The sequence below is a fragment of the Rhinoderma darwinii genome, chromosome 7 (genome assembly GCF_050947455.1).
Source record: "Rhinoderma darwinii isolate aRhiDar2 chromosome 7, aRhiDar2.hap1, whole genome shotgun sequence".
Taxonomy (NCBI): Eukaryota; Metazoa; Chordata; class Amphibia; order Anura; family Rhinodermatidae; genus Rhinoderma; species Rhinoderma darwinii.
This window is the reverse complement of record NC_134693.1, coordinates 140,344,227-140,416,315: the sequence shown is the minus strand read 5'-3', so window position 1 is coordinate 140,416,315 and position 72,089 is coordinate 140,344,227. Positions and strand designations below refer to the sequence as shown.

At 42.5% G+C, this 72,089-nt stretch overlaps 1 protein-coding gene across 1 annotated transcript; it reads left to right on the top strand.

Moving 5' to 3' along the window:
- Window positions 1-36,782: 36,782 nt before the first annotated feature.
- On the top strand, window positions 36,783-62,559 carry LMCD1 (LIM and cysteine rich domains 1). Its single transcript, XM_075832441.1, has 6 exons — window positions 36,783-36,893; window positions 47,426-47,514; window positions 54,356-54,611; window positions 55,633-55,938; window positions 56,281-56,496; window positions 60,095-62,559. Exons 1-6 carry the CDS (start codon window positions 36,867-36,869, stop codon window positions 60,254-60,256), a joined length of 1,056 nt encoding a protein of 351 aa, XP_075688556.1. The 5' UTR covers window positions 36,783-36,866; the 3' UTR covers window positions 60,257-62,559.
- Window positions 62,560-72,089: the final 9,530 nt, after the last annotated feature.

The following is a 72,089-nucleotide window of genomic DNA, read 5'->3' as shown; positions in this document are numbered from 1 at the left end:
ACAAGAATATAACTACTATAATACTGCTCCCTATATACAAGAATATAACTACTATAATACTGCTCCTACATACAAGAATATAACTACTATAATACTGCTCCTATATACAGGAATATAACTACTATAATACTGCCCACTATATACAAGAATATAACTACTATAATAGTGCCCCTATATACAAGAATATAACTACTATAATAGTGCCCCTATATACAAGAATATAACTACTATAATACTGCTCCTAAATACAAGAATATAACTACTAGAATATTGCCCCTATATACAAGAATATAACTACTATAATACTGCTCCTATATATAAGAATATAATTACTATAATACTGCTCCTATATACAGGAATATAACTACTATAATACTGCTCCTATATACAAGAATATAACTACTATAATACTGCCCCTATATACAAGAATATAACTACTATAATACTGCCCCCTATATACAAGAATATAACTACTATAATACTGCCCCTATATACAAGAATATAACTACTATAATACTGCTCCCGATATACAAGAATATAACTACTATAATACTGCTCCTATATACAAGAATATAACTACTATAATACTGCTCCTATATACAAGAATATAACTACTATAATACTGCTCCCTATATACAAGAATATAACTACTATAATACTGCTCCTATATACAAGAATATAACTACTATAATACTGCCCCTATATACAAGAATATAACTACAATAATACTGCCCCTATATACAAGAATATAACTACTATAAGGGCAAAGCCCCACGTGGCGGAATTGCTTTGGAATTCCGCTGCGGACACTCCGCAGCGTTAATCCACAGCGGACCCGTTTCTCCATTGCCTTCCACTTCTTTTTAGTAGGCTTCGTTTAGACGAGGCGGAAAATTCCACTGCGGAGCATAGGCTGTAGTGCGGAATTTGGTGTCCGCAGCATACAATGGATGTTGCGGATGTGTAGCAGACTGGTTGCGGACTCATTTTTGGAAGTTCTCCATTGACTTCAATGGAGATTCAAAATTCTGCAATGAAGTCCGCAGATGTAATGCACATGATATGTGTGCTGCGGAGCGTATTGGTTTTTTAACATGACATTTCTTCATTCTGGCTGGACCTATGTATTTCTAGGTCTACAGCCAGACTGAAGAAGTCAATGGGGCTCCCGTAATTACGGGTGACTACGTGTGTGCACCCGTAATTATAGGAGCATTGCTAGGCGACGTCAGTAAATAGTCACTGTCCAGGGTGCTGAAAGAGTTAAGCGATCGGCAGTAACTGTTTCTGCACCCTGGACAGTGACTACCGATCCCAATCTACAGCAACCTGTAAAAAAATAGAAGTTCATACTTACCGAGAACTCCCTGCTTCTTCCTCCAGTCCGGCTTCCCAAGATGACGTTTCAGTCCAAGTGACGGCTGCAGCCAATCACAGGCCAATCCCAGGCTGCAGCCAATCAGAGGCCAATCGCAGGCTGCAGCGGTCACATGGACTGCCGCGTCATCAAGGGAGATCGGGCTGGATGCCGAAAGAGGGACGCGTCACCAAGACAACGGCCGGTAAGTATGAAATTCTTTTACTTTCACTAGGGAAAGTGCTGTCCCTTCTCTCTATCCTGCACTGATAGGGAGAAGGGAAGTACTTTCAGCTCAATACGCAGCGGCCAGTGCGCATCAATTTACTGCACATTTTGGGCAGATCCGCCACAGAATCTGCAACGCAGATTCTGTGCGGCATTGATGAGGACAGTTGCGGAAGAAAACCGCCACGTGGGGCCATGCCCTTATACTGCTCCTATATACAAGAATATAACTACTATAATACTGCCCGCTATATACAAGAATATAACTACTATAATACTGCCCGCTATATACAAGAATATAACTACTATAATACTGCCCCTATATACAAGAATATAACTACTATAATACTGCTCGCTATATACAAGAATATAACTACTATAATACTGCCCCTATATACAAGAATATAACTACTATAATACTGCCCCTATATACAAGAATATAACTACTATAATACTGCCCGCTATATACAAGAATATAACTACTATAATACTGCCCCTATATACAAGAATATAACTACTATAATACTGTCCCCTATATACAAGAATATAACTACTATAATACTGTCCCCTATATACAAGAATATAACTACTATAATACTGCCCCTATATACAAGAATATAACTACTATAATAATGCCCCCTATATACAAGAATATAACTACTATAATAATGCCCCCTATATACAAGAATATAACTACTATAATACTGCTCCTAAATACAAGAATATAACTACTAGAATATTGCCCCTATATACAAGAATATAACTACTATAATACTGCTCCTATATATAAGAATATAATTACTATAATACTGCTCCTATATACAGGAATATAACTACTATAATACTGCTCCTATATACAAGAATATAACTACTATAATACTGCCCCTATATACAAGAATATAACTACTATAATACTGCCCCCTATATACAAGAATATAACTACTATAATACTGCCCCTATATACAAGAATATAACTACTATAATACTGCTCCCGATATACAAGAATATAACTACTATAATACTGCTCCTATATACAAGAATATAACTACTATAATACTGCTCCTATATACAAGAATATAACTACTATAATACTGCTCCCTATATACAAGAATATAACTACTATAATACTGCTCCTATATACAAGAATATAACTACTATAATACTGCCCCTATATACAAGAATATAACTACAATAATACTGCCCCTATATACAAGAATATAACTACTATAAGGGCAAAGCCCCACGTGGCGGAATTGCTTTGGAATTCCGCTGCGGACACTCCGCAGCGTTAATCCACAGCGGACCCGTTTCTCCATTGCCTTCCACTTCTTTTTAGTAGGCTTCGTTTAGACGAGGCGGAAAATTCCACTGCGGAGCATAGGCTGTAGTGCGGAATTTGGTGTCCGCAGCATACAATGGATGTTGCGGATGTGTAGCAGACTGGTTGCGGACTCATTTTTGGAAGTTCTCCATTGACTTCAATGGAGATTCAAAATTCTGCAATGAAGTCCGCAGATGTAATGCACATGATATGTGTGCTGCGGAGCGTATTGGTTTTTTAACATGACATTTCTTCATTCTGGCTGGACCTATGTATTTCTAGGTCTACAGCCAGACTGAAGAAGTCAATGGGGCTCCCGTAATTACGGGTGACTACGTGTGTGCACCCGTAATTATAGGAGCATTGCTAGGCGACGTCAGTAAATAGTCACTGTCCAGGGTGCTGAAAGAGTTAAGCGATCGGCAGTAACTGTTTCTGCACCCTGGACAGTGACTACCGATCCCAATCTACAGCAACCTGTAAAAAAATAGAAGTTCATACTTACCGAGAACTCCCTGCTTCTTCCTCCAGTCCGGCTTCCCAAGATGACGTTTCAGTCCAAGTGACGGCTGCAGCCAATCACAGGCCAATCCCAGGCTGCAGCCAATCAGAGGCCAATCGCAGGCTGCAGCGGTCACATGGACTGCCGCGTCATCAAGGGAGATCGGGCTGGATGCCGAAAGAGGGACGCGTCACCAAGACAACGGCCGGTAAGTATGAAATTCTTTTACTTTCACTAGGGAAAGTGCTGTCCCTTCTCTCTATCCTGCACTGATAGGGAGAAGGGAAGTACTTTCAGCTCAATACGCAGCGGCCAGTGCGCATCAATTTACTGCACATTTTGGGCAGATCCGCCACAGAATCTGCAACGCAGATTCTGTGCGGCATTGATGAGGACAGTTGCGGAAGAAAACCGCCACGTGGGGCCATGCCCTTATACTGCTCCTATATACAAGAATATAACTACTATAATACTGCCCGCTATATACAAGAATATAACTACTATAATACTGCCCGCTATATACAAGAATATAACTACTATAATACTGCCCCTATATACAAGAATATAACTACTATAATACTGCTCGCTATATACAAGAATATAACTACTATAATACTGCCCCTATATACAAGAATATAACTACTATAATACTGCCCCTATATACAAGAATATAACTACTATAATACTGCCCGCTATATACAAGAATATAACTACTATAATACTGCCCCTATATACAAGAATATAACTACTATAATACTGTCCCCTATATACAAGAATATAACTACTATAATACTGTCCCCTATATACAAGAATATAACTACTATAATACTGCCCCTATATACAAGAATATAACTACTATAATAATGCCCCCTATATACAAGAATATAACTACTATAATAATGCCCCCTATATACAAGAATATAACTACTATAATACTGCCCCTATATACAAGAATATAATTACTATAATACTGCCCCTATATACAAGAATATAACTACTATAATACTGCTCCTATATACAAGAATATAACTACTATAATACTGCCCTAATATACAAGAATATTACTACTATAATACTGCCCCCTATATACAAGAATATAACTACTATAATACTGCCCCCTATATACAAGAATATAACTACTATAATACTGCTCCTATATACAAGAATCTAACTACTATAATACTGCCCGCTATATACAAGAATATAACTACTATAATACTGCCCGCTATATACAAGAATATAACTACTATAATACTGCCCCTATATACAAGAATATAACTACTATAATACTGCTCCTATATACAGGAATATAACTACTATAATACTGCTCCTATATACAAGAATATAACTACTATAATACTGCCCGCTATATACAAGAATATAACTACTATAATACTGCCCGCTATATACAAGAATATAACTACTATAATACTGCTCCTATATACAAGAATATAACTACTATAATACTGCCCGCTATATACAAGAATATAACTACTATAATACTGCCCGCTATATACAAGAATATAACTACTATAATACTGCCCCTATATACAAGAATATAACTACTATAATACTGCCCGCTATATACAAGAATATAACTACTATAATACTGCCCGCTATATACAAGAATATAACTACTATAATACTGCCCCTATATACAAGAATATAACTACTATAATACTGTCCCCTATATACAAGAATATAACTACTATAATACTGTCCCCTATATACAAGAATATAACTACTATAATACTGCCCCTATATACAAGAATATAACTACTATAATAATGCCCCCTATATACAAGAATATAACTACTATAATACTGCCCCTATATACAAGAATATAATTACTATAATACTGCCCCTATATACAAGAATATAACTACTATAATACTGCTCCTATATACAAGAATATAACTACTATAATACTGCCCTAATATACAAGAATATTACTACTATAATACTGCCCCTATATACAAGAATATAACTACTCTAATACTGCCCCTATATACAAGAATATAACTACTATAATACTGCTCCTATATACAAGAATATAACTACTATAATACTGCCCCTATATACAAGAATATAACTACTATAATACTGCCCCCTATATACAAGAATATAACTACTATAATACTGCCCCTATATACAAGAATATAACTACTATAATACTGCCCTTATGTACAAGAATATAACTACTATATACAAGAATATAACTACTATAATACTGCCCTTATATACAAGAATATAACTACTATAATACTGCCCCTATATACAAGACTATAACTACTATAATTATCTTTTTTATTTGAAAACTTGCAACAAAATATTACAATACCTTTGCAATACAATCATAACAGATAAAGAAAATAAACATTTGTCTCTTAATAACATCACAATCATTAAACAAACCATAATATATGAATATTGCTCCAGTATAGATTGTTTCAACTACTTTTCATGATATTATTCAAGACAGTATTACAGGAGAGTTCTTCTTTATTGGTGCCCGGGCAGCATCGCGCACACCACAGATGGGACACGGTCACCACATTTATGACATATAGTGAATCTCTATGATATAAACGGAGTTCGGGGTAGAAGTCTCCATACAGCAGCTGAGAGTTTCACTGTCCCACTAGATGTGGTGACTGCAGGGACACAGCAGGGACATTACTCTGTAGATAAGTCTCTTGTATAAAGATGACATTGGTTTTGTCGTCAGACAGACGCTGGAATATCGCCTGCCGCCTGCTCCTATTCTTCACACTGTTCACATTAATAGGAGGTGATTTTCAGCCTCATCCTGGTTACATGTCTTTCTTACTTTTTTTCCTTCTTCCACTGCTATGTCCTGTAACACCCCATCTTTTGGTAGACTTTGGGGGGTCAGCGTCTTCATCCTGAGGTTCGTCATCTGGGTTGTGTGAGGAGACTTGCTCCATCTCTGCTTCTCCTTCCTGGTCATCTTCTCCCAGCGCACAGTAACGTCCCCCAGTTATCGCCAGCACTGGAGACTCCGGTGATTTCTTTGCAGCAGTGATTTTTTTCCTAGAAGAATCATCTGTTTTACTTCTCCTTTTAACCGTCTGAAATCCCTCCTCATCGATACTGGTCGCTGCGGCTGGATCAGCTGGTTTTTTACTGGTCGCTGCGGCTGGCCCAGCTGGTTTTTTACTGGTCGCTGCGGCTGGATCAGCTGGTTCCTTACTGGTGTCGGGCAGATGTTTGGTGACAGAGTGACTGGATATTTTGCTTTTAGCATGACCTCTATTTTCAGTGGCTGGTGACACTTGTGCAGCATCCACAGATGGGACATTCGTCTCTGGAGCAGGGTCTCTGGTACTTCGGCTCTCATCATCGCTGGTGCTTCCAGGTTCTGGGGTCATATCTACACATATGGAGACATCCTCCTGGTCTTCCTCCATGGCTTCTTTAAAGGTCTCCTCTTTATTATGTTCTGCATGCGGACACTCCCGGAATGTATGTCCAGGTCCTAAGCACAGGTTACAGATGACAGGTCCTGTACAATCGTCCTTCACATGCCCAAACTGACCACATAGTGAGCACTTAATACGGGAACAGTTGAATGCCAGGTGTCTGCCCCCACATCTATGGCACCGTCGCGGTTGACCAGGGTAGTAACATACGCCTCTCTCCGAGCCCAGGTAGAAGGAGTGCGGCAGATGTCTGGTCACTCCATTCTCCTGAACCAGCTGGATCTTGACAGAATATCCTCCATTCCAGATCTCCTCCTCATCATAGATCTTTGTTGGCAGTCTCTTCACCTCACAATATCTGCTCAACCAGTGCTGCAAATCTGCCAGAGCCACCACCTCAGACTGGAACAGGACGGTGGCGGTGACTACCTGGGGTTTAGTCAGCTGGATGACATGTAGATGCTCCCACATCGCGTGCTCCTTTGTATCATTATAAATACTCCAGAACAAGTCTAGACTATATTGCAGCTTGAAACTGATGTCATAATTCCTGCTGGAGGGAATGTGGATCAGAGCGAACACCTCAGAAGCTTTAAACTTCATAAACTCCTTCAACAAAACTTTCCCAATGTAGAGTCTGGAGGGGAGGTTTTCCTCTGGTCCTGAGTACCTGATTCTGACCGCGTTCCTCCTCTGAGGTGTGGGGTTAGTCGGTCTTGTGACGCTGGAGAACAGTCTCCTGTACTGAGGTCTGTCAGCAGGTGGGTCAGGACTGGACCTTTCCTCAGCTGATTGTACTGCAGATCCTCCTGTGTCTGCTCCTGATCGCTGTGTAACCTGCACTCCATTCACTGACACTGTGGACGGCTGAACCTCCAGAACAGGGTCTGCAATGTCCGCCTCAGCCTGTGCCGCTGGTTCATCAGATATCAGACTGTCAATCACCGCGCTGAGCGAGGTCTCACTTACAATGTCAGTATATGCTGCACTTTCTTGCTCACTCCCAGGAGTGCCACTCACATTCACTTCATCAGTACTGCACATAGAGTCTACTGCAGTTAACCCCTCGTCAGCTGGCACACATTTCTCTGCAGCTTTAGCAGCATTTGTGTTGGCTGATTGCACAGACCCCACACATGATGAGAGATGTGATCCTCCAGCCACTGCACACTCATATCTTCCAGGGTTTCCCTGTGGCACAATATTATAGTCAGTGTCTTTTTTTGCAATGATATTTTTTCTCTTCACAGTTTGGGCTCTGGTCTCCCTTTTGTTCTCAATTGCCCGGTTCTTTATTTTGGGTACTGTGCATGATTCTTTCTGCAATCTCTCCTTCAATATCACCAGCTCACGTGTGCAAACATCCAGACACTCACATTTCATCAGCTTTGTCTTTGGATCAGTCTCTTGGTTAATTTCAGTTCTCAATTTGCGAACTTGCATTTCCATTTTAAAGATATTTTTCTTTGTCATTTTTGTGCACAATTCACCAACATCATGAGATTCAGTTGACTCACCAGCCACCATTTCCAGATCATCACCTCCACCATCTCCATGCTGCAGGCCAAACTCCAGACTCTGGGCTTTCCCAGGATCATCAGCCCAGGACCCCTCCCCTCCCCTCCACCTGGGTCAGAAGCCATGCATAGTCCTCACAGGGAGCTCACAAGCACACGTCTATCCTCTCCTATGGACAAGAATATAACTACTATAATACTGCCCCCTATATACAAGAATATAACTACTATAATACTGATTCTATATACAATTATATAACTACTATAATACGGCTCATATATGCAAGAATATAACTACTATAATACTGCTCCTATATACAAGAATATAACTACTATAATACTGCTCCTATATACAAGAATATAACTACTATAATACTGCTCCTATATACAAGAATATAACTACTATAATACTGCCCCCTATATACAAGAATATAACTACTATAATACTGCCCCTATATACAAGAATATAAATACTATAATACTGATTCTATATACAATTATATAACTACTATAATACGGCTCATATATGCAAGAATATAACTACTATAATACTGTCCCCTATATACAAGAATATAACTACTATAATACTGCCTCCTATATACAAGAATATAACTACTATAATACTGCTCCCTATATACAAGAATATAACTACTATAATACTGATTCTATATACAATTATATAACTACTATAATACGGCTCATATATGCAAGAATATAACTACTATAATACTGTCCCCTATATACAAGAATATAACTACTATAATACTGCCTCCTATATACAAGAATATAACTACTATAATACTGCTCCCTATATACAAGAATATAACTACTATAATACTGCCCCCTATATACAAGAATATAACTACTATAATACTGCTCCTATATACAAGAATATAACTACTATAATACTACCCCTATATACAAGAATATAACTACTATAATACTGCCCCCTATATACAAGAATATAACTACTATAATACTGCCCCTATATACAAGAACATAACTACTATAATACTGCCCCCTATATACAAGAATATAACTACTATAATACTGCCCCCTATATACAAGAATATAACTACTATAATACTGCCCCTATATACAAGAATATAACTACTATAATACTGCTCCTATATACAAGAATATAACTACTATAATACTGCTCCCTATATACAAGAATATAACTACTATAATACTGCTCCTATATACAAGAATATAACTACTATAATACTGCCTCCTATATACAAGAATATAACTACTATAATACTGTCCCTATATACAAGAATATAACTACTATAATACTGTCCCTATATACAAGAATATAACTACTATAATACTGCCCCTATATACAAGAATATAACTAAGATACTGCCCCCTATATACAAGAATATAACTACTATAATACTGCCCCTATATACAAGAATATAACTACTATAATACTGCCCCTATATACAAGAACATAACTACTATAATACTGCCCCCTATATACAAGAATATAACTACTATAATACTGCCCCCTATATACAAGAATATAACTACTATAATACTGCCCCTATATACAAGAATATAACTACTATAATACTGCTCCTATATACAAGAATATAACTACTATAATACTGCTCCCTATATACAAGAATATAACTACTATAATACTGCTCCTATATACAAGAATATAACTACTATAATACTGCCTCCTATATACAAGAATATAACTACTATAATACTGTCCCTATATACAAGAATATAACTACTATAATACTGTCCCTATATACAAGAATATAACTACTATAATACTGCCCCTATATACAAGAATATAACTAAGATACTGCCCCCTATATACAAGAATATAACTACTATAATACTGCCATCTATGGGTCAGTGTGACACCTGCTCCTCTGTAGTTATTGGGATAACATAAAACTTTCTCATCCTCTCGTGTTCCTGTAGACAGTTTCTTCTTGGCGTCTTTCGTGCTTTGCTTACACAATGGCTTCTTCCCACATATAACATTACTAATCCATCGTCCGCACAGTTAGGGAGACAGTTCCATGGTGCAGGTTTTTCAGAATATCTTTATTTTTTGCCTCTGTAAATTATATCTTTCCCGCTATCTGTGCGTGTTCTGCATCAATGACTTCAAAATACAATGGGAAGCAGCGAATCACGGCTGAGCAGAGAGACGCTGCCTGGAAAAGTGAGCTGTACAGCTGATAAGATCCACAGTGTAGCAGTCCCAAAGTAGAACAAGACATGCAGTAGAGGGACAGCTGCAGAGTTTTTTTACTGCAAAAATGTAGAGGAACTTCATAGAGAACAGCTCAACCCCCAACACATCCCCAATGCACACCTCTCAACTTTCAAGTATCACAAAGAGGGACAAATGATGCAGCACGTTGTGACATTTTTTTATTTTTAGCCACGCCTCTAATCCCACCCAATCCCCGCCCATACACACCTTGTTTAGCCCACACAGTATAATACCAAATATTTGCCCCCATAGCTGCCACCAAACAGTATAATGCCCCCATAGCTGCCACCATACAGTATAATGCCCACACAGATATCCCCATACAGTGTAATGCCCACACAGATTCTCCCATGCAGTATAATGCCCAAACAAATTTCCACATACAGCATAATGCCCATAGCTGCCCGATACAGTATAATACCCCAATACAGTATAATGCCCACACAGATGTCCCCATACAGTATAATGCCCCCATAGCTGCCTCATACAGTAAAATGCCCCCAAAGCTATCTCCATGCAGTTTAATGCCCCCTTATCTGGCCGTAGTGCTAGTGCCCATGTAGCTAGTACCACAGTGTCCCCTGTAGATAGTGCTTTTTATAGTGCCACCCCCCTTGAAGATAGCGCCACCTTCCCTGTAGATAGCGCCATTGGGACTCCCTCTAGGAGCGGAATCCCCAGCGAGAGCATAGGCTGGGGGTTCCGCTACTAGGGGAAAGCCTGATGTCACTGTCCATATATGGACAGTGACCTCAGGGGTTTAATCTAGGAGCGGAATCCCCGGCCAGATCATCGGCAATGGGGATTCCGCTCAATCAGTAACCACTGGCGTCACTTTCCATAAATGGACAGTGACGTCAAGGGCTTCCCAGGGCACAGCGCTTAAAGTAGCATTGTGCCCGGGGAGTGCTCGGCGAGCGGAGGAGCTCCCTCCGCACCTCCGCTCTGAGCTAATTATGAAGCGGGGAGCTGATGGCTCCCTGCTTCAGAATTGGGTTCAACTTTATCTGCCTCCTGAGGATGCAGATACAATTAACAGCAGGACATACCCCCAGCCGTCTGGAATAGCGGGACACCGCCCAGAATCCGGGACTGTTGGGAGGTATGCCCCAATGTATGATCATGGTCTCCAACCCGTGGCTCTCTAGCTGTCGCAAAACTACAACTCCCAATGATGACATTTAAAGCTGAACAAGATAATGATACACTGACACTTGGGGTACAGGATAATGATACGCTGACACTTGGGAGACAGGATAATGAGATACTGACCCTTGGGGTACAGGATAATGATACACTGACGCTTGAGGTACAGGATAATGACACTGACACTTGGGGTACAGGATAATGATACACTGACACTTGGGGTACAGGATAATGACACTGACACTCGTGGTACAGGATAATAATACACTGACACTTGGAAGACAGGATAATGAGATACTGACACTTGAGGTACAGGATAATGACACTGACACTTGGGGTACAGGATAATGAGATACTGACCCTTGGGGTACAGGATAATGAGACACTGACACTTGAGGTACAGGATAATGACACTGACACTTGGGGTACAGGATAATGACACTGACACTTGGGGTACAGGATAATGACACTGACACTTGGGGTACAGGATAATGATACACTGACACTCGTGGTACAGGATAATGATACACTGACACTTGGGGTACAGGATAATGACACTGACACTTGGGGTACAGGATAATGAGATACTGACACTTGAGGTACAGGATAATGACACTGACACTTAGGGTACAGGATAATGAGACACTGACACTTGAGGTACAGGATAATGACACTGACACTTGGGGTACAGGATAATGACACTGACACTTGGGGTACAGGATAATGACACTGACACTTGGGGTACAGTGTAATGACACTGACACTTGGGGTACAGGATAATGACACTGACACTTGGGGTACAGGGTAATGACACTGGCACTTGGGGTACAGGATAATGACACTAACACCTGGGGTACAGGGTAAAGACACACTGACACTTGGGGTACAGTATAATGACACTGACACTTGGGGTACAGGATAATGACACTGACACTTGGGGTACAGGATAATGACACTGACACTTGGGGTACAGGGTAATGACACTGGCACTTGGGGTACAGGATAATGACACTGACACCTGGGGTACAGGGTAAAGACACACTGACACTTGGGGTACAGTATAATGACACTGACACTGGGGGTACAGGGTAATGATACACTGACATAATAATAGTACATTGTGTGTGCTCTCGATCTGTTTTATATTATAGTCATGAAAATATTATACATTTTGTCAGTCCATTATTCGCTGTAATATACAGTAGAACGCTCTGAGCTCTGCTACATTGTATTAGTAGTTGTTACACTTCGATCTCTTTATTACAGACACAATCCCATTATTCCTCCATATTATACCATATTGCAGTCATTTCAGATGGAGTTTGTGAATGGAATATGGGAGACACATCACCCTGCTCATCCTGCGCATCCTGCGCCATTATCTAGCCAGCAGTGATTTAAGGTGCGCAAAGTAAAAAATATCTTGATGTTCCTGGAACATTGGCGCAGACACCAGGAGAGATGTCCAGAGTGATAGAAAGTGAAGCTATAGCAGTAGTGGCAGCATGTTGTGTTACATTAGTGCCCCCTAGTGGCTTTATGTGGATTTGAGCCCTGTGAAGATTTTGTTTTTATGTAATGCACATTGGTGAACAAAAACAAGACGTTCATAGCAATAAATAATCTCCTTATAATCGTCTCATCTCTGTAAAGATAAAGTTACGTATCTTTCTAATATACTTTGTGTTTCAATTCCACGCCATTTTCTAGATCTGTGTTTGCTGTCAGTGACTGAGAACATTCTTGTTTACATTCATAGGCCGCATTGCTAGTCCTGCTCTGAGCTAAGAGAAGTGGATACAATTGTCTCCAGTCTAGACAATGCTCCGTCAAGTAAACAGCCTGTACTCAGTCTAGACTGATACATTGTAGCAAACTACCGACTGGATATAATGGCATGCACTTCTCGGACCAGGTACAGGTTTACTGCCTCTAAATGTACACAAGATTGCTCTCATTCACTGTCAGCAAGCAAAGATCTTGATATGGTGAGGAAATGAAAAAAGTATATTAGAAAGTTGCAGAACTGTTTATTTATAACACTGAAAACTATTTCATTCAAGCTGTTTGTATTTTTAGAAGTTTTATTCGTTTCACTTCTCTGCTTGATCTCAGTTAATAAAATATGTACATTCAAAGGCTTGCCCTACTTATACAGCTGAGTGTTTGCTACAGTGTTTCAGCCTATGCAATCCTTTGTGAGCTAAACACAGTAGCATACCTCCTACATGTGAATTCCAAATCAGCCCCTCTATTCTCTATACACAAAACCACATAGAAACATCTATTTATTCAGATTTGTATAAACTCTGTCTCCTTTAAGGGCAAGTTCATGGGTCGATCCTGCAAAAATGAGATTGTTGGAAGGTATGCAGTAGGAACACAAATCTCTTTTGTGTCCTTAGGCCTCATTCACACGACAGGGTCCGAGTGTCGGCCGGGAAAATCGGCCGTTTTTGGCCGATTTTCCCGGCCGTTTTGCATCCGATTTGCATCCGTTCCGATTCCGTTCCGGGCCGAGTTGCCGTTTTTACCGGCCGATTTGGACCCGATTTGCATCAGTTTTTTTCCCTGTCCGTTTTAAAATCGGATGAATTTCATTTAAATTTGTTGCCACACACAGCCCTTTGTAGATAATGCCACAGCCCCCCTGGTAGGTAATGCCACCCAGCCCCCTGTTGGTGATGCCACACAGCCCCCTCTAGGTAATGCCACCCAGCCCCCTGCAGGTGATGCCACCCAGCCCCCTGTAGGTGATGCCACCCAGCCCCCTGTTGGTGATGCCACCCTGCCCCCTGTAGGTGATGCCACCCAGCCCCCTGTAGGAATACCACCCTGTCCCCTGTAGGTAATGCCACCCAGCTCCCTGTAGGTAATGCCACCCAGCCCCCTGTAGGTAATGCCACCCAGCCCCCTGTAGGTAATGCCACCCATCCCCCTGTAGGTAATGCCACCAAGTCCCCTGTAGGTAATGCCACCAAGCCCCCTGTAGGTGATGCCACCAAGCCCCCTGTAGGCGATGCCACCAAGCCCCCTGTAGGCGATGCCACACAGCCCCCTGTAGGCGATGCCACACAGCCCCCTGTAGGTGATGCCACCCTGCCCCCTGTAGGTGATGCCACCCTGCCCCCCGTAGGTGATGCCACCCTGCCCCTGTAGGTGATGCCACCCACCAGCCCCCTGTAGGTGATGCCACCAAGCCCCCTGTAGGCGATGCCACCAAGCCCCCTGTAGGCGATGCCACACAGCCCCCTGTAGGCGATGCCAAACAGCCCCCTGTAGGTGATGCCACCCTGCCCACTGTAGGTGATGCCACCCTGCCCCCTGTAGGTGATTCCACCCTGCCCCCTGTAGGTGATGCCACCCTGCCCCCTGTAGGTGATGCCACCCAGCCCCCTGTAGGTGATGCCACCAAGTCCCCTGTAGGTGATCCCACACAGCCCCCTGTAGGTTGCACCCATCCCCCCCCCCTTCCAGGAGAAGTCACTGACTTCAATGTCCATATATGGACAGTGTAGTCATTGACTTCTCCTGAAGAGGAATTCCCTGCCACAGGTCGGGAATTCCGCTTCAGAAGTGAGTGACGTCACTGTGTCCATATATGGACAGTGTAGTCACTCACTTCTCCTGTAGCGGAATCCCCGGCCATAGAGTCGGGGATTCCGCTGCAGAAGTACTGTGACTTTGCTGTGTCCATATATGGACAGTGTAGTCACTCACTTCTCCTGTAGCGGCATCCCCGGCCATAGAGTCGGGGATTCCGCTGCAGAAGTGCGTGACTTCGCTGTGTCCATATATGGACAGTGTAGTCACTCACTTCTCCTGTAGCGGCATCCTCGGCCATAGAGTCGGGGATTCCGCTGCAGAAGTGCGTGACTTCGCTGTGTCCATATATGGACAGTGTAGTCACGCACTTCTCCTGTAGCGGCATCCCCGGCCATAGAGTCGGGGATTCCGCTGCAGAAGTGCGTGACTTCGCTGTGTCCATATACGGACAGTGTAGTCACGCACTTCTCCTGTAGCGGCATCCCCGGCCATAGAGTCGGGGATTCCACTGCAGAAGTGAGTGACTTCGCTGTGTCCATATCTGGACAGTGTAGTCACGCACTTCTCCTGTAGCGGAATCCCCAATCCCCGGCCGGGGATTGGGGATTCCGACTCCTACAGCGAGCAATAAAAGACCCTCCTCCTCCTCACATGCACTCTGCACTGTGAGGAGGAGGAGAGAGAGTGCGCGAGCGACGGTAGACCCGGCCATCACTCGGGACACATTCCGGTGATGGCCGGGTATTACCCGGCCCCATAGACTTCTATGGGAGCCGGGCGGCCGGGCACCCGGACGAAAATAGAGCATGTCCTATTTTTTGACGGCCGGTTTTCCCGGCCGTCAAAAAATCGGTCGTGTGAATAGCCCCATTAGGGGTCTATTATTCCTAATGCAGCCGGGTGCCGGCCGATTTATGAACGGCTGGCACCCGGCCGGGAATCCCTGTCGTGTGAATCCCGCCTTAGGGTTTGTCGCAATATATTCATGTAGCTAAAATGTATCAACCACATATCAGGATAGCAGAGAAGCATAAAATGGATTTAAAAATAAAAATTAAAAAAATATTCCCTCTAAATTTAATGTGATTGTTTCATCAGAAAATGACCTGTTTGTTTTTATGTTAAACATTATTTGGAAGAATTTTCTGTGATTTTTTTTTTTTTTCTTAATGTCATCTATATTTAAAACCAATCCTAAAATTTTGCAGTTTTCACTCTGGCCACTAATCCTCACATTAGACTGACCCCTCCTGTTCTGTAGAGATTACTTCTCATCAGTCATCTCATTATCATCACAGGCAGGATTATACTGACAGGTAATGCCTATATGTAGATAACACAGGATCCACTATTCACAACAAACTGACCCTTCCTGCTCTGTAGAGATCACTTCTCATCGGTCATCTCACTTTCATTACAGGCAGAATTACACTGACCGGTAACACCTATATATAGATAACACAGGATCCACTATTCATAATAGACTGACCCTTCCTGTCCTGTAGAGATCAAATTTTAGCAGTCATTATCATCACAGGCAGGATTACACTGACAGGTAACACCTTTATATAGATAACACAGGATCCATCAATTACAATAGACTGTGCTTTCCTGTTCTGTTAGGATCACTTCTCAGCAGTTATTATCATCACAGGCAAGATTTCATTGACAGGTAACACCTATATATAGATTACACAGGATCCACCATTCACAATAGACTGACCCTTCCTGTTCTGTAGAGATCACTTCTCATTGGTCATCTGATTATCATCACAGGCAGGATTACACTGACAGGTAACGCCTATATATAGATGACACAGGATCCACCATTGACAACAGGGGACGGACAATGTTCCCCTCCTATCCCTTTCTGCACAATGACCCCTGCACAGATCACATAGCACGCCTGGAAAACCCTGCCATAGAAGTCAATGAGTCCTCTTCTGTTAACAGGTTCCTATGGTCCATGTGACTGCTGTAAAGCATATCTCTAAATGCTGTTAACAGCAGCTCAGGCAAGATGACTGACACCATAATCATTTACAAAAGATTAGAATAAAAAAAGTCTACAATAAAAAAATTAAAACAGATTAGAAAATGAGATGTTTCACTATCTGGCATTAATTAGGAAAAAAAATATAGGTGATATAGGTTAGTGCTATGTTCAATTAATTGCAAATGGCCCTTTAAAGCGGTGTTGTCCCAGTCGGTGATGCTGCGGTGACAGATCAATAAAACGCCACTATGTACAGTATCTATATAGAGCTGAGGTCAGAGTAGAGGTGGCACAGTGGCAGGCCTCTCGCCCTCACCCCGCCCGCCCGTTGTGCCTGTCATAACACTGGAGCAATAATGTTCCTGCTCACAGTCTGTAAAAGACTCACAGTACCAGAGAGAGAAAGAAGAGGAGAGCTCATAAATTGTGTCCATTAGAGGAGGCTGAGATATCGCCACAGGGCAAGAGATCAGCAAGAGGCAGAAGAGGAGCCCGCGTTTAACCCCTTCACGGCCACCAGGAGACGGCGCACAGCGTGCCCGAGATCCACCTATACCTTCATTTCTATGCAGAAACTCCGGCCGTATGCGAGTCATTTACCCCCCAATTTTACAAGCAATCCAATATTTTCCCCTTTACTGGTTATTAAAGGGGACTCCGCTGCCAGAGATCTGAAACGATGCAAAAGAATGGAAAATTGGTCACAATATTGTCAGATTAATTGGTGCAATTTAATTTGTACATAAAAAATGCTGGGAGTTGTAGTTTTGCAACAGCTGAAGAGCCCCAGCTTGGAGACCACTTCTCTAGATGACGGAGCACCTGCCCCTATAGGATTGACCCGCTTTAGCATTACTCCTTGGTGTCGTTGCGATTCTATAGTGGAATACTAATACTAACTGACTGTCTTATCCTCCACTTTCTCCATCATATTCTGACCTGTACCGCAGTCCAGACACAGATCTATCCCAGGAGGAATCCGTTATATTTCCACATAGACCACAGACAGACAAATCTCTGGCTGGGAGGCAGCTTGCTGCAGCAGGAGCCCTCCCCCATTAATCTGCCTCCAATGAGAGACCTGGAAATCTAAGTCACGCCCCTCACTCAATCCCCACAATTAAGTCGCTGTTTTCTTCTCCGCTTTTTTTCCTCCAGAATTTTTTTAGCTTTTCTTTCTTTTTTTATTATTCATTCATTTCTAGGCTTAATGATGCTGTAAAGTGACTTCAAGGCAGAGTAAGGGGGGATTCACACGAACGTGTATTCGGTCCGTGCGGGCCGCGTGGTTTTCACGCGCCACGCACAGACCAATACAAGTCTATGGAGCAGTACAGACAGTCCGTGCTTTTTGCGCAGCGTTTGTCAGCTGCGCAAAAAGCGCGACATGCTCAATATCTCCGCGTATTTCGCGCATCACGCACCCATTGAAGTCAATGGGTGCGTGAAAACCATGCAAGTCGCACGGAAGCACTTCCGTGCGAACCGACTGAAACAGCGCACCAGCTGTCAAAAGGATGAATGTAACCAGAAAAGCACCACGTGCTTTTCTGTTTCCGAACATCCAAATGGAGTGTCTTTGAGATGAGCGAACACGGACAACCGAACCGAACTTCACCGGGTTCGGCCGAACTCGTTTTGGCCGAACCTGGCAAAAAATTTTCCGGTACGCGACGTCAGGAGATAGTCACTGTCCACTGTGCTGAAAGAGTTAAACTGTTTCAGCACCCTAGACAGTGACTTCCGATCCCAATATACAGCAACCTGTAAAAAAAAAAGTTCTGACTTACCGATAACTCCCGGCTTCTTCCTCCAGTCTGACCTCCCGGGATGACAATTCAGTCCAAGTGACAGCTCCAGCCAATCACAGGCCAAGCACAGGCTGCAGCGGTCACATGGACTGCCGCGTCATCCAGGGAGGTGGGGCCCGATGTCAAGAGAGGCGCGTCACCAAGGACGCGTCACCAAGGCAACGGCCGGGAGGGAAGTTCTCGGTAAGTACGAACTTTTTCTTTTTTTTTAACAGGTTTCTCGATATTGTGTTCGCCATTCACTGTCGAGGGTGCTGAAAGAGTTACTGCCGATCAGTTAGCTCTTTCAGCACCTTGGAAAGTGACGGGCGTCGACTACCTCATCTCTATGATGGCGGCTGCGCGAAAATCACGCAGCCGCGCATCATACACGGATGACACACGCAGCTGTCAAGTGGTTTTTGCGTGCGCAAAATGCCGCGTTGTTTGCGCGCGCAAAAACGCAACGTTCGTCTGAATCTGCCCTTACACTTAAAGTTTAGGGTGACCCTGTGTCACGTCGTCAAGTCGCGGTAATATGGTGGGTCACTGCACCTCACCCCACAGCTTCAATGTTTTCCTATAGGATAATCCGTTATTTTTTGTGATTTGTTGCAATGTCCGCGAGGTCGCTATGACTTTATTCTCCATAGGGAAATATTGAATTCGTGGTAATTGCGCGACTTTACCGTATCTTGAAGGTGACGCCATGTCACAGTGGAGCCCAGGCTTCAGAATATAAACCCAATTAATTTCTGGCTCCCCTGCAGGAGCTTGTGTGCTATGTACCAGACTCTTTTAACCCCTCATATAACAGATTGTTGCGTTTCGTTGACAAAGAGTTCAACTCAACTGTTTCTGTAAAAAAACAATGAGAAATGCGCAACACATGTAGAGATTCAGTGACAGCTTCAGATGTGTGATAAAAGGAGGAGGAACGTAACGTGCAACACGCGGCTCGCAGAACCGGCTAAAAATAATCTTTTATATATCAATCACACGGCTCCGAAGAATCACTGAATAATTACACGGTAACAACGCTGCTGATATAGGTTCTGCCGAAACACTTTACCGCTGAGCGCATTTACATACATTTCCATCCACGCAGGTCAGAGAGGGGGCCGGGGCAACGCAGATTGTTCCATCACCACAACTCTGCACCACTGAAACAAGCCCCCCACCCCCGAGCGGTTCTGCCTCACTGAGACTTTCGTCAATGCTGCTGCAGTCAGTGCTGTACCCCAGTTTTTACTGCTTCATGTCCCATTTGTTCAACCTCTTGGGACCTGTTCACATCAGCGTTCGCTTTCCATTGATGGGTTCCGTCAGACCTTTCCGTCGGGGGAACCCATCAACGGAAAGGCGAACGGAAACCATAGCTTCCAGTTGCATTACCATTGATTTTAATTGTGATGCTTCCATTGCAAATGATTTCCGTTTTTTGGGCGGAATCAATAGAGTAGTCTACTGCGCTATTGTTTCCGCCAAAAAAACGGAAACCTTACGGAACGGAGACAAACGGAAACCATTAGCAACGGAAGCATTACCATTGAAATCAATGGTAATGCAACTGGAAGCTATGGTTTCCGTTCGCCTTTCCGTTGATGGGTTCCTCCGATGGAAAGGTCTGATGGAACCCATCAGCGGAATGTGAACAGGCCTTAAATAAATGTATAATGTAAAGTACTGCAACATTCTCACAAACTTTCTGTTTAAATTCCTCCACATTCTCAAGATCTCTTCTTCTTGTTAGTGAATGGAAACATTCTTGTTCACATCTAGAGGCTGAAAACATGTATAGACATAATACATCTCACAGATGAGGTTTTGTTACACTCAGGGCTGTACTTTGGGGTGTGCGACCTATGCCATCGCACAGGGCGCATCCCTCCAAAAGGTGGAAGGGAGTGCTGCGCTGGCTCCCTTCTCCTGCTTGTGTTTGTGAAGCTCAGCGACTATGCAGCTGCTTTTCCGCCCAGGCGCTCCTTCTCTGCTCAGTGGTGTAACTACCACTGTAGCAGCCATAGCGGCAGCTTGTGGCGCCACCGGCCATGAAGGCGCCCGTGCCGTCTGCTGGGACGAGCCACCCCATGCCCGGTAGCGACGCTATATATTCAATAGTATCTGCATCCTTAGGACGCAGATACCATTGAATCCTATGACAGAGCAGGGAGGTATCTCCCTGCTCTGCAATTTACTAGGCTACAAGCCGTTTGGCCTGCAACCTATCAGGGGCGGAGACGGGATCACTGCACAGGACAGCATGATGACATCACTGGATCACGCCAGCCTGCGCAAGGATCCCGTCGGCTTTGTGGAGCAGCTCCGTTCGTCGTGGGAACGGGTCCTAGGTGAGTACAATTTTTTTGTTTTATTTGCTTGGGGGTCACTTTCTACAATGGGGAGGTGGGGGGGCCGTATGGCACAATCTACAGGGGGCACTATCTACAAGGGGGGCTGTGTGTGGCACCCAGGAGAAGGAAGGGGGGGCACTAAGGGGACATTATACTGTGTAGGGGCATTTAGGGGACATTATACTGTGTTGGGGGCACTAAAGGGGGCATTATACTGTGTGGGGGTACTAAAAAGGGCATTATACTTTTGAGGGGCATTAAACTTTTTTATGGGCCATTTTTTTTATGATGGGGGTGGGGCGCCGAAAGAAAATTTTGTATGGGGCGCCATCTATCCTAAGGCCGGCCCTGGTTACACTGTATCCAGTCTGTGAGCTGAACTGCCTGGACTCCAGACTGATAGATTTTACCTGCATTGATACATTGTAACAAACTATCAGGATAGAAGGGAGATTTGTGCGGCTGATGTGCAGCTCACAGAGAATAATGGGGCAGATTTACTGATCAAAATACGGCAGAATTATGGCGCACATGACGTGAAGCGTTTCAGACACTTTTTGCATCTAATTCGACGAGAGGACTTTACTAAACTGCTCCAACATTGTGGCACAAAAATGTGTTCTAAAGTAAGTTAACCAGGAGGTGGCATAAAATTCAACTAAAGTGTCCAAAAATGTGCGAATTGTATCGTCCAGCACGAGGCACCAGGATACGTTTGGAGCATCTAGTCTAATGCTAAGATGTCTGAATTTAAGACAATATTAGTAAATCTGCCCCATTATCTTTATGATACTGAAATGTTCCCTTTAGATCCACCAGACGGCGCACACTGAGGTTATGGAGGATCGTGAAGAAGACACTTAGGGGGTAATGTACATGTATATTCCTCTCTATGGACAGGCGTCCCTCGGGGCAGATCTCAGGCAGGGGGTCCTAGGTACATACTCCTTATTGATGGATAGTTGGATGCTCCTAGGTCATAATCCCTGACACCCATTGTCATAGATCTGTTTAAAGTGTAACTAAACTTTTAAAAACTTTTGACATATCATAGTGACATGTCAGAAATTTTGATCGATGGGGGTCCGAGCACTGAGACCCCCACCGATCGCTAAAACGAAGCTGCAGCAGCGTTTGGGTGAGTTCTGTGCCGCTCCGTCTCTGTTCGGCTTTCCTCGGAGTGGTGTACGGGCTCAATTGGAAATCTATGAGTCCGCATACCGCTCGCTCGGCTTTCCTTTCAAAGCCAATCAGAAAGAAGCAGCACAGCGCTCACCCGCTTAGTTTTAGCAATCGGTGGGGGTCTCAGTGCTCACTATGACATGTCAAAAGTGTTTAGTTACCCTTTAAGAAGCATCATTTACATTGTTTTGGAGAACATCTCTATTTATATCTTCTTCATGGTCTAGATCCTGCAGCTTGAGTTCCACTTTAATATAAAATTTCCCTTTTAATTCCTTCCTGCACCTGTTTTACTAAAGCAACAAAGATAAAAAGTTGGTGTCAGTGTGCAGTTCCCCTTTCCGCCTCCTGGGGGCAGACAGACACAAGTGAGCACAGACACAGCAGTATTTCCTTTTGTCTGCTGGGATTATATTTTTTTTATTAACCCCTTCATCTTCTGCACCGTCCGCACTCGCGTGGAAACTTTATTTACTTTACTGTTTTCCCTCAATATTTTGAAAGTGATTTCATGCAGCATCAAAAATGGTCAAATTACTGTTCAGATCAGCAATTCCCAGCATTCCTTGGAAGCCAGAGGCAGGATATTGCATGCTGGGACTTGTAGTCTGTTTGCAATAAATGCTCAGTGCTTCTGTAATCAGAGGCTTGCAGGTTGTAGCTCCACCGCAGAGGCGAGCTGTGGGATGTATTTTGGCGCAGATTACCCTACATGGGCAGATGTGAGTAATGTGCTTCTCCTCAGTACATTTAATTGTCTCATATTTCAGGTTAATAAATAACACATGGATTCTCAAATACATCCGGTCTGGAAAATTTTCAGGTTTGAGAGGTTACACGTTGACAGTGAAGTCAATTTTGTTTCTTAAAGGAACACTCTGGACAAAACTGATACCTGTGTTATGCCTGGTGCAGGGGGCGGAGCATGACACAGAGATTCTCTATTTTGTGTTCTGTGTCATGCCCCGCCCCTAAAGTCCTGTACTAGGCAGAATACAATGTACAGGATGTATCAATTTTGTCCAGAGTGCTTCTTTCGGGTATGTTCCGACATCATGGATTTGCCATAGGCCATCCCAGCATAGCATTTTCATAAAATCTGTGGCAAAAATCTCCATCTTTGATTTCTGCCACGGATTGGGCAGCGGATCCGCACGCAGATTAACACCATTGTATTTCAATGGAGTTAATCCACGACTTTTCAGTGCAGAGTCCTCTGCAATAATAAAAATGCTACAGAATATAAAATGTGCCGTGCGTTCTCCGGCGTGGATATTTTCCTGAGCGTGTGAATGGGGGTATAGAATACTCCATACACATGCATTGCCGGCAGATGGGAGTGGATATTCTGTCCGGATTTAGGTGCGGAATTGGCTGCAGCGGTAAAATCTTGACACAACACTACATCGCTGGAGGCCGGGTGTACAGCGACTGGCAAGGACCAGGGAAGCGTAGCCACAGGAGCGCCCGGGAGTGAGGATAGTGGGTTTGAAACTTTTAGTATAACGTATTTTTATTTGATACTTATCTGGACTTGGTCCCGGACTACAACTCTTATTCTTTCTGCTCAAAGTATGAAATGCAAAACCCTATTCTAATATTTGCTCAACAGTATGAAGCTCTAGAAGGGCACATGGAGCCAAGGAGTGTGTCTGCGCCCTGTTTTGGGGGTAAGAAGGTGGGTGTCCTTCTAGGAATAAGCAAAGAACTAACTTACAACTTGTAGGGAAATTTTAGCCGTGCCATTATCAGCTGCTATGGGTTGTAGGTGGGCCGACAAATGGACACAAATCAGACGGGTGTCAGATTATCAGATATTCTGAATTATCAGACAGTCATAGAAACTCTATAGATCTCAAGTGTTCGGGTAGAGAACTTTTAGGAGGGAACCAAATATAAAATGTAAGTATATCATCCGCTGATAAGAGAAACGTCCTCATTTGTTCCCTCAACTCAGTCTGGATTATAAGGAATGTCACTGTTTTCGGTTGCTGTGTGCACCACGTATCTGACACATCACCTTGCTTTAGTTTCTAATTTAATTAGTTGCTAATTACAAAGGGTTAAATATTAAAGTTCCCAAGAGATTTGGCAGCTATATCGTACAAGACGAAATGACAGCTATCCTTCTCAAGATGATTGACAGCTATCCTTCTCAAGATGATTGACAGCTATCTCCACAAGATGATTGACAGCTATCCTTCACAAGATGATTGACAGCTATCCTTCACAAGATGATTGACAGCTATCCTTCTCAAGATGATTGACAGCTATCCTTCTCAAGATGATTGACAGCTAACCTTCTCAAGATGATTGACAGCTATCCTTCTCAAGATGATTGAAAGCTATCCTTCTCAAGATGATTGACAGCTATCCTTCTCAAGATGATTGACAGCTATCCTTCTCAAGATGATTGACAGCTATCCTTCTCAAGATGATTGACAGCTATCCTTCTCAAGATGATTGACAGCTATCCTTCTTAAGATGATTGACAGCTATTCTTCTTAAGATGATTGACAGCTATTCTTCTTAAGATGATTGACAGCTATCCTTCTCAAGATGATTGAAAGCTATCCTTCTCAAGATGATTGACAGCTATCCTTCTCAAGATGATTGACAGCTATCCTTCTCAAGATGATTGACAGCTATCCTTCTCAAGATGATTGACAGCTATTCTTCTCAAGATGATTGACTGATATCCTTCTCAAGATGATTGACAGCTAACCTTCTTAAGATGATTGACAGCTATCCTTCTCAAGATGATTGAAAGCTATCCTTCTCAAGATGATTGACAGCTATCCTTCTCAAGATGATTGACAGCTATCCTTCTCAAGATGATTGACAGCTATCCTTCTCAAGATGATTGACTGCTATCCTTCTCAAGATGATTGACTGCTATCCTTCTCAAGATGATTGACAGCTATCCTTCTCAAGATGATTGATAGCTATACTTCACAAGATGATTGACAGCTATCCTTCTCAGGATGATTGACAGCTATCCTTCTCAGGATGATTGACAGCTATCCTCAAGATGATTGACAGCTATCCTTCTCAAGATGATTGACAGCTATCCTTCTTAAGATGATTGACAGCTATACTTCACAAGACGATTGACAGCTATCTCCACAAGATGATTGACAGCTATCTCCACAAGAGAATTAGGATAAGGAACGTAGAAAAGATACTCCTTGTATCGGGCACTTGTGTGGATGGTTCAGTGAGTCAAGAGGACCATCGGATGGTATTAAAATCAATTTATTTAGTGAACATGCTAAAAGGTTTAAAATACAGAAGCTGCAACGCGTTTCAACCTCGCACTGAGGTCTTCGTCAGGAAGATGATTTTAATACCATCCGATGGTCCTGTGGACTCACTGAACCATCCACACAAGAGCGCCCGATACAAGGAGTATCTTTTCTACGTTCCTTATCCTATTTGACCACGGCAGAAACTCCAACCCTGGAGCTATACACCGAGGGCCTGCTCCGGAGGCTTGCTCAGTGTGTCGAGTTCAGGGTGAACCCACCCGATAGGCATCAAAGTCGAGTTTTGCCGATGATCCCGCACAACATCCCCAGATGAGTCAATCTAGATTCACTTGTACATATTAATTCTTTTGAAGTACGTTATCACCTTAGAGGAGCGCCATCTCTCTCTTTTGTTTTTTCCATATAGCGAGCATATCCACAAGAGAATAGATAACTATCCTTCTTTAGATAATTGACAGCTATCCTTTACAAGATGATTGACAGTTATCCTTCACTAGATGATTGACAGCTATGCATCTCAATATGATTGACAGCTATCCTTCACAAGATGATTGACAGCTATCCTTCACAAGACGATTGACAGCTATCCTTTTCAAGATGATTGACAGTTATCCTTCACTAGATGATTGACAGCTATGCATCTCAATATGATTGACAGCTATCCTTCACAAGATGATTGACAGCTATCCTTCACAAGACGATTGACAGCTATCCTTTTCAAGATGATTGACAGCTATCCTTCACTAGACGATTGATAACTATTCTTCTTCAATGACTGACAGCTAGGGTGTGGAAGACACAATTTATTACAGGATGATTGACAGCTATGATACCAAAGGTAATTGAAAGTCGCTATAAAACGTTCAGCTATCCTACACGATATGATTGACAGCCGAGGCTCAGCCCGGCAGTGCATGTGTTCTGCGCCACCACTTTTTAGTAGATGCTTATTACTAGTTCATGGTATGTTTCACCTCAATGACTGACCCCCAGCCGCCATCTTATGGGTAAGAATTCCACAGCAATGAGAAGACTAAGGAACTTCTCCAGGTTCCACGATTAAATACTTGGTGACTGAACCCGACCACATCTCATACTTCTCCCTGCGCCAGGCACACAGACACCTAATCCATGTATTCTTATATTACCCTCATTGTTGCTGCCCCATATAAGACCATGGTATTAGCTCTGCCCGGAAGGTGCCCCTGCGGTGCCCCTGCGGTGCCCTTACTAGTCTTGTTTATGGCTTAGGTTTGGAGAAATAATTCCTTCACCGTCTGTGCAGAGAAAACATTTATTTTGGACATTCAGCTTATTTCCCAAATTCCAAGGCTTGGAGGAATGTTACTATAATTAGGACACATTGTTGCCAACCAGAAACCAGCGTCACTGCCAGAGGCCGAGGCGGCGGCATCATTGTAACAGTCTCAGTATATAGCAGGAAGATTGAGATATATAATGTGCTGAGAGATGAGTGGAAGGAAGGACCACTAAATACAGACCCCCATCCTGGGCGCGACCCACCATTTATTGTGCATGTAGCGGTGAAAGTATGGACCATAATGGCACAGGTCCAGACTGGCAGCTTACATGGCGAGATGCCAACTAACAAATAATATTCAGTCCCCGTGGAGCTGCTGGAATTTTTCTATTTCAGAAATTTGTTTTGTCTACGCTCAGCGCTGGGAGTTCTGCCCTAGAAATGTCCGTTCACTTTAATTCACGCCGACCCATTGATAACCGAGGGACTCACGAAACAAAAACACTTCTTATTCTTCTCTGCTCCGGTACGAGTGGATGTATAACCTCTAGCCATATACATTGTTTATAATATCGAGGGGTAGGGGAGTCCCATTGCAAAACTAAATACCCCCTCCTGGTGCAATCCCATCAGCACCCCTCCTCCCCCTTGGTTACCCCATCATTAGGGCCCCATTTTAATATATCATATACATTTCGCTGGAATTCCCCATTGGTCTTACACCTTAGTCTACGATACCTTCATGAGTGTCCATATATAATAGTATCACGCAGTATGGATTCTATATACTCTATATACACACTGTTCAACTTTTGGCGTTTGAGCGGTCAGTCTAGTGTGACTCTATCATTGTTCAATAAATATGGGATGTCCTGCACCTCCCCCGCCCAGCGACTCCTTTCATATGTGGCCCCGCTGCCATTGTAACCTCTCTAGCCCCTAATACTGCGCCACTGCTCTCATCTTAATGCATCCCCCAGGTCCTTTACAATAGGCAAAACTTTGTACATAGGTGTGGATACTATGGAGGCAGTCCATGTGGGTGCTATTGGGTCCCTGGATAGACGGGCAATTGCAGATTCCTTATTTTAATGGGTGGTGAGAACTTGCACAGGGATGTGTTCTCCACGGGTACTGCAAAGTTAGAAGACAAGAAGGTGGAAAAATGTCCTTGAAAATGGGATGAGGGCACCAGGATCTGCTGTCCCAGGTGGTAGGGAATGTGATAGCGTCAAGCAGCTGCTGAAAAGGGTCTACTTTTTTGTCTTTGCGATGGAACCACTGACTGCGATCGGGAACATGGATATTTCTACAAATTATATTGATCTTACGCTGTCGGAAAACTCATCTGTCTACATGGGCTCCCAGGAGGGGGAGAAAATGAGGCAGACGCACTTGAGGTTTGGGTGGAATCATCAATTATGCTTCAAACTTTTAGTCCATACAGAATAATCTGCAGAGCATTACATAAGCATGAGGCCGCAGACACATACAGGGCATTGCGCAGTCATCCAGGTGGGACTGATTAATGGCCGCCCGTCTCTCAGCCCTCAATACTGCAGGCTCTGTCTCGCCCTATTTATAAATCATTCCACCCCCTCCTCCTTCCTTGTACCTTGGGGGGAAGGGGCAGGTGGAAAAGTGGAGTCACTGCAGCCCTGGAGCTGCTGCGCTGCGAATCTTTGATGAATTCCCCCCATTAGGAGTAGATTAATGTGACCTGGTATGAAGCAATTAGGGATGGGAACTCCAGGTCACCCCCGGCTTGATGACTCGATACCTCCCTAATGACACGGCCAACGTTTAGGCGAATGAGCAAAGTAGAACACACGGCCGCAGCAGACCCCGAAGCAAGTGCGATGTTCTGCCCCATGTGTGGGTACCCGCCATGTCACACCTGTCAGTCTCCCCCAAATGTTGTGATTTATAATATCATTTTATGACAATTTAGTTTTATAATATCAAGTTGTTGACTTCGTTTTGTAGCCGTTTTATTTCATCTGATTCCATTTACGTTTTTTCTGCTTACAAAGGGTTGGGCCGAGCGCTCGCTGTGTCGCTGATCCAGCCCTCCCCAAAACAGCAAAAACAGAAATGGAATCAGATGAAATAAAACGGCTACAAAACGAAGTCCAACAACTTGATATTATAAAACTAAATTGTCGTAAAATGATATTATAAGTCTCAAAATGAAAAAAAAAATTCCATCTGACCATATCTGTTTTTGGGAATGCTGGGTAACTACAAATATTGTCATCAATACAACCTTCACTGAGGTCACCCAGCTTTCCCTGACCCCTGAACGGCACATCTGCCAGTGATATGGGAAGCAGGGAATGTGTCACTGAATAACTAGGATGATTTGCCGTTCCAGAGTCAGGAACAGTTGGGTGAAAACCACAAAAGATGGGCCAGACCCAGACCAGAGGCCGTGGGGGAAGGCCACAGTACGTCGGGGATAGGAGGAGAGACGCTAAGAGGGCGGAGCCAGTTACAGCAGTATCCGGCGCCAATTGCTGTTAGAACGCTGCAGGTGAAGTGTCTCGCCCGCCCTCCGTTTTTGGGGTTAGCACTCGTTCCGGGTGCACAGATTGTTCTTGTCTGGTGTTTTGATGTGTGTCCTGTTGGCTGGCTGGGGGTCCTTGGAGTTGGTGTTAAATTGGTGGGGGAGGAATTCATCGTGGGTTTGGTCCCTCCCAGATTGTACAATACTGAGGGTCTGGTTTTTGCTTTTGGGCTCCTGCGGGGCGGTGTCCCGGGGAGCGGGTGTGAATTATTCTCCATCTGCGGTTAGTCGCGCTGCCCCTGAGCCTGTGGGGAATCGGCTGGGGGTTAAAATACAAAAATTAAGCAGATTGGCCGGGCCAGATCCTCCTCTGAGCTCCAATGATCCCTTTCCTTCTAATGATTGGTCAGAATGGGTGAAATGTTTTTTATTTGTTATATTTACCGAAAAGTTTTTGGTATTTCTTGATGTTTTGTTTGTCAATAAACCGGCTGCTGTGGCCAATTGTATCCAATCCTGAGTCTAAGGCTCTGTGCACACACAAAATAAAAAACGTCTGAAAATACGGAGTTTTTCGCAGCGTTTTTTTACGGGGCCGTTTTGAAAGGGAACAGAACGCCGTTTTTCCCATTGAAATCAATGGGAAGATGTTTGGAGGCGTTCTGCTTCCGATTTTTCAGCCATTTGGGGCCCTAAAAACGGCTGAAAATAAGCCGTGTGAACATACCCTACACAACGGTGACAAACGGAAACCATTTGCACTATATCTGTCAAAATTGAAATGAATGGTCATGCAAACGGAAACCCATGGTTTCCATTTGTCTCAGTTTGGATTCCGTTCATGGGTTCCCCTGATAGAAGGCTCCGATGGGAACCCATGAACGGAGTCGCGACGCAGATGTGAACGAAGCCTTAGTCATTATTTGGGGGAACTCAGTGATGGTTGAGACAAATGGGGGGGGGGGTTTGTTTTATAGGGATACAGGATCGGGGAAGTTGGCCCGATAGTGTTGGAGAGATATTAAGTCACAAGGAGGAGCACGCTCTATCATCCCTAAGGCCCCATGCACACGGACATATTTTTGCGGCCGCAAATTTGCAAATGAATTGCGGCCCCATTCATTTCAATGGGCCCATGCACACGACCGTGGTTTCCAGGCTCATAGAAATGACCGCACGCGGCCATGTGCGTGGCCCTACGGTCGTGTGCATGAGGCCTTAGTCAAAACATTTGCACAATAGGCAAGAGAAATACACAGAAAATAAATAGAAACCTGGAGAACAGAATGTCATTGTGAGGGTATGTTCACACGGCCGAAAAATCGGAAGCAGAACGCCTCCAAACACCTGCCCATTGATTTCAATGGGAAAAACGGCCGCATTAAAAAACAACAGCTAAAAAAAAGTGCAGGTCACTTCTTGAGCCGTTTTTGGAGCCGTTTTTCATTGACTCTATAGAAAAACAGCTCCAACAACGGCCGTAAAAAAACACTGCGAAAAACGCGAATTTGATTAAAAAATTCCCTTGAGAACAGCTCCGTATTTTCAGAAGTTTTTTGCTTAGCGTGTGAACATAGCCTAAAAATATGAATTTTTGGTTAATATAATGAGATCCGGCTCCGTCCCGGGTGACGTCGCTGCAGGACAGGATCGCCCTGATTTGCAGAAGTGGAACATGAGACAATCCGGTGAGATGAAAGCAGCGGAATATAAACATGTGGGAGATGTTGATTCTTGCTGGAGCTGCTCGTACACACACGCCGCGCACGCACGCACTCCTGTTTATAGGCGTCAGATGGTGAAATACTAACGTCCTAAACACGATTAAACAACGCGAGCGCCACAAACCAAACATCAAGCCGACTCCATGTTTACTGGAAAAACATCAACTTTAATGAACCTAAACTTATGTAATAGAGAAACGCATGAACGACAATTCCCTAAAATGTACTTATTGCCGGAAGCATCCCCGGGAGAAGCGCAGAGCCCTGCAAATCTGCAGAATACAGACTGCTATCTAGTACTCCTGCCCAGGGAGATCGATGTGAATGTAGGACTAGGACCCCCTCCATAAAGATGAGAAGTGGAGGGAAATACTGCCCATATAATAATGCCATACTGTTTCTATATAGTACCATACATATAGCGATGAGCAAATCGATGCTACACGAAGCTTCAGATTTTGGCAAAAATAGTAGATTAAACGAAGGATCACATATTCTCGGGAGACTTCCCCGTAGTCCCCTGCAGGCAGCCTGCCCAAAAGACATCAAAGAGACATCAGTATTTAGGGCAACCCGGGGCACCTGCGATTCAACTGAATTGGACCTGAAAAGACTTTCGGGAAAATTCGCTCATCTCTGCATACAAGGCCATAGAAAAGTGCCCACATACCACATAGTACCATACAGCAGATATAATAGTATCCACATGCCAGTACCACGCAGTGCCCATGTAATAGCATTATACTCTATCCATATAATAGTATCATACAGTGCCCACATAATACCACCATATACTGCAGTGTCTGCATAGCCATACAGCACCCGTGTAACACTGCCATGTGTTGCCACATATTAATCCCATGCAGTGCCCCCGTAACAGTAACATATAGACCATACATTATAACACGCACATTTATGAAGCCTTCCATATTTTTACACTTTTGTTTCCATCCCACGTCTCCATTGTATTATAAGTTTTTGGGTGCGGGGGGGGGGGGGGGGGGGCTCATCCTTTTTGTTTGAGTTTTGTAACTGTATCCTTACTAGTGCTACTTCCCAGAATTGTTGGTGCCATATATATATATATAATGGTACCAAATACCAGGGCCATACTACTGCCCCCAGGTATTACTGCCATACAGTGCCCACATAACATAAGTTGCCAATAGATACATTACCCAAATAATACAGCAGCTGGTGTCAGGATGGGACGTAATTTTTGGGGATAAAGTAAATTGGAGAAGACCCCAAGACAATCGCAGATTTTACCCACTTTGTACCTGGTTGTGTATTTATCATCCTGCTGATACCGGTGATGAATATTACCACCATTGCAGCCTCCACAGCTGTCACCCAACTTTCCTATAGCCCTGAATGTCAAATCTGACGGTTTGTGCCATGAAAGATGGTTGAAAACGCTGTTTGAGCTGTAAGGGTATATTCACACGGCCTATTTACGGACGTAATTCGGGCGTTTTAACCCCCGAATTACGTCCGAAATTACGGCTTGAAAGCGTTGACAAACATCTGCCCATTGAAAGCAATGGGCTGACGTTTGTCTGTTCACACGAGGCGTGTATTTACGCGTCGCTGTCAAAAGACAGCGCGTAAATAGACGCCCGCGCCAAAGAAGTGACCTGTCACTTCTTCAGACGTAAATGGAGCCGTTTTCCATGGAAAACCAGCTCCAGTTACGTCCGTAATGGACGCGGCGTTCAAGTGCCTGCACATGCCGTTACGGCTGAAATGACGGGGCTGTTTTCTCTTGGAAACAGCCCCGTAATTTCGGCCGTTACGGACGCTGCCGTGTGAACATACCCTAATAGTGGCCATATAAACCTTCACCCAGCTTTCCCAGGAGCAGATATAACTAAGAAGAAGCTGACAATATTTTTCATCCAGTGTCCTTTGTGCGCCTCTTTGTTTCCCTGGGCACGCCAATGGGCACCAGGCAGGAATAAACAATACTACCAGACCCGCTCGGCGCTCGCTTCATTTCTTTCTTGGACTCTGCTCTCGAATTTGGCACCGCCGCGTCTGGCCCTGGTGGTTGTAACAGGAGACGAGGGGTGGAAAGCGATGGAGGGGCAGCCGGGAGGAAAGATTTTTGGAGCAGTCTGAAAAAGTTCTGGACAAAGGCTCCAGTGTGCGAATTAACCCTTTACGGGTAGAGGGTCCTAGAGCCCCTCCACCTTGTAAATCCCTCCTCGTGCACCTGGCACAGCGGGCGACGAATTACTAAATTAAGAAAAGATTCAGTTTAAGTGCGAAAGTTGACACAATGCGGCCTGTGTTGGGCTTAACCCGTGTAAACCCCACAGAGACGTTTCTCGCAGCGTCTTATAGCTGGAGGTGCCCACAACCGAGTCTCCAGCTGCCGCGCAAATCTGTGAACGGAGACGCGGAATGTCGACGCTCCGGAGCCGCCTGTGTGGTTGGCATCTGCAATGGATCCTGGTCCCTGGCAACTCTGATGCAGCAAAAAATCAATGCAACCATCCAACATATACCAACAGTCATAGACCCGCCATTAATCCACCCAGAAAGGGTTGTCACCCAGCTTTTCTAGAGTCCTGAATGGCTAGTGGTAAATCCTGATCACCGCAGGTCTTGGCAGATTTTTGACACTCAGGGATTAGGAAAGATGAGTGACAGGGGAATTGTGATAATAACCAGATTCATTATTACCCAGCTTTCCCAGAAACAGATAGAACTGAGAAGCGGTAGAAGAGAAACACCTAACAACTTCACTTCTGATTTTTTATGTATCTAATCCTATCATGTGTGATACTGTCTGCTCACCTTTGTATCTAATCCTATCATGTGTGATACTGTCTGCTCACCTTTGTATCTAATCCTATCATGTGTGATACTGTCTGCTCACCTTTGTATCTAATCCTATCATGTGTGATACTGTCTGCTAAGCCGCTGTATCTAATCCTATCCTGTGTGATACTGTGTGCTGAGCCGCTGTATCTAATCCTATCCTGTGTGATACTGTGTGCTGAGCTGTGTGTCTAATCCTATCATGTGTGATACTGTCTGCTGAGCCGCTGTATCTAATCCTATCCTGTGTGATACTGTGTGCTGAGCTGTGTATCTAATCCTATCATGTGTGATACTGTCTGCTGAGCTGTGTATCTAATCCTATCATGTGTGATACTGCCTACTAAGCCGTGTATCTAATCCTATCATGTGTGATACTGTCTGCTGAGCTGTGTATCTAATCCTATCATATGTGATACTGTCTGCTGAGCTATGTATCTAATCCTATCATGTGTGATACTGTCTCCTGAGCCGCTGTATCTAATCATATCATGTGTGATACTGTCTGGTGAGCGGCTGTATCTAATCCTATCATGTGTGATACTCTCTGCTGAGCTGCTGTATCTAATCCTATAATGTGTGATACTGTCTGCTGAGCTGTGTATCTAATCCTACAATGTGTGATACTGTCTTCTGAGCCGTGTATCTAATCCTATCATGTGTGATACTGTCTACTGAGCCGTGTATCTAATCCAATCATGTGTGATACTGTCTACTGAGCCGTGTATCTACTCCTATCATGTGGGATACTGTCTGCTGAGCTGTGTATCTAATCCTATCATGTGTGATGCTGTCTGATGAGCTGTGTATCTAATCCTATCATGTGTGATACTGTCTGCTGAGCCGCTGTATCTAATCATATCATGTGTGATACTGTCTGGTGAGCGGCTGTATCTAATCCTATCATGTGTGATACTGTCTGCTGAACGGCTGTATCTAATCCTATCATGTGGGATACTGTCTGCTGAGCTGTGTATCTAATCCTATCATGTGTGATACTGTCTACTGAGCCGTGTATCTAATCCTATCATGTGGGATACTGTCTGCTGAGCTGTGTATCTAATTCTATCATGTGTGATACTGTCTGGTGAGCGGCTGTATCTAATCCTATCATGTGATACTGTCTGCTGAGCGGCTGTATCTAATCCTATCATGTGTGATACTGTCTGCTGAGACGTGTATCTAATCCTATCATGTGCGATACTGTCTGCTGAGCTGTGTATCTAATCCCATCATGTGTGATACTGTGTGCTGAGCTGTGTATCTAATCCTATCATGTGTGATACTGTCTGCTGAGCGGTGTATCTAATCCTATCATGTGTGATACTGTCTGCTGAGCTGTGTATCTAATCCCATCATGTGTGATACTGTCTGCTGAGCTGTGTATCTAATCCTATCATGTGTGATACTGTCTGCTGAGCCGCTGTATCAAATCCTATCATGTGTGATACTGTCTGCTGAACTGTGTATCTGATCCTATCATGTGTGATACTGTCTGCTGAGCGGTGTATCTAATCCTATCATGTGTGATACTGTCTGTTGAGCCGCTGTATCTAATCCTATCATGTGTGATACTGTCTGCTGAGCCGCTGTATCTCATCCTATCATGTGTGATACTGTCTGCTGAGTGGTGTATCTAATTCTATCCTGTGTGATACTGCCTGCTGAGATACTGTATCTAATTCTATCATGTGTGATACTGTCTGCTGAGCGGCTGTATCTAATCCTATCATGTGGGATACTGTCTGCTGAGCCGTGTATCTAATCCTATCATGTGTGATACTGTCTGCTGAGCTGTGTATCTAATCCTATCATGTGTGATACTGTCTGCTGAGCGGTGTATCTAATCCTATCATGTGTAATACTGTCTTCTGAGCTGTGTATCTAATCCTATCATGTGTGATACTGTCTGCTGAGCGGTGTATCTAATCCTATCCTGTGTGATACTGTCTGCTGAGCTGTGTATCTAATCCTATCATGTGTGATACTGTCTGCTGAGCCGCTGTATCAAATCCTATCATGTGTGATACTGTCTGCTGAACTGTGTATCTGGTCCTATCATGTGTAATACTGTCTGCTGAGCGGTGTATCTAATCCTATCATGTGTGATACTGTCTGCTGAGCCGTGTATCTAATCCTATCCTGTGTGATACTGCCTGCTGAGATACTGTATCTAGTCCTATCATGTGTGATAAAGTCTCAGAGACCACGCAGCACTACACCCCCCATCATGTAATGGTACTGGCTCCGGTGATACAGCAGGTAGTAGTCCAGAGATTTCGCTGACCACTGATGACTGTAATTCCAATTCCTTTAAAGGAAGAGCAGCGTTAGTTGCAGGAAGCTGCGCAGCCCTCGGGTCCTGCTGGTGGAGCAGACTTGTGTGAATCAGTCATTCCTGAGCCGCTGCTCTCCGCCGGCTGATCTCACACGGTCTGGGTGTTCCCTGGTTAAACAGGAGGAAAAAAAAAATGACACCCAGCCCGGAGCCCCATTGGGTGTGAGGTGGATTCTGGGGCCGGGGATTGGCTGGCGGAGTTTTTCAGGGAGTTTCAGCTCTCAGTTAAAGTTGCATGAATCAGTGTGTGAGCCGAGCCCTGAGCGGAGAAGCTGAAGGGAGGAAAGGAGTCTGACAACCTCGACAACCCAGGAGATGGAGCTCAGCGCAGGGACGCAGCAGGTGAGTGCAGGTCCTCATCACATGGAATAGACCGCAGTAACAGGAGATGTGGTGAAACTACAAGTCCCAGCACAGCTCAATACATTATAATAGAGACTTATGCCACCTGTACTGATATACCGGGTCAGTGCGATATACCGGGTCAGTGCGATATACGGGGTCAGTGCTGATATACCGGGTCAGTGCTGATATACGGGGTCAGTGCGATATACGGGGTCAGTGCGATATACGGGGTCAGTGCTGATATACCGGGTCAGTGCTGATATACCGGGTCAGTGCTGATCTACCGGGTCAGTGCTGATATACCGGGTCAGTGCGATATACGGGGTCAGTGCTGATATACCGGGTCAGTGCTGATATACGGGGTCAGTGCGATATACGGGGTCAGTGCGATATACGGGGTCAGTGCTGATATACCGGGTCAGTGCTGATATACCGGGTCAGTGCTGATATACCGGGTCAGTGCGATATACCGAGTCAGTGCGATATACCGAGTCAGTGCGATATACCGAGTCAGTGCGATATACCGGGTCAGTGGTAACATACCGGGTCAGTGCGATATAACGGGTCAGTGCTGACATACCGGGTCAGTGCGATATACCGAGTCAGTGCGATATACCGAGTCAGTGCGATATACCGAGTCAGTGCGATATACCGAGTCAGTGCTGATATACCGAGTCAGTGCGATATACCGAGTCAGTGCTGATATACCGGGTCAGTGCGATATACCGAGTCAGTGCGATATACCGAGTCAGTGCGATATAACGGGTCAGTGCTGATATACCGGGTCAGTGCGATATACCGAGTCAGTGCGATATACCGAGTCAGTGCGATATACCGAGTCAGTGCGATATACCGGGTCAGTGCGATATACCGAGTCAGTGCTGATATACCGAGTCAGTGCTGATATACCGAGTCAGTGCTGATATACCGGGTCAGTGCGATATAACGGGTCAGTGCTGATATAACGGGTCAGTGCGATATACCGAGTCAGTGCGATATACCGAGTCAGTGCGATATACCGAGTCAGTGCGATATACCGGGTCATTGCTGACGTACCGGGTCATTGCGATGTACCGGGTGAGTGCAGATATACCGTGTCAGTGCGATATACGGGGTCAGTGCGATATACCGGGTCAGTGCGATATACGGGGTTTCCGCGATATACGGGGTCTGCGCGATGTATCAGGTCAGTTTGTCCTATTGCTGTTGAACTACAAGCACCAGTATAACATGGCAGAGATTAATTTCTAGACTTAGACTCTCTGTGGTCCCAGCGGATGTGGAACAACAAGTCTCAGAATGATCTGACAAATGATTGCATTGCTTTATACTATCTGTGACACTCCAATCATTGTTAACTGATCCTTTACAGATTAGTGGCACTAAAAGTCCCAGCATACCATGATAGATATTGCTCCCAGACTATTATAGAACTACAAGTCCCAGCATACCATGCTAGATATTGCTCCCAGACTATTATAGAACTACAAGTCCCAGCATACCATGCTAGATATTGCTCCCAGACTATTATAGAACTACAAGTCCCAGCATACCATGCTAGATATTGCTCCCAGACTATTATAGAACTACAAGTCCCAGCATACCATGCTAGATATTGCTTCCAGGCTATTATAGAACTACAAGTCAAGATAAGCAACCAATGGGTCCCGGCTGATGTAGAACTACAACTCCTAGCATAACTAGGCAGATTTGCCTTTCAAGAGCCTTGGAAAGCTGAGTGACAACCCCTATGGCAGCTGTAATGTGTCCCATAGGAGTCGTCACCCAGCTTGACCCAAAGCAGATAGAACTATGAAGTGGTTGAAGCCGGAAATAAGAAATAATATAAAGACTTATTTACTCGGGAATATTTGTTTATTTCAGAGGGGTGGCTCTTTAAGTTTGTGCCCCCCTTCAGGGTAGCAGCAAGGAAACTATACAGATTGGTAGTAATGTAACATGAAGGGAGAAGACGACACAAACACTGAAATAATTCATCCAAAGTTCACAGAGATAATAAGTAACTAATGAACGGCCTGCGGCACGCTGCGCACCGCCATGTCTTCTACCTGTCTGAAATGAATGTCGGCGGCCGGCCGTAGGTCACGCAAACACTTACACAGCATAAGAGGTCCTGGAATATGAGTATAAATAATAATAAAAATGTGCAGCTCCATGTGGCCGATAAAGTAGCGCTCCGCCGCCACAGCCGAACCCTCCATTCACTGATCGGGTTCAAATTGGCAGTGACACATCGCAATTAATCAGAAATGTAACATTTAAAATGTCCCAAATACATGTAAGGCGTCGTTCACATCTGCGTCCGTTTCCGTTGATGGCTTCCGTCAGACCTTTCCATGAGGGGACCCCATGAACGGAAAACAAACGTTTCCGTAAGTTGTCTGTTTTTTTTGTTTTGCGGAAACAATAGCGCAGTCGACTGCGCTATTGTTTCCACCAAAACAACGGAAAACCTACGGAACGGAGACAAACGGAAACCATATGTATGTACACAGTGACTCCACGAGCAGAATAGTGAGTTCAGCTCTGGAGTATAATACAAGATATAACTCAGGATCAGTACAGGATAAGTAATGTAATGTATATACACAGTGACTCCACCAGCAGAATAGTGAGTTCAGCTCTGGAGTATAATACAAGATATAACTCAGGATCAGTACAGGATAAGTAATGTAACGTATGTACACAGTGACTCCACCAGCAGAATAGTGAGTGCAGCTCTGGAGTATAATACAGGATGTAACTCAGGATCAGTACAGTATAAGTAATGTAATGTATGTACACAGTGACTCCACCAGCAGAATAGTGAGTGCAGCTCTGGAGTATAATACAGGATATAACTCAGGATCAGTACAGGATAAGTAATGTAATGTATGTACACAGTGACTCCACCAGCAGAATAGTGAGTGCAGCTCTGGAGTATAATACAGGATGTAACTCAGGATCAGTACAGGATAAGTAATGTAATGTATGTACACAGTGACTCCACCAGCAGGATAGTGAGTGCAGCTCTGGAGTATAATATAGGATGTAACTCAGGATCAGTACAGGATAAGTAATGTAATGTATGTACACAGTGACTCCACCAGCAGAATAGTGAGTGCAGCTCTGGAGTATAATACAGGATGTAACACAGGATCAGTACAGGATAAGGAATGTAATGTATGTACACAGTGACTGCACCAGCCGAATAGTGAGTGCTGCTCTGGAGTATAATACAGGATGTAACTCAGGATCAGTACAGGATAAGTAATGTAATGTATGTACACAGTGACTCCAGCAGAATAGTGAGTGCAGCTCTGGAGTATAATACAGGATGTAACACAGGATCAGTACAGAATAAGGAATGTAATGTATGTACACAGTGACTTCACCAGCAGAATAGTGAGTGCAGCTCTGGAGTATAATACAGGATTTAACTCCGGATCAGTACAATTTCTCTTATCCCATGGTTGGATTGGTTGGATTATTACACGTTTGCATTGTGGGTAATTTGCAGATGGTTTAGTAGTCGTGGGGCATTTCCTATCATCTGGATATGGATTCCTTCAGACTGGCAAATATGTAGACGTGCTGGCTCTGGCACAGGCTCGGGGTGTGATGCAGCAGGGCAGGTATCCGCACCCAGTTTGTAAATGAACCCTATCAAAATAACGCTGCTTCTTAAAACCGAATGTAACTGGAACCTCAGGCAAGAGGAGCAGAACATGAAAACTCATGTCAGACACGGCCGAACAAGCTCAGACTACGCGTCCCCGACACCAAGACGGCAAGAAAAGATGTTCCTCTAACTAAATATCTTAATCCTGAATGTAGCCGTAGTATAAAGCAGAAGGTAGAGCCGTGTAGTCCTCGGAGACCGTATCACACATGATAGATTTAGATACATCTGATGACAGTACAGTGTCACTCAGAATAAGATTAGATACACTGCTCAAAAGACAGTATCACACATGATGGGTTAAGATACACTAGATCAGTAGGCAGTATCGCACATGATAAGCTTAGCTACATCAGCTCAGGAGACGGTATCACACATGATAGGCTTAGATACATCAGCTCAGGAGACAATATTACACATGATAGGCTTAGATACATTAGCTCAGGAGACAGTATCACACATGATGGGATTATATACAGCATTTCAGCAGTCAGTATCCCCACATAGGCTTAGATACATCATGTCACTTATTGATGTGGGTTTTAATTCCACGTGTAGATCTGCCATGTTGCACAAAGCGGCTGATTTATTTTTTAAGTCAATGGGAAACGGATTTCATGGAAATTTCAGAGCGACATCCGTGTGAAATTCTGAACATGCGAACGGGGCAAATGTCTCAATGATGTAGGAATTTGCAGCAGAATCCAGGTACATGATCCCGGATGCTGGAGCTGCTGCACGGAGCGTCGCTTCTCCCTGCTCCATTATTATCAAGGAATTGATTCCAGATGCAGATCCCGAGGTTTATTCCTCTCTCTGCCCTTGTACACACAGGCTGCATTGTATAACACTGCAGAGGCAGGCTGCCTAGGACTCCGCGGACTGCAGACTATAGAGGTGTACACGGCAGACCTATGCCACTTGTTAATGCATGCAGACGCACAACTGCGCCAAAATTATGCAAAATGACTCCCTATGCATCGAAAATCAGGCCCAGATATTTCGTGTTACAGTAAACCGGCCTTATCTGTTGGTAAAAATTAACTTCTTCTTTGAGCTGTCAGACGGCGACTTGTTTTTCCTGACATTGCAGTGGCCTGACGTTAAAGTGACGCTCCACTTATGATCAACACTGGATTTTTCACTTATTTTTCACATCATTTTCACTGGTTGTTTCCTGAAAACAATCAACAAGCTGCTGTTGGCAGATCTTTTTTTAATTTTGTGTGCCTCTATGTATTAGTTTGAATAGACTGATTAACCCCCTGTAACCTGGGCTCATCGACACGTTAATAGCAAAACAATTATTACATATTCCAGAGCACGGTATATGTATTATGTGTTAATGAGCCGCTGTAATGGACATTGTGGAAATTCTATCATGAGTATTCACACAAGTCCGTATCAGACCAAACATAGCCTGCTTGCTGACTGTTTCCACCAAAAACAAGAGAATTATTTTTTTCATGTATTACAAATATGCAGAATTTTACCTTACTATAGTCAACCGCACTTTAGACTGGAGCTAAACATTAGATGTACATGCAAAATACTTGATGGACCCCAAAAAATGCCGCCTGTGTTCATTCCTACTGATATCATACAGTCCAGAATAGACACAACACGACTATCCTCTGTATTATGCATGGGCATTGCTGGCCCTGGCACTTGGGGAATTGCCCCTGATCTGTTACATGGTGCTTGGATGCCCAGATCAGGGCTGACCTTAGACCTATGGGGCAGCCTAGTGGTGGATATGCTGGAGGGCAAAGGCAGAATCCATATCTACCCTGCTGAGGAAGAAGGGGTGTATCGCCTTGTCACCCCTTAAATGATTGATGGGGGGTCTCGGGCGCTGTGTAATTCTTATATTGCCTGTGATATGTTGTATTCGTGACAGTTTAATATTTGTTACTAAGACTCCTGACCCCATGATAAAGGATCAGTGCGCTGTAATAACACCGGGCATCTGCCAAACCTCCGGCTCCCCCACTTCTTCCATCCTAGGTCAATACTAATGACCGAAATGACCAACGGGCTCCAGTCGTAAGCAGATGAGTGCTCCTGGGCACCAATGCACAATCTGTACCTGCAGTGGCGGACATAGACTATAGGGGGCCCCTGTGCAAGAACAGTATGTGGGCCCCTCAGGCTATGTTCGCACGCATTGTTTTCAGGCATATTTCAAGGCGTAAACGCCTCGGAAAAAAAAAAAAGGAAGCTGAATCCCCCCAAACATCTGCACATTGATTTCAATGGGAAAAACGGCGTTTCATTCAGACGGGGTGTTTTTTTTTACGCGGCATTTTGAAAAAACTGTGCGTAGAAAAAAAAAGTCCCATAAAAAGAAGTGCATGTCATTTCTTGAACCGTTTTTGGTGCCATTTTTCATTGTATCAATAGAAAAATGGCTCCAAAAACGGCCGCAAAAAAACGCTTCATGCTTAAACGGCTGAAAATCAGGAGCTGTTTTCTGATTTTACTTTAGTGTGTGAACATAGCCCAACTCTCCCTTAGCTTACCAAGAAACACCCGCCGTCATGTCTCTGACAATTCATGGGAGCCGTTGTCAATAGCTCAGTCCATGCATGTGATCCAATAGACCGTACAAAGCTGCTTATAAGGTGGTAGTCGGCCCCCTACCTACTGGGCCCCTGTGCGGCTGCACACATTGCACCAATGGCATGACCACCCCTGTGTCTCAGGGCCCCCACTTACCACCTGCCATTGATAATACTGGGGTCTTATATGGCAGAGAGGCCTTTGGGCCCCTCATACACCAGGGTCCGGGTGCAACAATCCCTCACCAGGTCCGTCACAGGGGATTTCTTATTGTCCGTGCATCATTCTCTGTCCCACGTTCTATATCTGTTGTAAGGGAAATTCTATAATTTGCATCTATATTTTTAGTCCAGAGACGGTGTTATATGAAAGGCGAATCTTACTAAGGGTACGTGGATCACATCCCCTACATGATGCGGCATACCAAAGTAGATTTGCCATTCAGGATTCTAGGAAAGTTGGATGACAACTCCCTAATGAAAGCTTTATTAATTGCCACCCAGCTTTCCCACAAACCGATATAACAAAAAATCCTCAAAAGAATTAAGATAGAATAGAATTTTCAAGATCTGTGCTTGTTGCCAGTGAATGGAAACCTTCTTGTTCAGAAGCTAATCATCTTTTCTGTACAGACCTTGTCCTGCTCCCGCTACTACATTTTCTTAGTGTATAGACCATCCCTGATCATAGCAGAAACACAAATCCCTCTCCTGTCCTGGACTCCAGGCTGATAGTTCTTATCTGCACTGATACATTGTAACAAACCATCAAGCTTTGCGAGCAGGACTAAGTCAGGATGTGTTTTCAGCCTTTAAATGTTAACAAAAAAGTTTAAATTCACATCCAACAAGCAGAGCTCTTGAAAGTGCTGAGGAATTGAAACACTAAGTATATTACAAAGTTTCAGAACGTTTCATTATACAGTGATTTAAAGCTGTACACCCATCACATATGTGGCATAAATGCCTGCGGGTGTGGGTACCAGCTCTGGGACCTGCACCTATGTCGAGAACAGGGGTTCTTAGTCCATGGCCGCCGCATCCAGGCAGAAAATGAATGGAAAGGTTTCTATTCATTTCTATGGGATTTATAGAAACAGCTGACCCTTCTGTTCCCCCAACAACTGCTGTCGGGGGGAGTCTGAACACCTCCATACACATTAGATAGTCATTAGTGTCGGACAAAGTTTATCTAATGTTTATGGGCACCTTTGGCGGAATCGGTCATGTCTCAGACTTGGCTTTGATCTCTATCTAGTGTTACTTGAGCCGCAGGCTGCTGCGTACTGAGAACGAGTGATGACCGCCAGATAGACCTCACTCAGCATAACTTGACAGTAGAAAGCTTCATCACCTCTGAGAAACCTACAGGGATACCCATGGAGCATGCAGAAGGCAAACCTCATGATTGGACCACTTATACAGGATCTGTCTCTTTAAGGACTAAAGTGGAATAATCGCATATCAGTCCAGATAACGTGTAACTATAAGTGACATCTCCAGGGTCCTTGACATGTTCAATCAGTCAGTACCTGATAGATATATTATATGCTGACACTGGCTGAAGATGCATTTTAGGGTAATAAAGGGTCTCCCCATAAAGGGGCCAGAGCAAAACGGGGGGCACACTGTCCTTGAGGGGTAACATCGTCCAACTGAAAAGGCGCCACTGCTGCAAAGTGAGCTCATGAATTACTCCATGTACAATAGATTGTTCTGCAACTCTAATATGCTCTGTGCTTTATTTTCTAACCATTTTCAAGATCTCTGATCATTGTCAGTGAATTGAAACTTTCTTGTTTGCATTTAAAGGCTGAAAATACATCCTGCTCATAAGCTGGGGGTTGGCTACAATGTATCAGTGTAGATAAAGAGCTGTGACGGGAGAGGGATTGTGCTGCTGTGTTTAGTAACGGGATCGACTATACATTGTAACGAAATGTAGCTGTGCGAGCAGGACTAGGTCTGTACAGACTATCCTCTAACTATAAACAAGAATGTTTCCATTCTCTAACACCAAGCAGAGATCTTGAAAATTATATTCTTAATTGTCTTGAGCTATTTTTTGTTTTTTTATTTATATCGGTTTGTGGGAAAGCTGGGCAGCAATTAATGTTTACACCCAGAGGCTGAAATTGTACAGGGCTCTTTACACTGAATCCGAAAAATCTCTAGTTGGACATAATCATGCCAGGTTTTTAGCCTCTGAAGATAAACAAGCAGGTTCCCATTCACTGACAGCAATCAGAGATTTTGGAAATGCTGTGGAATTAAAACACAAAGTATGTTAGACATTTGAGAATTTCACAGGGGTCGTATTCTGCAATGCTGTCTTATTCCCTAGGCAGAAAGTTCTACAGAGAAGAAAGATTAAGAAAAAATAACCTCACAGCAAGCAGAGTTGGGGTGCCCCTCAGGCCGGACTAACCATTCTTTCATTATCTCAATAATTATATAAACCTCATCCCCAAAGAATACAGGTTCACCTATTCACAGCCAGCTGCAGCCCTGCTTTTTAATTGTCAGCGCCTCCCTCAGGACAATAGGGGTACTGCAATTTATAAAAATCCTTCCATTGGCTCTTCAGCTGATATGTGACTACAACTCCCAGCAGTGGCGTGACTGACAATGACACATAAGAGAACAGAAGTACTATAAATAATGTGATCGTTGGGGGGCCCCATTGTAGAAGTTGCTTAGGGGCTCAGAGGCTAAACTTTGGGCTCCTAGCACAATGGGAGTTGTAGTTTCACGACCGGCAATCCAAACTTTGCAACTGACACTGGCTACAATGTTAAAAACTGAAAAGGGGTTTTCTTAAGATTACTGGAGCGTTTCTAACTGGTGCGTTGCGAGTTCGGCTCCTCTAATCCTCTTCTCTATTACATAGAATTTCATGGCTGACATTAAAATAATTGGAGGTCAATGACCCTGAGCAGGGGCCGCTCTTACAGAATGGGGGTCCCCTCTTTATGACGTCCATATGTCCTATGTCTTTTCAGAAAACCCCTTTAAACAGTCACCTGGAAAAATCCCGGTCACCCCTTTCTGTAAGGTCGTTAAAAATGTTATTCAGCTTTTCCGTTTGCCATGTCTATAGTTGGGAAACTGCTGGGTGATAATCAGAATAGACATTACAGCTTCCTGCACCCACCACTAGGGGGAGCTTACTTCATAAGGACTAATCACCCCCTAGTGGCAGCTACAGGCAGCCAGAATATTATGATTTGACTCTATAACCGTGTAACGGCAGGCAGGAGATTTGGTGCACTGTATCAGAAAAACGGAAACCCCTATAGGTTTCTGTAGGGGGATATATATTTCGTGCCCAGCAGCATTTGCTACATTCCTGCTTGTAAATGACACAGTACATCCACTTTTCCTCTTCATCTTGCACATAGTTATCACCCGCTCCCCTCCTTCCATTTTCCGGAGCGAGTTATAGCGCAGTGATAAGCAAGGAATGCACGAAGTACAAGTTTAGGAATTTTTTTTTATTTAAAAGGAAAAAGTATTCCATGTCCGTTTTCCTGAATTGGTGAAGTCTTGCGAGGTCTCGGAGAAGCTGCCAGGCTTATTTCTGTCTTCTGTGACAATTAATTCATGTGACCAGACGTTTATCTCGGCTAAACAGCCTAAGCCCTTGGGACCGCAGGACTGTGCAGTTTGAGCTTCCAGCCGGCTGCTGATCTCCTGCAGGGACTGAATACCTTCCACAAAACACAATACCGTCTGACAATAGCGCCTCGCTCCTGAGGGGGACAGGTGAGGCAGATTAGCGCATGCCTATCTGGTTATGTGGCACCGATTTAATCTTCTCATGTTTAAAATAGACTAAAAGGGACTTCGGTCCAATGCAGTATGGATGATGGGTGGAACATTCCCTTCCTCTTCCATCATTGTTATTCCACCTGATAGAAGACACCGTGTGGGCGATTACAAAGTATCACTATAACTGACATCTATGGCGTGACAGGATTAGGTAATCTCAAGGGTACTGCTATGGGGTCTGCAAATAGGCCCTAATTCCGTTTGGTCCAAATAAGTTGTGTGACCTAGGACAAGGTGGGGGAAGCAAGGGCAATGATATAGGACACATTATTCGAGGTCCTTATATAAAAAATGAAATCTTCGTCAAATACTTTCTCATATTTGCAAGTCTTACAACCTGTAACTAGCACAGAACCTGTAAAATCTCAGGATGTGACGCCAACAAATATCATGGAGTAATGTGACCACTGCAATCACCTGCACAGATCTTACAGATGTGTCCTCTTATTTTCCAGATGTCGTTGGGACAGCAGGGCACTGAAAGGGGCCCTCCCTGCGTGAGGTGCAAGGGGACATGCACAGGATTCCAGCTGCACCCCTGGAGGTAAAGTCATTATGTAGTGAACGTCTGCACCCTGCGAATGGATTAGATCAGACAAATGAGGAATGATCGGGAAACACAACTGGTTTGTTATCTAGTGGTTCAGCCCTAGCTCTTGCACCACTAGGCAGGGTGGGCTCTAGGTGTATGTGGGTGACTGGCACAGTGAACTCCTGCCTAACCGACCCTTGGCTTGACAATCAGGGCTGACCTTCGGGATGCGACCACAGAGCATCAATCATCCCAGCCTTAAGGCCATGTTCCCACACACAGGATACGCTGCAGATTTTCTGCAACAGAAAATCTGCAGCAGAATCTCTAGAAAAACGCTGGTAAATCTGTCACAGAGATCCGCACCAATTAGTGCGTTTTTTCTGCTCATATTGCTGCGGAAACGCAGCGGTTTCACCTGCGTATTTAGTGTCAAACATTGGTTATAGCAAAGTATATCTGCACCTGCGGATCGCCAGTGGTTTCCGTTGCGTAAAAGCCACAACACAAATCTGTTGCGGAATTTCTGCTCCCCATTGAAGTCCATGGGCCAAACACACGGCATCTCCGCACAGAACCCGCAGCATAAATTGACATTTGCTGCTACTATAAGGCCGGGTTCCCACCTAGCGTAAACACTGTGGAATTTCTGCATCGGAATTCTGTGTGGAAATTCCGCAGCATTTACAGTAGCAGCAAAGTGAATGAGATTTAGAAAATCTGATGCCCACGCTGCGGAAAAAAACCGCAGAAAAGTTGTGCGGAAAGTGTTCTGTGGTGTGTTTTTCCGCAGAATGTCAATTTATGCTACGTAGTGTTGGGTGCGGAGAGGCTGCGTGTTGCGTGCGGAGAGGCTGCGTGTTTGGCCCATAGGCTGGGTTCACACGAGCACATTAACGTCCGTTCGGCCGGAAGTCCCGGACCGAACGCCGTGCAGGGAGCCGGGCTCCTAGCATCATAGTTATGTATGATGCTAGGAGTCCCTGCCTCTCTGCAGGACAACTGTCCCGTACTGTAATCATGTTTTCAGTACGGGACAGTAGTTCCATGGAGAGGCAGGGACTCTCAGCGTTGTACATAACTATGATGCTAGGAGCCCGGCTCCCTGCACTGAATTCGGTCCAGGACTTCCGGCTGAAATACGTCCGTCCATTACGGACGTTAATGTGCTCGTGTGAACCCAGCCTTAGACTTCAATGGGGAGCAGAAATTCCACAGCAGATTTATGTTGTTGCGGTGTTTACGCTGCGGAAAATCCGCAGGTGCACTTAGACTTTGCTATAACCAACGTTTAACACTAAATCCGCAGGTAAAACGACTGCAGAACAAACGCAGCATTTCTGCAGCGATATGAGCAGGAAACACGCACTATGTGTGGATTACTATGACCGATTTACCAGCGTTTTTCTAGAGATTCTGCTGCAAATTTGATGTTGCAGAAAATCTGCAGCGCATTCTGTGTGTGTGAACATACGCTAAATTCTGCGGAATTTCTGCACAGAGTTCCATTGCGGAAATTCCACAGGGTTTCCGCTACGTGGGAAGCCGGCCTAAGGGGGCACCACAGAAGACCTGGCACCCGAGGTTTGTGACCACCACAGATCTAAATTATCTATAAGTTTTATTTACACATTGTACAACACTATTATTATGTAACTTTCTGTATGGAGCTGTTATATGGTCACTGTATGGCGGTATTAACTGGCGCTGTTACTTAGGCACTGTATGATATATTATTTTTGCAGTTTTTGGTAGTGGCAGCACCGTATAGCATTGTTATTTAGGCAACTATGAAAGTGTTTTGCGTCAGAGTCATGTCTGGCTTTGTGCCACAGATTGGGTCAGGTTTGACAGGAGGAATAGCGCTGCAAATCAACAGTCTCAATGCGTCGGACTCCATTTTTTAAGTCCATACGATCTGCCCTATTCCAGTGGTATCTGTCGTACGATGGATCTTACACCGTGTCATCCAACAGAGCCTTATTACCGGGCACATGGTTATTTGTACGCTGTATGACCGTACACCATATGGTGGAGTTGCGCCAACAGAAGGTAAAGCACCCGGCATCATCCGGTTGACCAGCATAGAGCATGTTTATCCAGATCACCGATGAGCCCCCTAAGCCCGGTAGCCCCTTTCTCCTGGCTAGTTTGCCAGGTGCTGACCAAATGACAAACCCTGCGGAAGCTCTAATGGATTGTTTGTTTTCCGGAGATTTTTTTTTTTATTATGGAGGGGGCTGCTCTTTCAGGGTTGTCGGGAACGTCTTGCACATAGATCGAGGAGGACAAATAACATTAGATGTGATGAACGGGAGACATAAGCCGAGATAGACGACGCTATAACAATAAAGAAAAAGCACAAAATGAAGCCGGCATAAACAAACGCTATAACAAATGCATTGCGAGATGACAAATTACGGCGAGCGATCCCGGTGCCACTTCAGCTGACTCTTTGTGAATTATTAATGATCATCGTCTGCAGCAGAAGCGCGAACAAGCTCCAATTCATGTGGAATATAAACATTACCAACGTGAATCCGCGCCACAAATGAATATTCTGTATCAATCACGCGGCTCAATAATGAAGCAATTTATGAAGCGTATCTGTCTCTATAAGTAATTCTGAAAATGAGGGAAACATATTGACTTGTTATCCCGCCTGGTCCCTTTTAATCTGTGGCTTTGAGTACTCCGCCAGCTGTCTAGAAGGTCTCGTGCACGCTCGGCTGATCACTGACGCAAAGCGAGCGATAAACTCACAAAACTACAAACTAATGAGCGAGCGGCCGGGAAAAAAATACCGCCAGGTCTTCAGACTCCGCTAATTGTGGATGTAAACGCCTCAATCAACACCGAGGTTTTAATTCCTTTCATACAGCATGGGCCGGAAGAGGTTGGGGAAGGTTGGGGTCTGTGCGCTTGATGGGCTGTGACCGGCGCTAAACTCAGAGGCGTAGCCCAAAACTCCTAGATCCCAATGTAAAATCTGTAACGTGCCCCCCCCCCCCTCCTCTACCATTTATATTACTGGTGCCTTTTCATGGGGCAGAGGGCATTTTGGGTCCCCTCAGACACCAGGGCACGGTACATCTGCACCTCCGATAGTTGCTCCTGTAATTGCTCCCCTAGGTGGACTATATACTATAGTGTAAGGGACTATGTGTATATAACTAGGGGTGACGTTGATTTTCGATTCCATTGATCTTGCATTGTTCTCAAAGCTTTTGCCCCATTGTAGGGCCAACAGGACATAGAACTTATTATTGCATGATTGGGGTAAAGGGTTAGGGGCAACGGTTATTTATTATAAATGCTATTAGGGCAGCAGTGGCATAACTAAATAAAAAAATCAAAAGGGTGCAGTCCTACCTGGGGTCTTATGCCTTGTCCCAAAGGGCTTTCTGGGCCTTAAGGAAATACCAGTGCTTTTTTTTTAGTATATTTAGATGCTACAATGACGTCATCATTGGCCATTTTGAGGAGGGGGGGTTTATATATGTATTTTGCTTCAGACCCTAGGAGCTTGAAAGTCTGCAGATCAGTGATGTCATTGACTTGCATAGGAGAGGGGGCCATATATCAAAATGGGCCCCCTATTATGGCCTTTGGTCTTACCACCCAGGACGGAAGTGCCTGGTGTTTGTTTCCACCTTCACTCCCTTTCTATGACCCTTTGACCAATTCGGCATCCTCTGGTACAGGTTCTCACCACCCAATAGCAAAGAGGTTGGGCCCAACCAAGTCTGGACCCCATCTCTCCAAGGGCCCCATAGCAGATGCATGGTCTGTGTCTATAGTATATACGCCCTTGAGTAATAAAAAAACATGTAGACCACATAGAACATGTTGACTTCAGTCCGGCTTCGACAGATTTACCTGGAGCTGCAGATGTCAGACCGCCCTTATAACATGAGAGCCGACGTAAAGCCCCGGCGTGAATCATGACCGCCCTGGCAGATAATGAGGGGGATAAAACCAGTGTCTGGGTCTGCGGGCCGGAATTTCTGGATAAGAATAAAGCTCAGGGCTCTGTGGTGGGAGTCTTTAGGAATCTGGAGCACAAAGCTTGTGTGTCACCCCCAGATTTCTGTGTCCGTGATTTCATAGCGTTTTCTGCTGGAGACGCTGACCGGATACGTGACGCGGCCATCACCAGTGTTCTTATAATGAAGCCTGGAAAAGTCATTCCTACTGGAAACGTCTGGTATAATCATTGCAGACCCTCCAAAGACAAAGCCCGTCTCCCTAACTCCTCACTCAGTTTATTATTGACGTAGGGGCTGCATTAGACATGGCAAAAAGCATCGGTCCTCTGCCATCTGCGGTCCCCTGCCCGCTAACCCTCATCAACACGCGTACCTGCCCACAACAAAGCATTATTTGTGCACTTAATGGTGAATAATTTGAGCACTGTATGGTGGTATTTGAGCACTGTATGGTGGTATTTGAGCACTGTATGATGGTATTATATGAGCACTGTATGGTAGTATTATATGTGCACTGTATGGTAGTATTATATGTGCACTGTATGGTGGTATTATGTGAGCCCTGTACGGTGGTATTATGTGAGCACTGTATGGCGGTATTATTTGAGCACTGTATTGCGGTATTATGTGAGCAGTGTATGGTGGTATTATATGAGCACTGTATGGCGGTATTATGTGAGCAGTGTATGGCGGTATTATGTGTGCACTGTATGGTGGTATTATATGTGCACTGTATGGTGGTATTATTTGAGCACAGTATGGTGGTATTATTTGAGCACAGTATGGTGGTATTATATGAGCGCTGTATGGTGGTGTTATTTGAGCACTGTATGGCGGTATTATTTGTGCACTGTATGGCGGTATTATGTGAGCAGTGTATGGCGGTATTATGTGAGCACTGTATGGTAGTATTATATGTGCACTGTATGGTAGTATTATATGTGCACTGTATGGTGGTATTATGTGAGCCCTGTACGGTGGTATTATGTGAGCACTGTATGGCGGTATTATTTGAGCACTGTATGGCGGTATTATGTGAGCAGTGTATGGTGGTATTATATGAGCACTGTTTGGCGGTATTATTTGTGCACTGTATGGCGGTATTATGTGAGCAGTGTATGGCGGTATTATGTGTGCACTGTATGGCGGTATTATATGTGCACTGTATGGTGGTATTATTTGAGCACAGTATGGTGGTATTATATGAGCGCTGTATGGTGGTGTTATTTGAGCACTGTATGGCGGTATTATTTGTGCACTGTATGGCGGTATTATGTGAGCAGTGTATGGCGGTATTATGTGAGCACTGTATGGTGGTATTATGTGAGCACTGTATGGTGATATTATGTGAGCGCTGTATGACGGTATTATTTGAGCACTGTATGGCAGTATTTGAGCACTGTATGGCGGTATTATTTGAGTACTGTATGGCGGTATTTGAGCACTGTATGGTGGTATTATATGAGTGCTGCATGGCAGTATTATTTGAGCACTCTATGGTGGTATTATGTGAGCACTGTATGGTGGTATTTGAGCACTGTATGGTGGTATTTGAGCACTGCATGGCAGTGTTATTTGAGCCCTGTATGGTGGTATTATGTGAGCACTGTATGGTGGTATTATTTGAGCACTGTATGATGGTATTATGTGAGCACTGTACGGTGGTATTATGTGAGCAGTGGATGGTGGTATTATTTGAGCACTGTATGATGGTATTATGTGAGCACTGTACGGTGGTATTATGTGAGCAGTGGATGGTGGTATTATTTGAGCACTGTATGGTGGTATTATGTGAGCAGTGTATGGTGGTATTATGGGAGCAGTGTATGGTGGTATTATTGGAGCAGTGTATGGTGGTATTATGTGAGCAGTGTATGGTGGTATTATGTGAGCGCTGTATGGTGGTATTATTTGAGCACTGTATGGTGGTATTATTTGAGCACTGTATGGTGGTATTTGAGCCCTGTACGGTGGTATTTGAGCACTGTATGGTGGTATTTGAGCATTGTATGGTGGTATTTGAGCCCTGTATGGTGGTATTATGTGAGCCCTGTACGGTGGTATTATGTGAGCCCTGTACGGTGCTATTATGTGAGCACTGTATGGTGGTATTTGAGCACTGTATGGTGGTATTTGAGCACTGTATGGTGGTATTATGTGAGCAGTGTACGGTGGTATTATGTGAGCAGTGTATGGTGGTATTATGTGAGCAGTGTATGGTGGTATTATGTGAGCACTGTATGGTGGTATTTGAGCACTGTATGGTGGTATTATGTGAGCAGTGTATGGTGGTATTATGTGAGCACTGTGTAGTAGTACAGTTTGTGAAGTTTATGGTGTTAATATTTGAGCACTGCCTAGCAGGAATGCATGGACTGAGATAATTCTTTGCTTTGATTTTGCCCTGATTGCTATTTTAATCATGTCTATTTATCCACTCATTCTGATGTGATTCTGGTAATATAAATGAAAGCTGAAGAATCACATATTTTCTCTTCTAGTTTTCATGTATTCATGCCACCATCTTGATCCTTTTATTCTTCTGCCCCCTCCCCCCCCCCCAACAATTCCGTGCACTGTGGCACTTTCAAATACATAAGAAACCTACAGAATACCATAATTACAGTGAAGACTGACACTTACACAGGCAAGCCAGTAGGAGAAAGGGAGAAAAATTTAATTCTGCATAAAAAGGGTCTGTGGAAAGCTGGGTGGCAAATCCTATGGCCAGCCGGTAGTAGTTGCCACAGCTTTCCAATGAGAAAATGAGCTTTTCCAGGAGTCACATCGTCTCATCTCGTCTAATAAGTAAACCACAAGTGTTCTAATATTCCACCTTGCATTGTAACCTTATATTGTTGCAGGAAATCGTGTGAGCTCTGCCAGTGCCCCACTGAAGACCACGCTGTGCCCTCAGAAGTAGAAGAAGACTATAGGATTGGGCAACTGCTCTCAGATACCCGTTACTCAGGACTGACCGCACGGGTGAAAGGCGGCGAAGGGGCGCGGGTCTACAAGAGGAATCGTATGATCATCACCAACCCAATCACCACCCGAAAAGATCCCACCTTCCTCACTGTCACCTATGAGTGGGCACCTCCTGGACTCAACCAAAAACTGGTATTTTCCTCACATTCAGTTCGTGGTTTCCTTCATTTTACAGTCTAGACCTTGACTTTTTGCAATGCTTATCCCGGCCCAGATGCATCCTGGGATTGCGGAGCCATTCTAGAAACACGCCTGAGCTTTGCCGATTCCCTGTGGCGTTATTGCACCCACACAAAATCTTATTTTATTTCTTGGAGGATTGTGCCACATGTGCTCCTGCAACCCTATAACTGTGTCGCCGCTCTAAACTAAACCCCATCTGTTATAGACATTCAAGCTTATTTAAAAAGTACCTATAATTATAGTATTAGATATACTTTTTTTTTTTTATTAATAGAACATATAAATATATTAAACTTTGTAAAATAGGTTATTAGGGGAAAGTTGCATCCTCCTCGTCTCTTAGCAGCTTCCCCTTTCCATTTCCCTGCCTGCAGATTCTATGTAAATGTTCACAACCCACCTCAGTCAACATAAAAATTATCTTGTGTAATACAGTAGACCTAGAATAATAAACAAGAAGGAGAGAAGGGGGATGAGGGGGGATGCAGCTGCAGTTTCTTTCCGTGTGTGAGACCAAATGCTGTGAGAGGGGAGGAGGAGCAGCAAGAATAAGTTTAGCTCTGAGTAAATAGCACAGCAATAAGAAACTAGCAGAGGGGAGGAAAAAGACCCAAAATATGCAAATTACACAACATTTTTGGCTACGCTATATTTAATACACAGCCAGAGTTGTCTAAGGAGGGGCTGGGGATGTATTATGTCACAATAGATATACTAATATACAGAAGCGTAAATTTAAGCTCCTGGCCCCAATCAAAATCTGTACCAGGACCCCCACCTAATATATGTGTGTGTGTGTGTGTGTGTGTGTGTGTATATATATATATATATATACACAATCATATTATTTTTCTTGAGCCCCGCCCGGCACCAGTGCCTGGAATGACTTCTACCTCTGCAAACCCTATACCTACTAACCTCTTATATTTATATCTAGATTATATAATAAACACAATCTATATATCTCCAGGCCATGTGTTATATGGAACTGATCCCGAAGAAGTTTCAGCCCATAGCTGGCACAGAAGGGGCACATCATCGACGCCTGCAGCTAGCGAAGCAGTTACCAGCCTATGACTATAACCCCCAATATTGCAAAGGGCTATCTGAGGGTGAAAGGCCTGTAATGGAAGCATTTGTGAAGAAATACAAGGAGAATGTGATGGGGGTGGCAGAGGTGGCATTGCCCTGTAGTGCCAAACAACAGGAAAAGGAATCCAACGACACAAAGACTGCAAACAGCGGAGCCGAGGAGCCCGCTAACAAGGAGGATTACGTGAGTACAGTGGTCTCCTCGTGGATAATATTGACTCGTCCTTCCATGGATAATGTTTGCTTTCCCTATCCTGTCTGATTCTAACAACCCTCGTAGAGTATTACCACCCAGCTTTCTCACACACCTGAATGGCAATGCTTGTTATGTAGTAATGGATCTCTCACTTCCATATCACTGCATAATTAGGAAAATTAGTGGCCGGGTAATAAACTTAAAGAAGCTGTAATAATTCCCGTAGTAATGGTCACCCGGCCCCTCCCAAAACAGATAAAACTAAAAAGACAGGATTTTTAATAACTTGACAGAAGAGAAAAATGTTACAGTATTTCTGTATTCTTCTAGTTGTGTGAGTTCTGCCAGCACCTAATGCCCGCTGATGCTCCAGCAATCTATGCCGACCGGGCAGGGTACAAGAAACAGTGGCACCCAGCCTGCTTTGTGTGCGGCCAGTGCAGAGAGCCCCTGGTGAACCTAATCTATTTCTGGAAGGGCAATCGCCTGTGGTGTGGAAGACATTACTGTGAAAGTGAGAGACCACGCTGCACTGGATGTAATGAGGTGAGGATGATAAACCAAGGAGCGGGATGGAATGGAAAAAGTATAAATGCTTTATTAGTGCCCCCTATGTAAAGGAATATAATGACTATAAAACTTCCCCCTATATATAAGAATATAACTGCTATAATACTGCCCCCTGTATACAAGAATATAACTACTATAACACTGCCCCCTATATACAAGTATATAACTACTATAATACTGCCCCTATATACAAGAATATAACTACTATAATACTGCCCCCTATGTACAAGAATATAACTGCTATAATACTGCCCCCTGTATACAAGAATATAACTACTATAATACTGCCCCCATATACAAGTATATAACTACTATAATACTGCCCCTATATACAAGAATATAACTACTATAATACTGCCCCCTATGTACAAGAATATAACTGCTATAATACTGCCCCTATGTACAAGAATATAACTACTATAATACTGCCCCCTATATACAAGAATATAACTACTATAATACTGCCCCCTATATACAAGAATATAACTACTATAATACTGCCCCCTATATACAAGAATATAACTACTATAATACTGCCCCTATATATAAGAATATAACTACTATAATACTGCTCCTATATACAAGAATATAACTACTATAATACTGCCCCATATATACAAGAATATAACTACTATAATACTGCCCGCTATATACAAGAATATAACTACTATAATACTGCCCCCTATATACAAGAATATAACTACTATAATACTGCTCCTATATACAAGAATATAACTACTATAATACTGCTCCTATATACAAGAATATAACTACTATAATACTGCCCCTATATACAAGAATATAACTACTATAATACTGCCCCTATATACAAGAATATAACTACTATAATACTGCCTCTATATACAAGAATATAACTACTATAATACTGCTCCTATATACAAGAATATAACTACTATAATACTGCCCCCTATATACATGAATATAACTACTATAATACTGCTCCTATATACAAGAATATAACTACTATAATACTGCCCCCTGTATACAAGAATATAACTACTATAATACTGCCCCTATATACAAGAATATAACTTCTATAACACTGCCCCTATATACAAGAATATAACTACTATAATACTGCTCCTATATACAAGAATATATCTACTATAATACTGCTCCTATATACAAGAATATAACTACTATTATACTGCCCCTATATACAAGAATATAACTACTATAATACTGCCCCTATATACAAGAATATAACTTCTATAACACTGCCCCTATATACAAGAATATAACTACTATAATACTGCTCCTATATACAAGAATATATCTACTATAATACTGCTCCTATATACAAGAATATAACTACTATAATACTGCCCCCTATATACAAGAATATAACTACTATAATACTGCTCCTATATACAAGAATATAACTACTATAATACTGCTCCTATATACAAGAATATAACTACTATAATACTGCCCCCTATATACAAGAATATAACTTCTATAATACTGCCCCCTATATACAAGAATATAAGTACTATAATACTGCTCCTATATACAAGAATATAACTACTATAATACTGCCTCCTATATACAAGAATATAACTACTATAATACTGCCCCCTATATACAAGAATAATACTGCCCCTATATACAAGAATATAACTACTATAATACTGCCCTCTATATACAAGAATATAACTACTATAAGGGCGGGTTCACACATGGCGGAATTTCACTTAAATTCCGCTGCGGACACTCCGCAGCGTTAATCCGCAGCGGATCCGTTTCTCCATTGACTTTCACTTTAATTTAGCAGTGTTCGTTTACACGATGCGTACAATTCCGCTGCGGAGCATAGGCTGCGGAGCGGAATTTGGTGTCCGCAGCATGCTCTGTCTGTTGCGGAGCAGTGGCGGACTCATGGCGGAATTTCTCCATTGACTTCAATGGAGATTCAAAGTTCCGCAATGAAGTCCGCAGCTGTCATGCACATGTCATGTGTGCTGCGGATGCGTCTTGCTTTTTTAACTTGACATTTCTTCATTCTGGCTGGACCTATGTATTTCTAGGTCTACAGCCAGACTGAGGAAGTCAATGGGGCTCCCGTAATGACGGGAGCGTTGCTAGGAGACGTCAGTAAATAGTCACTGTCCAGGGTGCTGAAAGAGTTAAGCGATCGGCAGTAACTGTTTCTGCACCCGGGACAGTGACTACCGATCCCAATATACAGCAACCTGTAAAAAAATATAAGTTCATACTTACCGAGAACTCCCTGCGTCTGTCTCCAGTCCGGCCTCCCAGGATGACGATTCAGTGTAAGTGACGGCTGCAGCCAATCACAGGCCAAGCACAGGCTGCAGCGGTCACATGGACTGGCGCGTCATCCAGGGAGGTCGGGCTGGATGCCGAAAGAGGGACGCGTCACCAAGACAACGGCCGGTAAGTATGAAAGTCGTTTACTTTCACTAGGGAAAGTGCTGTCCCTTCTCTCTATCCTGCACTGATAGGGAGAAGGGAAGCACTTTTCCCGCAGTCCGCAGCAGCTAGTCCGCATCAATGTACTGCACATTTTGTGCAGATCCGCAGCAGAATCTGCAACGCAGATTCTGTGCGGCATGGATGCGGACAGTTGCGGAGGAATTCCGCCATGTGTGGTCATGCCCTAATACTGCCCTCTATATACAAGAATATAACTACTATAATACTGCCCCCTATATACAAGAATATAACTACTATAATACTGCTCCTATATACAAGAATATAACTACTATAATACTGCCCCTATATACAAGAATATAACTACTATAATACTGCTCCTATATACAAGAATAATACTGCCCCTATATACAAGAATATAACTACTATAATACTGCCCCCTATATACAAGAATATAACTACTATAATACTGCCCCTATGTACAAGAATATAACTACTATAATACTGCCCCCTATATACAAGAATATAACTACTATAATACTGCCTCCGATATACAAGAATATAACTACAATAATACTGCCCCCTATATACAAGAATATAACTACTATAATACTGCCCCTATATACAAGAATATAACTACTATAATACTGCCTCTATATACAAGAATATAACTACTATAATACTGCTCCTATATACAAGAATATAACTACTATAATACTGCCCCCTATATACAAGAATATAACTACTATAATACTGCTCCTATATACAAGAATATAACTACTATAATACTGCCCCTATATACAAGAATATAACTACTATAATACTGCCCTCTATATACAAGAATATAACTACTATAATACTGCCCCCTATATACAAGAATATAACTACTATAATACTGCCCCCTATATACAAGAATATAACTACAATAATACTGCTCCTATATACAAGAATATAACTACTATAATACTGCCCCTATATACAAGAATATAACTACTATAATACTGCCCTCTATATACAAGAATATAACTACTATAATACTGCCCCCTATATACAAGAATATAACTACTATAATACTGCCCCCTATGGACAAAAATTCGAATCTAAATCTGAAGAAGAATTTTCAGCGTGATATTATGAGCTTTACTATTTCTTTCTGCAGATGATATTCTCCGAGCACTTTCAGCAGTATGAAGGGAAGTCTTGGCACACAGAGCATTTCACCTGCACAAGCTGCGAGCAGTCGCTCATTGATAAGCCCTCTGTTCTGGACAATGCTCCGCTCCTCTGTGTTTCCTGCAGCAGTAACAGAACCGCTCCCTAGATCCAGATTTCCTTCACCCAGATCCTGAGGTTTCCAGTGGATTCTTTCTGCCTGAAATAGTTCCCGTTGTTAAAGCTCCAGCATCATCTCTGAACCATCTCCAGCACAGACACAACCTTGAGACGACCTTCGCTCCCAGGGCTGTGATGTCACTGGAGAATGATCATTAATATGACTGACCATTGTACACCTCCGGGTACCAGGTTCTGACCAGAGGTTTCAATGCCCAATACTGGAATACTAACAGATATTGTATTTATTTTTCTATGTTTTATTGTTATAATTGTTGCTTCTGAAGCCTGCGAGCCATGAAATGATGAAATGTCCAAGTCCAATTCAACATCTCAAGGTCAACAATAAGTAACCAGTGAATATATGCACATAAACCAAGACCGGGCACCTTGCGTTGGCCAAACACCGAGAAACTTTATATATTTCCAACTGTTATCAGTACCATAAGAGTGAAATTCTTGTATCATCTGTTAAGATTGTTCCTGCTCTTAAAGGAAGTATATACTTGTGCAACTAATAAAAAATGAAGCAAGTCTTGTTAAAATAAAAAACTTACCGTTTTGTGTATAAAGCACATATGCAGATCTATGTGTCTCCATGGTTACAGACTACAAACAAACCCAGTGTTGTCTGTTCCTACAGTCATGTCTTACTCCACTTCCCGTATCCTCTCTCCTAGGTAACCTACAACCAGTAGAAGAGGAGGCAGGTGGAAAAGAGAAACACATGACTGCAGGATCAGACTACACAAGGTTTGTTTGTAGTCTGTAACCATGGAGACACAATCTGTATAGGAGCTGTATGCACAAAACCATAGGAGATTATTTCATTGAAACACTTTGCAAAGTTGATTATATTTATTGTGGAGTTTTTTTAGATGCATTAGAGTGTTATATATATATATGTTGCAAAAGTATACATACCCTTTAAATCTCTACAGTAAGTAAAACATATGGAAGTGTTTCTAGACAAACAGAAAATTTGACATTGTCCTATATCTTGCTGTAAATATCCATTATCACCCAGAAGGAGTGGGAAATGTCCGAAGATCTATATGTCTAGCCATAAGGTTATATAATATCCCTAAAGCCACTGTTATTTTCTATACATTAATATTTATTCTGTTTTGATTCGACACCTATAATCAGGGGTTGGATGATGATGATGATGATGATGATTCCATTCACTTTTATGTTCTGCAGATTTACCAGGAATATTCCAATAAAGCTGCCACTAAGGGGAGTAAACTGAAGATTAGAGTATAAATCAATGTGAACAGGGGCAATCATATATGAATTAAAAATATTAAAATGTCGACACTATAGAGAGGGGTATTAAGTGTATGTAAATAAAGCTGAACCATTGCCACAATTTTTCTCACCATTTTCAAGATCTCTGCTTGATGTCAGTAAATGGTAACATTCTTGTCTATATCCAGAGGCTCAAAACCTGTCCTAAGCTAAAACATATCACAAACCCTGTGATATTTATCACAGATGAGGGTTCGTTACAATTGTATCCAGTTTAGACAATCCTACATTTTACCTGCACTGATACATTGTAACAGATTTGTGTTGATGATATGTTTAGGGCAAAGAGGATTGTCAAGACTGGGTACAATTGTAAGAAAATATTAGGTCTGTGCAGGTTTTCAGCCTCCTAGGTGTAAAGAAGAATATTTTAATTCACTGACTGCAAGCAGAGATCTTTAAAATGGTGAAGAATTGAAGCACAAAGTATATTAGAAAGTTGCAGAACTTTTCATTTATTTACATAGGACCGGACGAGCCCCTTATAATCTTATTGAATAGTGACTGTACTTTTATATGATGGTGTGAGGTTTCTGAATGTCTCTTACTAAGGTTCTGTTCACATCTGCATCGTGGTTTCCGTTTATAATGGATACCATAATGCAGTGGCGGATTTGTCGTATCATGGATACCACCGGCGCTGGACAGACCCCATTGACTTATAATAGGAACCTTCTATTACCTTTTTGTGGTAAACTGAAAGATTAGCGCTTGCAACGAAGCCTCCAACGCAAATGTGAACAGAGCCTTTACTTTACCAGTTTTCATAACCAGATCTTTGGGGTGTCAGGGGTGATAGAGACGTCATATCCCGCCTGCAGGCAGCAGCTTATTCAGATCTATACAAGGAAATTTACTCAAACTCCTTGTCATAAACGGGTGATTATTTCATATTCTAGTTTGCTATTAACATTGGTGTAGTGTTTCCTGACGAGGCGTTGGCTGACATGAAGCTTCTTGGAATAAAACATCATATCCGGACTTGTCTATGAGTCTCTTCAATGATCTGATCCTAATAAACCTGACACAAAACACTCCATTAAAGAGAACATGGATGTTACCTGCGCGGATACAGTGTAACAAACCATCAGGACAGGAGAGAGACTTGTACTGATGTACTTACCTCTCAGAGGATTTTCTAGACTGGATACAATTGTAACAAACCCTAAGCTGTGAGATGTATCAGGTCTGTACAATTTTTCAGCCTCAATGCAAACAATACAAATTCCCATTCACTCACCGCAAGCATAGATCTTGCAAATGATAGGGAATTAAATCACGAAGTCTATTACACAGTTGCTCCACTTTTCATCATCCAATTATTCAGTATCACACATGATAGGATTAGATACAGCAGATCAGCAGACAGTGTCACACATTATCAGCTTAGATACAGTAGCTCAGCAGACTGTATCACACCTAATACTCTTAAATACAGCGGGGCAGAGGAAAGTATCACAAACTATAGGCTTAGATACATTGGCTCAGCACACAGTATCACACATGATAGGATTAGATACAGCGGCTCAGCAGACAGTAACACAAATGATAGGATTAGATACACAGCTCAGCAGACAGTATCACACATGATAGGCTTAGATACATTGCATTAGTAGTCACATGATAGGATTAAATACAGTGACTCAGGAGCCGGTATCACACATGATAGGATTAGATACACAGCTCAGCAGACAGTATTACACATGAGAGGATTAGATGCACAGCTCAGCAGACAGTATCACACATGATAGGATTAGATACACAGCTCAGCAGACAGTATTACACTTGATAGGATTAGATACAGCAGCTCAGCAGACGGTATCACACATGAGAGGATTAGATACACAGCTCAGCAGACAGTATCACACATGATGGGATTAGATACACAGCTCAGCAGACAGTATCACACATGATGGGATTAGATACACAGCTCAGCAGACAGTATCACACATGATGGGATTAGATACAGCAGCTCAGCAGACAGTATCACACATGAGAGGATTAGATACATGGCTCAGCAGACAGTATCACACATAATAGGATTAGATACAGAGGATAAGGAGATAGTATCACACATGATAAGAGTTCCAGGATGTTATCACCATGTTCAATCGCAGAACCGTCCTCCAGAGAATACACGTTTGTACACGATGTAACCATATTAATTATTTTCTGCTACTAAGTAGGACAACAAGTTCCCATAATTTAAGATCAGTACTTAAAAAATAGGCCATGCGCGAGCAAATTAAAAATAAGAACCGCATTCTGCTGCGCTTATTTATTGCGCAATTCTATAACAGCTTCAATTACTATTTCCTGCAGAATTTGCGATCTGAAGCGCCAGTGAAACATTAAACACTTCCAGGTGAGTGTAAAATCTAAGAATAAATAAGGATTTTATTACATTGTGTGATACATTCATCTGTACGCGTTACGGATTAAGACTGCGCAGCTCCATAAACAACAACACGGGTTACTGTAAATTCAGTACAAGAAAAGTTTGCAGTGAGAATAGTGATCTCCTAAAACCTATTTTAATTCTGTCATTGAATGCAATATACTGTTCTCTTTTATCAGCCAATTCATGTATGAACAGAGGTCAGTGAAGGGTGAAGTGTGAGTGGCTCATTGCCTGCTGCTTTACTGCCTGACTACTGACTCCATATCTCCCAACATTGGATTCCCATTTTGATACAAAGCTCCAAATTTCCTGAAGAGACCTAAAGATAATTTGTGCTGCCTGCAGCCACCACTAGGTGGAGCTATCTGAAGACAGATTTATCACTAAATTCAATGGAACCTGTATAAATCCATATAATGTAATCTCCCCCTAGTGGTGGCTGCAGGTAGTATAATTTTTTATCTGTTAACTAGATAGCTGTGTGAAGGGATTTGGGAATTTTCCCTCTATCAGAAAAGAAGAGCCTGACCCTATAGAGACATATTACTCATTTTATAAACCTGAAGTGATTGTGCAGATCGTCTGCTGTCAGTTCTAACAGATGAATTTTCTCCAGTCTTATCAAAAGGCAGACAATCTAATGACAATTCTGTCCATTTGATTGTCTGTTTCTTATTATCTTGAAAGAAAACTCAAAAGTGAGAAGAAATCAAAGCCAAGAACCAAATAGAGACATCACACATAAAAATTGGAGTAAGAGCAGCGTCTCGTCACACCACAAGTCCTGGAGAAAAGTGGCGGCTGCTGCCGCAAATCCTAATACAGATGTCCCATAATATTTGACAGAAAGAGCCATTTTACATGACCCTTTATTCTTGTAGATAGGGGGCAGTATTATAGCAGTTATATTCTTGTACATAGGGGGCAGTATTATAGTAGTTATATTCTTGTATATAGGGGGCAGTATTATAGTAGTTATATTCTTGTATATAGGGGCAGTATTATAGTAGTTATATTCTTGTATATAGGGGCAGTATTATAGTAGTTATATTCTTGTATATAGGGGCAGTATTATAGTAGTTATATTCTTGTATATAGGGTCAGTATTATAGTAGTTATATTCTTGTATATAGGAGCAGTATTATAGTAATTATATTCTTGCACATAGGGGGCAGTATTATAGCAGTTATATTCTTGTACATAGGGGGCAGTATTATAGTAGTTATATTCTTGTATATAGGGGCAGTATTATAGTAGTTATATTCTTGTATATAGGGGGCAGTATTATAGTAGTTATATTCTTGTATATAGGGGCAGTATTATAGTAGTTATATTCTTGTATATAGGGTCAGTATTATAGTAGTTATATTCTTGTATATAGGGGCAGTATTATAGTAGTTATATTCTTGTATATAGGGGCAGTATTATAGTAGTTATATTCTTGTATATAGGGGCAGTATTATAGCAGTTATATTCTTGCACATAGGGGGCAGTATTATAGCAGTTATATTCTTATACATAGGGGGCAGTATTATAGTAGTTATATTCTTGTATATAGGGGCAGTATTATAGTAGTTATATTCTTGTATATAGGGGCAGTATTATAGCAGTTATATTCTTGTACATAGGGGGCAGTATTATAGTAGTTATATTCTTGTATATAGGAGCAGTATTATAGCAGTTATATTCTTGTACATAGGGGGCAGTATTATAGTAGTTATATTCTTGTATATAGGGGCAGTATTATAGTAGTTATATTCTTGTATATAGGGGCAGTATTATAGCAGTTATATTCTTGTACATAGGGGGCAGTATTATAGTAGTTATATTCTTGTATATAGGAGCAGTATTATAGTAGTTATATTCTTGTACATAGGGGCAGTATTATAGCAGTTATATTCTTGTACATAGGGGGCAGTATTATAGTAGTTATATTCTTGTATATAGGGGCAGTATTATAGTAGTTATATTCTTGTATATAGGGGGCAGTATTATAGTAGTTATATTCTTGTATATAGGGGCAGTATTATAGTAGTTATATTCTTGTATATAGGGGGCAGTATTATAGCAGTTATATTCTTGTACATAGGGGGCAGTATTATAGCAGTTATATTCTTGTACATAGGGGGCAGTATTATAGTAGTTATATTCCTGTATATAGGGGGCAGTATTATAGTAGTTATATTCTTGTATATAGGGGCAGTATTATAGTAGTTATATTCTTGTATATAGGGGCAGTATTATAGTAGTTATATTCTTGTATATAGGGGCAGTATTATAGTAGTTATATTCTTGTATATAGGGAGCAGTATTATAGTAGTTATATTCTTGTATATAGGGGGCAGTATTATAGTAGTTATATTCTTGTATATAGGGGGCAGTATTATAGTAGTTATATTCTTGTATATAGGTCAGTATTATAGTAGTTATATTCTTGTATATAGGGGGCAGTATTATAGTAGTTATATTCTTGTATATAAGGGCAGTATTATAGTCGTTATATTCTTGTATATAGGGGGCAGTATTATAGTAGTTCTATTCTTGTATATAGGGGCAGTATTATAGTAGTTATATTCTTGTATATAGGGGGGCAGTATTATAGTAGTTATATTCTTGTATATAGGAGCAGTATTATAGTAGTTATATTCTTGTATATAGGGGGCGGTATTATAGTAGTTATATTCTTGTATATAGGTCAGTATTATAGTAGTTATATTCTTGTATATAGGGGGCAGTATTATAGTAGTTATATTCTTGTATATAAGGGCAGTATTATAGTAGTTATATTCTTGTATATAGGGGGCAGTATTATAGTAGTTCTATTCTTGTATATAGGGGCAGTATTATAGTAGTTATATTCTTGTATATAGGAGCAGTATTATAGTAGTTATATTCTTGTACATAGGGGGCAGTATTATAGTAGTTATATTCTTGTATATAGGAGCAGTATTATAGTAGTTATGTTCTTGTATATAGGGGCAGTACTATAGTAGTTATATTCTTGTATATAGGGGCAGTATTATAGTAGTTATATTCTTGTATATAGGGAGCAGTATTATAGTAGTTATATTCTTGTATATAGGGGCAGTATTAGGGCAAAGCCACACGTGGCGGAATTGCTCTTGAATTCCGCTGCGGACACTCCGCAGCGTTAATCCGCAGCGGAGCCGTTTCTCCATTGCCTTCCACTTCTTTTTAGTAGTGTTTGTTTAGACGAGGCTGAAAATTCCGCTGCGGAGCATAGGCTGCGGTGCGGAATTTGGTGTCCGCAGCATACAATGGATGTTGCGGACCAGTGGCGGACTGTTTGCGGACTCATTGCGGAAGTTCTCCATTGACTTCAATGGAGATTCTAAGTTCCGCAATGAAGTCCGCAGCTGTCATGCACATGTTATGTGTGCTGCGGATGCGTCTTGCTTTTTGGACATGACATTTCTTCATTCTGGCTGGACCTATGTATTTCTAGGTCTACAGCCAGACTGAGGAAGTCAATGGGGCTCCCGTAATTACGGGAACGTTGCTAGGAGACGTCAGTAAATAGTCACTGTCCAGGGTGCTGAAAGAGTTAAGCGATCGGCAGTAACTGTTTCTGCACCCTGGACAGTGACTACCGATCCCAATATACATCAACCTGTAAAAAAATAGAAGTTCATACTTACCGAGAACTCCCTGCTTCTGTCTCCAGTCCGGCTTCCCAGGATGATGTGTCAGTCTAAGTGACGGCTGCAGCCAATCACAGGCTGCAGCGGTCACATGGACTGCCGCGTCATCCAGGGATGTCGGGCTGGATGCCGAAAGAGGGACGCTTCACCAAGACAACGGCCGGTAAGTATGAAATTCTTTTACTTTCACTAGGGAAAGTGCTGTCCCTTCTCTCTATCCTGCACTGATAGGGAGAAGGCAAGCACTTTTACCGCAGTCCGCAGCAGCTAGTCCGCATCAATTTACTACACATTTTGGGCAGATCCGCCGCAGAATCTGCAACGCAGATTCTGTGCGGCATTGATGCGGGCAGTTGCGGAGGAAATCCGCCACGTGGGGGCATGCCCTTATAGTAGTTATAGTCTTACATATAGGAACAGTATTATAGTAGTTATATTCTTGTATATAGAGGGCAGAATTATAGTCGTTATATTCTTGTATATATGAGCAGTATTATAGTAGGTATATTCTTGTATATAGGGAGCAGTATTATAGTAGTTATATTCTTGTATATAGGAGCAGTATTATAGTAGTTATATTCTTGTATATAGGGGGCAGTATTATAGTAATTATATTCTTGTATATAGGGGGCAGTATTATAGTAGTTATATTCTTGTATATAGGGGCAGTATTATAGTAGTTATATTCTTGTATATAGGGGGCAGTATTATAGTAGTTATATTCCTGTATATAGGGCCAGTATTATAGTAGTTATATTCTTGTATATAGGGGCAGTATTATAGTAGTTATATTCCTGTATATAGGGCCAGTATTATAGTAGTTATATTCCTGTATATAGGGCCAGTATTATAGTAGTTATATTCTTGTATATAGGGGGCAGTATTATAGTAGTTATATTCTTGTATATAGGGGGCAGTATTATAGTAATTATATTCTTGTATATAGGGGGCAGTATTATAGTAGTTATATTCTTGTATATAGGGAGCAGTATTATAGTAGGTATATTCTTGTATATAGGAGCAGTATTATAGTAGTTATATTCTTGTATATAGGGGCAGTATTATAGTAGTTATATTCTTGTATATAGGGGCAGTATTATAGTAGTTATATTCCTGTATATAGGGCCAGTATTATAGTAGTTATATTCTTGTATATAGGGGGCAGTATTATAGTAGTTATATTCTTGTATATAGGAAGCAGTATTATAGTAGTTATATTCTTGTATATAGGGGCAGTATTATAGTAGTTATATTCTTGTATATAGTAGCAGTATTATAGTAGTTATATTCTTGTATATAGGGGCAGAATTATAGTAGTTATATTCTTGTATATAGGGGCAGTATTATAGTAGTTATATTCCTGTATATAGGGGCAGTATTATAGTAGTTATATTCTTGTATATAGGGGCAGTATTGTAGTAGTTATATTCTTGTATATAGGAGCAGTATTATAGTAGTTATATTCCTGTATATAGGGGCAGTATTATAGTAGTTATATTCTTGTATATAGGGGGCAGTATTATAGTAGTTATATTCTTGTATATAGGAAGCAGTATTATAGTAGTTATATTCTTGTATATAGGGGCAGTATTATAGTAGTTATATTCTTGTATATAGGGGCAGTATTATAGTAGTTATATTCTTGTATATAGGGGGCAGTATTATAGTAGTTATATTCTTGTATATAGGAGCAGTATTATAGTAGTTATATTCTTGTATATAGGGGCAGTATTATAGTAGTTATATTCTTGTATATAGGGGCAGTATTATAGTAGTTATATTCTTGTATATAGGGGCAGTATTATAGTAGTTATATTCTTGTATATAGGGGGCAGTATTATAGTAGTTATATTCTTGTATATAGGAAGCAGTATTATAGTAGTTATATTCTTGTATATAGGGGCAGTATTATAGTAGTTATATTCTTGTATATAGGGGGCAGTATTATAGTAGTTATATTCTTGTATATAGGAAGCAGTATTATAGTAGTTATATTCTTGTATATAGGGGCAGTATTATAGTAGTTATATTCTTGTATATAGGGCGCAGTATTATAGTAGTTATATTCTTGTATATAGGAGCAGTATTATAGTAGTTATATTCTTGTACATAGGGGGCATTATTATAGTAGTTATATTCTTGTATATAGGAGCAGTATTAGGGCATGCCCCCACGTGGCGGAATTCCTCCGCAACTGTCCGCATCAATGCCGCACCTAATCCGGGTTGCGGATTACGGCTGCGGATCTGCCCAAATGTGCAGTAAATTGATGCGGACTAGCTGCTGCGGACTGCGGGAAAAGTGCTTCCCTTCTCTCTATCAGTGCAGGATAGAGAGAAGGGACAGCACTTTCCCTAGTGAAAATAAACGAATTTCATACTTACCGGCCGTTGTCTTGGTGACGCGTCCCTCTTTCGGCATCCAGCCCGAGCTCCCTGGATGACGCGGCAGTCCATGTGACCGCTGCAGCCTGTGATTGGCTGCAGCCGTCACTTAGACAGAAACGTCATCCTGGGAAGCCGGACTGAAGACAGAAGCAGGGAGTTCTCGGTAAGTATGAACTTCTATTTTTTTACAGGTTGCTGTATATTGGGATCGGTAGTCACTGTCCAGGGGGCAGAAACAGTTACTGCCGATCGCTTAACTCTTTCAGCACCCTGGACAGTGACTATTTACTGACGTCGCCTAGCAACGCTCCCGTCATTACGGGAGCCCCATTGACTTCCTCAGTCTGGCTGTAGACCTAGAAATACATAGGTCCAGCCAGAATGAAGAAATGTCATGGCAAAAAAGCAAGACGCATCCGCAGCACACATAACATGTGCATGACAGCTGCGGACTTCATTGCGTAACTTAGAATCTCCATTGAAGTCAATGGAGAAATTCCGCCATGAGTCCGCAACCAGTCCGCCACTGCTCCGCAACAGACAGAGAATGCTGCGGACACCAAATTCCGCTCCGCAGCCTATGCTCCGCAGCGGAATTTTACGCCATCGTCTAAACGAACACTGCTAAATAGAAGTGGAAGTCAATGCAGAAACGGCTCCGCTGCGGATTAACGCTGCGGAGAGTCCGCAGCGGAATTCAAGTGCAATTCCGCTACGTGGGGCTTTAGCGTTATAGTAGTTATATTCTTGTATATAGGGTCAGTATTATAGTAGTTATAGTCTTGCATATAGGAGCAGAATTATAGTAGTTATATTGTTGTACATAGGAGCAGTATTATAGTAGTTATATTCTTGTATATAGAGGCAGTATTATAGTAGTTACATTCTTGTACATAGGGGGCAGTATTATAGTAGTTATATTCTTGTATATAGGGGCAGTATTATAGTAGTTATATTCTTGTATATAGGAGCAGTATTATAGTAGTTATATGCTTGTATATAGGAGCAGTATTATAGTAGTTATATTCTAGTATATAGGAGCAGTATTATAGTAGTTATATTCCTGTATATAGGAGCAGTATTATAGTAGTTATATTCTTGTATATAGGAGCAGTATTATAGTAGTTATATTCTTGTATATACGAGCAGTATTATAGGAGTTATATTCCCTTATATAGGAGAAGTATTATAGTAGTTATATTCTTGTATATATGGGCAGTATTATAGTAGTTATATTCTTGTATATAGGGGCAGTGTTATAGTAGTTATATTCTTGTATATAGGAGCAGTATTATAGTAGTTATAATCTTGTACATAGGGGCAGTATTATAGTAGTTATATTCTTGTATATAGGGGGCAGTATTATAGTAGTTATATTCTTGTATATAGGGGCAGTATTATAGTAGTTATATTCTTGTATATAGGGGGCAGTATTATAGTAGTTATATTCCTGTATATAGGAGCAGTATTATAGTAGTTATATTCTTGTATATAGGAGCAGTATTATAGTAGTTATATTCTAGTATATAGGAGCAGTATTATAGTAGTTATATTCCTGTATATAGGAGCAGTATTATAGTAGTTATATTCTTGTATATAGGAGCAGTATTATAGTAGTTATATTCTTGTATATACGAGCAGTATTATAGGAGTTATATTCTTGTATATAGAGGCAGTATTATAGTAGTTATATTCTTGTATATAGGGGCAGTATTATAGTAGTTATATTCTTGTATATAGGAGGCAGTATTATAGTAGTTATATTCTTGTATATAGGAGCAGTATTATAGTAGTTATATTCTAGTATATAGGAGCAGTATTATAGTAGTTATATTCCTGTATATAGGAGCAGTATTATAGTAGTTATATTCTTGTATATAGGAGCAGTATTATAGTAGTTATATTCTTGTATATACGAGCAGTATTATAGGAGTTATATTCCCTTATATAGGAGAAGTATTATAGTAGTTATATTCTTGTATATATGGGCAGTATTATAGTAGTTATATTCTTGTATATAGGGGCAGTGTTATAGTAGTTATATTCTTGTATATAGGAGCA

Bases quoted from the DNA above. Each gene is read 5' to 3' on its own strand.
- LMCD1 (XM_075832441.1), top strand. From the start codon at position 36,867: ATGGAGCTCAGCGCAGGGACGCAGCAG. The intron at 47,515-54,355 runs GTAAAGTCATTA...ATATTGTTGCAG, and splicing joins TTCCAGCTGCACCCCTGGAG to GAAATCGTGTGAGCTCTGCC. The intron at 54,612-55,632 runs GTATTTTCCTCA...ATATATCTCCAG, and splicing joins CTGGACTCAACCAAAAACTG to GCCATGTGTTATATGGAACT.